The following is a 72,089-nucleotide window of genomic DNA, read 5'->3' as shown; positions in this document are numbered from 1 at the left end:
ACTGCTTCATAACCCTGTATATATATATAATATATATATATGTGTGTGTGTGTGTGTGCGTGTTTAGGTGTGTATGTCTTTGTGTGTGTCCCTGCAAGCTGTTTTCATTCAGGCTTGTTTGGTGGGTGTTTGACTGGAGGGAATACCGGCGGCGGGGGAGCTTATCTCAATTACAGTGGATGCCGTTTTCTGCTTTGATAAGCTATCTGACAAGCATGTTTATCTGCAGGAACATTATATCCTCCACAGGAAATACCTTAAATGTTGCTTGAAATACCTACAGCTACAAAATACACACACTGACGCGGTGAAATGTTATTTTTATTGGACCTGTTCAGGGAGTCAGGGCTTGGAAAAAGAAGGAATAACGATGGACTCACACTTACAATTCAGTCCAAATCAAGATGGAAAAGTTTTTGCTTTTTGCCGATTTGCTCTGAAAAGCCTCACAGAGAACATTCATGAGCTAAACTGGAACTGTGTCAAGAAGTCACATGTCAAAGGTAATTCCTGTTCATGTAATTTAAGATGAACATAGACTCTTTTAAGCTTATTGGACTGCATGAAGTTTTGGGGACACTTGGAGACAGCTCTAAAGCTGTAAATGCAAAACTGACATTAATGTGTTAGCAAAGAGTTCAATCCAACAATGCAAGCCCAGTATTCACTGCTTTTAGCTCATTTTAGCTGCTAAATGCTCCATTTTAACCAGCTAGCCGCCCTTCTTTGTCTGTCTGCCATTTTGTGCACAATGAGTCTGTCAGTCTGTCATAAAACCTAAAACAACAAGCTGAAAGACGCTAAAACGCTCTGTAGAGCTGAGGGAAGCTGCAGAGTTGGGTTCAGCAGTACAAGCGACTCCTACACATTTTAACAGAAAAATATTGATTAGGGCTGCTTTAATGATTTATTAGATTCAGCACGGGATTTAAAATGTGAACTTTTATTTTCCTTCAGTATGAATGCTGGACAGTCTGGGGAAACAGTGTGTGTGTGTGTGTGTACAGTATGAAAAAAACGATTTAAATATGCGACAAAGTCACAGGAAGAGCGTGGCTGCATCTCTCATAAGCCTCAGTTGCCGCCTCAATCAGCCTCTGCACCTGCTTCATTCAGCCTCCTGCACCTGACTCTGATTAAACAGTCCCAGCAGTTCATTAAACCAGCCTTCTGACGAATACACAAATCTGTTTTCCACACTGTCTGCCTCCACAGAGTGTTTCCTAACCTCGGGGTCATGACCTCCCAAGAGGGGGGTCACAATATGATTAAAGAGATAAGAAAATAAAAACATATATTTCTCTATTTATTCCTATTTTTTTTTTTTAGCCTTTTAATTGTGAAATATGTGATTCTTTCACCTCAGACTTTGCGACTCGTGTCCTCAAGGCATGCTGCACCTGTGATGAGAGGTCACAGGGAGATATTGCTTTAATATAAGGAGTCACAAGCCAAAAAGACCAGAAAATAGTGACAGAAGTGCCTCAGAAGTTTCGAGAGCTCAAGGTGACGTCCTCACATTTCTTGTTTTTCTTTTCCAATCAACGGCTCAAAAGTTATTCAATCTGTAATCAGAGTAAAGCAGCTAATCGATGGAACCATGAATGCTCATATGCATTTTTCTTGATACAGACTCGTAATGATATTAAAGAACTAGTTCCAACATTTTAGCACTAAGAATTAGACCATGAACTGGTCGAGCACATAACCTCTCCTAAAACCACCAATGATTCTTTTTACACTATGGTTTTTGTACGAATTAAACATGAGAGTTCATTTCAAAATATCAATATTCCTGCCACAGTCGGTCGTCCTGCGGTCTCCTGTGCTGTAAATGCAATTACAATGCTGCCAGATATGTGGATTAAAATCTCCACCAAATGTTGTATTCTTATGTTAACGTACATGTGTGTAATTATGCCCAGACCTTTGTCTTTCAGCTGGTTTACACAATTCTCTCTGGGCTCCGCTGCCACAGCTTAAATATCGAGCCGGCACTGCTTTGACGTTGAGCGATTGTCCCGTCTTCATATCTGTCAGAGAGGCCGGCCGTGAATTCATCACAAGTTTTCGGGGCTTTGTTCCGCTGGAGCTTGGCATGCTCTCTGATTTTGGATCGGAGAGTCTGTGTTTGTTCCAGATAGAGAATTAGGGATCAGAGAGAGGCATTTCTGCACCTGTATCCCTTTCACATCTCATCTCATCTCTCACTATCGCTCGCCCTCTCCCTCTCTCTCTCTCTGTCTCTCAGACACACTCATGATGTTTTATCTGCATGCACTGCAATTACAGCTGCTCCAGGGAAGATCTGTTAGTCAATGTGTATGAAAAATACACCTGTCTCATCAGACTAAATCACAAACAGAGCACCATGCTGCTTTATATGCTATGCTATTTATATGCTAAGACAGGTGGGATTCAGCCCTTTCCAATGAGAACAGATCAAGCAAAAGGCCCTGAGACGGATCAATCATGGGGTTAGGGGGACCAGATTCTTGAATATTGAAGAGCTGCATGGCTTAAGGACATTTTGTAAAATGACTGACATGATTTGAAATTATCTGAAGAGACGTTATACACTTAAACACACACACGTAAAAACCAAATGTCGTGATCTTTTGTCACCGCAAGAGGGAAGAAATGATTTCAGGCAAACCCACGACATCTGTTTCAGCACACTGAGCTGCATTAAAGAAAACTTTATTGATACTTTGTGTAACTCAGTGGCCATTCCTTCCATAATTACACTAACAAAAGTAAAAACTAGTGAAATCCTGACGGACTTTTCAGAGACATGGACACCAGCTTCATTTGTCTTGGACTCAAACATGTCATGAATATGCGTAAATACATGGAAAATTAAGATATAAAAGCCTAAAAGTTTGTTTGTGAGCAGTTGCTTGTCAGTCACACAAACTAGAAGTCTTATTTGCTGTATGCATTACTTGTATCATGCATAATGAAATTCAAATTGACGATCTCGCAGTGAGAGATTATTGCTAACACAAGATGTTGAATTACTGGTGTATTCCAGCTGTGACCCACAGCTGCTCCGTGTAAATAAACATCCAGATCTGTCTTTTTGAAGCACGAGCTGCTGGTGGGGTTCTGGATTAGTTTTAGTCCTCATCACGTCCTGAAGTTATATTTAGCAGGTGTGTGCATATTGGTCTCAATGAAGCCTGTTTGTTCTCGTCAGCAACTTCGTTTTGCTGATACAGTTCATACAAATAATGATGAAGCAAAGGAAGCCTTCCTCCTCTACCTCCAGTTCCTCCTTCTCTTCTGCCGTCTCCGGCTCAGCTGTACTTTAGTTCTCGTGTGTTTCCAATGATGGTTTGAGTCCACAACAGAAAATGCTTGAGGGCTCTCTCGCGGAGCCTTTTATGCACTCTGTGCTCTGGTGCAGATTTTGCTTGAGGGCTCTAATATTAAAGATGACAGAAGTCCAAATTTATGAAGGGGTGGATGGTGGGCATACACAGCTCAGGATTTTGACTCCAGAACCCGGGCTTTGCATCCTGAGTCCAGTCTGTGGTGAATGTGAAGCAGAGCGTCAGTGACACACAAGCGTGCCGACTCAGCAGATCCCTCCCGAAAGAGAAACGTGGCAAAGGGGACAAAAAAATCTTTGTTTGTTAAGTCTAAACATCGTCAATGATGTCACAGAACAGATGTGTGTGTGTGTGTGTGTGTGTGTGTGTGTGTGTTTCATTCATTTTTCATTGTCACACACATCTTTCCTCTCTTTTTTGATTCAGCAGAAATGTAAAACATTAAACCAAACACACCATTCTGCAGGATAGATGCACACACACACACACACACATCTGGAATTCTTCCAATCTTCCACAACTCAGACTTTTCAGTATTTGCATTTCTTCAAAGCTGCCACCTGAAGCTCCACAGCTGTCCTCCTGTGTATGTAGAGCACAGTAATCGGTGGGATCCCTCTTGGTTGTATTAACATCACTGACTTTAAGAGATTCTTCAAAAGCTACGACAAAAAGCTGAACTTCGTTATGTTACAGGAGTAAATGTAATGAGACAAGTGTGGGCCTTAAATTAAACATATTTTGTTTGTTTGTCTTATAAAATACACTGAAAATATCCCTTATTTGTGTTTAATTATGTCCTGCAATTGTTGTGTGTATATACACAGAACACAGAACAGATTACATATTATCCTGCTCATATTGGCGATAAAGTAATTAGGAACCGTCTTTTTAACACTGCAGCTGCAGACGTCCTGCATATTCAGTGTATTACTGCGGGAACTTCCACACAACAGAGTCACTCTGGGCCTGCTCCACCGGCAATGGATAAGGAGCTTACATTTTGAACGCATAAAGTTTTTACACACAGATGGGATTAATTTCATCATAGTGTGCAGAAGCATTGTAGCTTAGAAAATCTGAGCTCTTTCATATCCTCAGAAAATCACCCGGGGAAACTGTGTCAGTGTTTTTCTTTCGGCTGGTTGTGCTCGGCGATGCCCGGTGAGACACGCTGGTGTTGGATTCTCTGTTTTGGGATTTTTTACAAAAACCTCCAGAACTTCTTCTGCTTAAATGTGAAACACCGAATGTTTAAATTTGAGAGTTTGAGCACTGAAAATATAAGATCACGGTCCTGTTGGGAAAAGGAGTCGACATTGGCCTTTGCTTGTCTGTTCTTCGGCCCTTTTTTTCATGAGTGTAAACTTAAAAACTTTGTGCTCGTGAGAAGAATCCCTCAAGCCTCGACTTTCTGAAGCACATAGAATAAACTGACACCACTGAAGTGAAACCACTGGTGCCGTGGATGCAACGCTAAGAAAAGTTTCTACTGGAAAATATTCAAATACCTTCCTATACATCCTGCATCCACTCGTTGTAACAGGAGGTAGAAAAAAAACATGCAAGTGGAAGAAAATCTTCATTTTTTGGCTCCTTGAAGGGGCATTTGAGGGGAGTCTGAAGTATGGTAATATTAGTCCTGTGCAAACAGAGTTTGAGACTAAACAATCTAATTTTGAGTTTGCCTGGATTTACATTTTCTCTGCTGCACCATCTGCAGCTGGAAGTAGTTTGTCTTAATCCTAAAGCTCTGTACAGCATAAAGCTTAAGCCTTTGTTTAGACTCTTGGAATGATTGAGACAATTTAGTGGGAAAATGTCTGACAAGTGTAGAGTGTGAAACAAGTAAGGAAATAAACTGATGATACAGACTCACAGCTGTCAAATCAAAAAGGTTTTAAACTCGGCCCTTCAGGTACGTATACACTCACGGGCTCGACCAAATTCAAGTCTAAACAGAGAGCCAGTATTTCAAACACGTCTTTGGACCTGGCCCGTGCGACTCCACCCTTCTCCTCCAATCATTTTAGCGCCGGAGCTTCACTGAGCACCCCTGCTGTTTTGTTCGGCTCTGTGATGCAAAGGTGTAATTTCCATTACAGCTGCGGAGGAGACATCCACTGGGTGCAGCTCAAGCTGCTGCAACGACAGTCTTCACTAATGAGAACAGTGTGTTCTTAATGGATGCTATTCCTGTGTGTAATATAAGGCATATGCTGTACATGTTCCTTTGCCGCTTAACATGACGTCCTTCCCTGAGCAGCGTATTACAGAAGAGGCTGATATTGAATGTGTGACGGAAACACTGACGAAGTGAACCAGGAACCGTCTCACTGTGATGCAACCGCGATAACCAGTGAGGATATGGCGGTTGGGGTTCATTGCCTGACCGTAAACGTACCTTAACCACAGTTTAGTGTTAAGTCAGTTTATTTTACATCTTAAGAGAGAACAGACCTCCAAACACTATCGCTGTGTGACGTCAGTGGTGTTATTTTATTAATGTAGCAGGAAATTTGATATCTGAAATATCACATCGCTTCAGAGAGACGAGCATCACGAGGCATTCGTTTTCACAGTCGCGCTGCAATTGTTCCAGGTGAAATAAGGACGTCAGGAGACATGCACACTAGAAAAAGACAGGATGTAAATAATAAACAACTCAGCAGGTGTGTAATTGTGATAAGAAGGTTACAGTTGAGTGCTTGTGAACATAATGAGTTGACATGAGCTTGGTAACAGTAAGGAGAAAGTACGGGGAAAGAAATGTCATTACTTTCAGATTCAGCCATTAACTGATAATCTTATCTGATGCCACTTGTGCATGTAAGTGTGTGTGTGTGTGTGTGTGTGTGTGTGTAGGTGTGTGTGAGTGTGTGTGACAGTCTCGCTGTCTCACCAGCTCACTGTGTAAGACGGAAGCCATTTGCGTTTTTTGTCTCATAACAGCTAATCTCTTAATCATTTCCCGACGCGCTTACTCACTCAAACACATTCAAACACTCACGCTGGCCTTTAAACCCCCCCCCCCACCCCCCCTTAAATAAAAAGCCAAATAGAAAAGGAGACAGGGAGACTTATGAAGCCATAAAACTGGGACTGGGCTGAAAGACACAGGCACTTTACATTAATACATAATTCATCATTTCTAAACAATAACAATTAACAATTTCCAAAATGTTTTATAACCAATAATAAAAAACAGTGACTGTAAAGAATAAATAAAAGAATAAAGAACAGTAGGAGTTTTGTTTTGTTTTCAGTGGTGTGTGTGTGTGTGTGTGTGTGTGTGTGTGTGTGTGTGTGTGTACAGGCTCCAAACACAGGCCACATTTAGGGATGGCTGCTCAGTGGGTTTTGTGGAATTAATACTTTACGATAATTCATAATTGATACCCTCTTTGGCTCAGCATGAGAGTTGTGGAAGTGAACTACTTTATGTTTTGAGCTTTTGGAGAACCGCCATCGTCTGTACAAAGTGCTGTGCGGCTGCTGCAGCGCATCAGACGCATGCATCGGTGAAGAGCTGGAACTGACTGAATAAAAGAGTCTGTGAGCTAATTAAGAGATCTAAATTCAAAGGGTCTTTAGCTCAGATGTATGTGGAGGAACTGTTGGCCAGTTGGATGTGATTCTGCTCTCCCTTCGGTGCTGCTGACCAAAGGACCCGACAGATTTCTAGACGGGACGTTATCAAACACTACACAAGCTGGCACACAGTATGGAAGTACTGCCGTGCCATAATAATGTCTGCAGCGTTACCACGATGGCGTGACAATGAGACAGATGAATCCTAGCAGGAGTCTCACTCGGAAGTTCTTCTCACGCTTCAACAGAAAGGTCTCTCTCTGCAGGGACACTTGGAATAACTATTTGAGCCTGTCAGCGGCAAAAAAAAGCACTTTCACGGCCACAGTTGCCCTCAAGGATTACATCGCAGCTACTGCAGCCCGTTCACTACTGCAGCCCGTTCACTACTGCCGGCTGAGGGGATCTACTGGACCAATTCCAATACTTTTGGTAACTATTACTCATTCAGACCCCAAAATATGTCAAAAACTAACTAAATTATGTAAATAGTATGATATAACATTTCTTATATAAAATGAATTGCCCGTGAAAAACATGAATAAATTACATTAAACGAAAATAAGTCACATTTTAGTGACATTTTAGTCACATTTTAGCTTTATTACTACGTCATTATTTCTATTTTTATGTATCTACAGTGTTGGCTTGATACCTGGAGGCCTTGAGTCCAGTTTCATGGACTGTCGCACGCCCACAGCCCGCGTAGACTTTATGACGGTGAATGTGTCAGACGTGTCACAGTGTCGTATGTGTGAACAAAGCATCTGGATTCAGCCCAAAATTCAGCGACAGTAGAAACGTTGCTGCAGTTACAGATGGAGGAGAGATGCTCTGAGGGACTGCCATTGATTTTGAGTTGCTTCTGTCTGGACTCGTAGATTTGTTTCTAAACTGTCTGGACCCCAGAAAGGGTAGAATAGATTAGGATGCAGGATGGTGGATTAAGGGCGTTTGTTTTGAGCATGTGAGCATCCAAAATGAGGATGAATGATGGCAGGAAAATGATTGGACATTACTGGTGTTTTGTTTTCATTTGCTGTAATGGATTGAAAGGGCCCAGTTTGCACACAAACACACACACACACACACACACACTTGGTTACCAATGAAAATGTCACATTTATTTTGCCTCCAGTCGTTATAAAACAGACATTCTAGAGAAGTGATACAGCATTTTGGGGGACTGTGGATGGATGAATGATGCTCCTAACAAGTGAGAAGTCAGAAAATGTTATATTTGGCAACTTGATGAATATGCTGATTCAGCTTCCTGTGTAGTTGCCCAAAAAGTTCACAAAGCATCAAAACAAACACACATTCAGAAAGAAGAGAGGAACGCTTTGTCTAGTCTGACGTGTGTTATTTCTTCTTTCAAAAGAAGATTTCAGTATCTCGTTGAGCCCCTTTGGCTCATTCTCATGTATGTTGTACAAATTTCTTTATTTATGTGATTATTATCAGTCACTCTGATGGGCGGTCTGTTTTTAAAACATTTTTAACATATCAGTCTGTGGGATGTAAACTCCACCTCAGATTATTAAACACCCCACATAACCACAGTTATTACAGAGAACAAGGCGTCATTGTCCTCAGCGGTGGCTGTGGCCCCTTTGAAAGGAGACGTGCTGAGGTGGAAAATGGAAACTGAAGAGGCTGCCAGCCCTCAGCAGCAGGTGTCTTTCTCTGCTTACTGCCCACATAACTGCACTGAGACAACTGATTACAATGAACGTAAGCGTCATTTCTCTCATTCTCTTTTTCTTTCACGTCCCTGTCGGGAAGTCGTCTACACAACTTGGTCAAAACATCAATAACACTATAAGATATTCACCATCCCTGGTGGTAATGCATGTTGTAGCCGTCTCAAGGCTTTTCTTTTCAGCACTAGGCAACATGCTCATCCTTATTTAAAAAGAATGTGTGCTAGTTTCCTGCTGTTAAAATGCATTTCAGTTCTTGAGTTCTTAGACAGGTTCCTGGATGTCTAGAATAAAATGCTTTTGGTGGCAAAACAGCCATACTTGTGAGGCCATAGTTTGCTTTATTTGCCTGAAATAAAGTGGTTCAATTAATGTATCTGGTTTGATTTCCAGTGCGAGCTCTTTTGTTTGGAGTTTACCAGTTTTCCTCAGTTCAAAGACACGTAGCGCTGCGTGTTAGACGGACCGGTGGTCTGTTACTCTGCAGCCTGGGACGACCGTCTGTTACCATAAATTAAAAACACATGACTACAATAAATAAATCATAAAAAAAGGAGATTGTATGCTCTGGAAAATGGTCGGTAGTGATGCATAAGACTTATAGGGAATGGGCCAAGACATGTAAAAGCACCTGTAGTGGTTTTAGTGACGACACACTGAAGGAAAAGCAGGGAGGAGCAGATGTGGTTGTAGAGCATATTAACCTGACTCAGGCCAACACCACACGTTAGTAGAATTATTATTTTCAGCTCTCATATTCAGAATAAAAGCCTCGATGTGGCAGTTGCAGATTCCAGGCAGTGCTCGGATCAGATGTGTCATGTTTATTAAGTCATGGCGAGATAAGCATGCTGGGGGAAAAAAACGAAGATGTTACTCCCAAAAGTGAATTGGCTCTTTGAAAGGGAGCTAAAAAAAAAAAAAAAAATCTTTGGCATCATGCTGAGCCAAAAGATAATTTTCCAATAAAGGAGGCAATTCGCACATCTCTTCTTGTCAATCGCACACACTCACCTCGGTGTCACACGCACTCTGAGGGAACATGAGAAGATAGAGGCGTCCCGTGGTGAAGACAATACAATCCTCCATGCAGAGGACGCCGTCGACGCGTGACTGAATCATACTTTCTAACGCGTTATTACACGTCAGCAGGAGGTTTGATTCAGATACACATGTTCACAAAGAGCATTCAAGCACACACACACACGCTAACATGAAGGAGTGACGTGCACAAAGACACGTAAGCACATGGGATGGATCCTTTAGCATGAACTAACTGATTCGACACACGTGAAATTGCAGGAAAATATAGGAAATTCACTTATCAGCCGAGGTGTTTTTACATTCCTACACTGTAAGAGTAAAAAATGATCTTTGGAGAGTTTTAAGTCTCTGGAAGGTCTGCTAATATGCTAATCATGTTTCTTCAGAAAATGAATTTAATGAGTTTAGTGAACACTCAGCAGTTCATTCAGTTGCCTCATTATTTCTTTCTTTCTTATTAGCTCACGTTTGTAAGTTCTGAACTTGAAATTACTAAAACTAATATATCAGCATCAGTTAATGACAAAAGACATTTCTGTAAAAAATGTGAGATAATGCTTCCTAAAGTCAAGATACATTGAATGCATGACTTCAACCATTTGCCACAAGTACTTCTGTACTGTAAAGAGAAAAGCAACCTTTCAAGATTCAGATTCAGCATCCATAAACACGTTATCCACCTGGTCTCTTGTCCCACCTCAGCACTTCAGCAACCAGATAAACTGATGAAAGAGAGATATGTTTCACTAAATATGTATTTTTATTATGTTTCAAGTAAAAAGTGCCAGAACAAAATGGATAAAGTCTGAGAATCGTTATGTGTGAAAAGGTTAAAGTAGATTTTCTATGAGGTCTGAGGAAATAAGAAAAGACAAGACTTCTTAAATTGTCTTTTTTTTTTACCTGACTCTGACAGATGGTACACATGTAAAATGTAATTTTAGTCTCACTATGATGGAAAAAACATCTGTAACAGACCCTGAAACTGTCGCTTATTTTAAGCCCCGCAGCTCTGGGTGTGTGCTCTTAGGCCTTTCAATACAGAATGCAGTTACAAAAACCACTAAATGAATAATAAAATGTGAAAAGAAATCAAATTTAATGCAGGTTTTACAGGGAGAGAGGTTCAGTATCTCCAGGTTCAGTTCACATCTCTCCAGCCTGTCAAACAATCACTGCTGAGACATCCCAAGAGAATAGAAAAGATCTGTGTGTGTGTGTGTGTGTGTGTGTGTGTGTGTGTGTGTGTGTCATGCATTTTTTGTGTATATCTGCACAATGCCCAAAGAAAGAAAAGCGGGTATAAAGAATGGATGAGTCAGTCGATGTCCAGCTCAAAGAGGAGGCTCAATAGAGAGAAAATCACTGAGCTGAGATGCAATTTGACTGAAAAACAATATTTCTGGGTCTTTTCAGTCTGTGAGGAGTGTGATCACACCATTGTCAGTTTCTTCCAAGATCCTTCATTTAGCTTCAGCGGAACATCTGGCTAATCACACATCAACATCTTCCTCCTTTTACCAATTTTGGGATTATGTCCTGTAAGTAGATATAATTACTCTCATTCTTATTCTCACACTATGAGGATCACGTGTTCAGGCGTGCTACATGAGCTTGAATAACCAGTGAGCGTAATAAGTGACCAAGACTTGAATGACCAGATATGATGTGAGAAAAACTGATAAAGGGAGTACACCTTTTTTTTTTGTTTTTTTTACACACACTTTCCGAGGATATAATTACGTCCGACGTCCAACGTGAATAACGTTCCCGCTTAGATATCATAGAATAAAGAATCCTTCTAACTGCAGAACTTGCCTGAGAATCATCACATTTTTAAGTTTTCTTCGGTATCAAAGTAATCCAGTGAGAGTTGTCTGTACATCTATGGGGACACTGGAAACAGGAACTGCTAATAGCTAATTTGGCATATTTTGCATTTCTTTTCTTTCTTTTTTAATCTCATCATTACTTCACGCTTTGACAATATTGACTCACATTCATGCCAATGAAGCATATTGAATTGAATTGAAATTGTGTGGAATTTCACGCAAAAAAAGTTCAACTTCAACTGTAAATGTAAAAGTAAAAGTTCAGAAAGGTTGGACTTGGACCGTGAAACTGGGCTTCTACACTGCTTCAGGGTTAAAACATAAGCATGACAGAATAAATGCATTTAAGCTGAAGCAAGACAATCGTGAAAGAACAGCTAGGAGCTAGCTTAAAGCTGAGCGATCAGTCACGCCAGTAAAGACAGACAGATTGGATCAGGAAGCTTTGCAGGTTGCATGTTAACTGTGTTTGCCTTTTTAACTAGTTTATCAGACGTGACTGGAAAAATCAGACCTGCACTGTGACGAAATGTACTGCCATAAATAACATAAACACATACTTCAATACAAATGAAATAATAACCTTAAGATATGCAAATATTACTGTTGCTATTAACCCCCCCACACTCTCTAATCATGTATGACCCACTGGGGTTCGAGATAATTGATACACGTAGCAAGGTATTTGTCAGCTCCCTGCATTGCTAATTAGCACTAATGTAATTAGTCTGAGGTGTCACGCGCACACGCAGCCACACACTCGCGGTGCTAATAACTCCTGAGAATCTACCGCAAACTGGAAAGGTGACACGAACACACAAACGCGTGCAGTCCGTGAGCCGCGGGGGCCATAATTGAGATTGATTTTCGGTGACTCAGACGTTCTCACATGTTGAGTCACACAGACTCAGGTGGAGTATACCCGCCCTGACAGCATCCATTAACACACCATGTCCGTCTCATTTTCTGTCCTCCTGGACCTGTCGTCTCCTGCTTCTCTCTCTCTCTCTCTCTCTCTCAGACGTTCTGGTGATTTATTTATAATAAACAGCTACAGAGGTGAATGATCCTCATGGAGCAACAAAACAAACTGAATATCAAAAAGGTTGCAATGCACCAAACTTTTTATTCTTAATATAATAACTATTGTATACACTTACACGCTAACCCTTCGTTCATGGGGAGAGCACCATCAAATTCTCAATCACTGTCCCTTTGTTTACCTTAGAGATCACCATCGCCCTGCACCAAAGCAATGTCCTGACAATTAAAGTTTTGTTGGCAGTCAGAAATGTAATAAAGCACCATCAGTCGGTCGCATTTATATCTATATTGTCTCGAGCTCAGAGGCTGTATGCTGGAAAAATGCACAATATAGTGGAGCGTGTATGAGGGAAGAGTATGGATGCTGCACCATCCAAAGAATACACAGGACAACTGGAGGGTTACGATGTGCAGCGAACGCCACACGGCCGAACAAAGAGAAGAGCTCCATCTACAGAGAACTGCAAGAAACATGACGTCACAAGCACCGCCCTCCATTTGATTGACAGTAACGGGAAATGCAGCACCAAATATGTTGCCAACGCAACACAAACACTACTAATAATACGTGTGCTAATAATGCAGACAGTTTTAATTTTCTCTTCTGTGTTTCTATTTCCTCCTCTTATCTCCTTCCCTTGTCTCTTCCACTTCCTCTTTGCCTCCCCCCTCCAACCTTTTTTATCTCTCTCTCTCCTCCACTATCTTCCTCCTCCTCCTCCTCCTCCTCATCCTTCTGTCTTCATCTATAATCCTCCGTAGATGAGTGTGGTAAATGGAGGATAAAACAGGTTTCAATTAGACGCATCAGAATTCAAGTCACATTTTCCCTGAGCGGCTACTGAATGAGATAGAGGATCACACATCGAGGCAGCACACACACACACACACACACACACACACACACACACACAGATCTTGAGGCTATTTGCTGTGAGCATTGCATTGTGTTCAGCCAGATTTCTATTGAAATGCATGTCATGTCTGCGGATGATTACGATCTGTGTCACTATGTAAGGAAAATTGACCGTCCGGTGGAATCTGTGTGTGAGTTCATGTTAGGGAAGAATAGACTCACGCAATAGAAATGGCTTGCTTATCTATTTGTGTGTGTGTGTGGGTGTGTGTGTGTGTGTGTGTGTGTGTGTGTGTGTGTTATTTAAGAGGGCCACATAGCACTGGCTCTTGGAGGGCTTTGCAGTGTGACGGCATCTTCTAATCGCTTTTGTCTGTTTGTCTCTGCATTTGCTGTGAAGCCTGTAAGACCCCTGTGTGTGGGTGCATTATGATTTTGCTTCATTTAAGGAGAGTTTTGAAGGTGCAATAAATTATGGCTGCGACTAACAATTAATCAGTCTATAAAAATGTCGGCGACAAATTTGTTTGTGTTTCAGCTCATAGAAGCTGAAACCAGTAAATACTTTTATTATCACTATTGTTGAATAATCAACCATCAACACCACAGAATATTGAATCCAATTACCTCCTGATGAAATACATAAGAATACATAAAGGGAGTTTACTTATGCTACATACTTCTAGGTTTAGATGATAAAAGATAAAACCTTGGGCTAAACAAATTCAAAGCCCTTTGGATAAATTAAAATGTTATCAAGCTAAGTATTATTCTTACTTAGTCACAAAAAGGTGGTGCTAAGCTTGCAACATAGAGGCAAAAGGCTGGGCTAGTTAGCAAACTACTGCAGCTGGAAGTTACTAACACGCTAGCAGGCCGGGAACATGCTAGAGCTACTCAGTCAAAATAGCTCTCCAAGCTAGCTGGCTTGCTAACTGTCAGCTAACTGTTAAATAGAAAGCTAGATAGCTTGGTCGCTAACTGGCCAATAAATTAAGAGGTATTGGTACCACTGACTTCTGTCCCATAGCTGTACTCAGTCAATATAGCTCTCCAAGCTAGCTGGCTTGCTAACTGTTAGCTAATTGTTAACTAGAAAGCTAGATAGCTTGGTCGCTAACTGGCTAATAAGTTAAGAGATGTATTGGTACCACTGACTTCTGTCCCATAGCTGTACTCAGTCAATATAGCCCTCCAAGCTAGCTGGCTTGCTAACTGTCAGCTAACTGTTAAGCAGAATGCTAGATAGCTTGGTCGCTAACTGGCTAATAAGTTAAGAGATGTATTGGTACCACTGACTTCTGTCCCATAGCTGTACTCAGTCAATATAGCCCTCCAAGCTAGCTGGCTTGCTAACTGTCAGCTAACTGTTAAGCAGAATGCTAGATAGCTTGGTCGCTAACTGGCCAATAAATTAAGAGATGTATTGGTACCACTGACTTCTGTCCCGTAGCTGTTTAGCTAGTTTGTTACTGAAAGATTAGCACAGATTTACTCTTTTACTTTTCTTTTTTTCACTTAATGTGTATTGTACAGTTTTGTTTGTAATTTTCCAGTCGTCTTCACCAGATGTTATTTGCATAAGATGGGTTGTAATCTCAGTATCTACTTAAAGTTAAAACTGACATTTCAAAAAGTAAAATGTTATTTAGTTTTAAATGGTGGATTCCCAGTAGAGGAATGTGTGACCTTTTGGGGGAGGCAAAATAGGTTTTGACATACTGAGTCATATTTTATTTTATTTTTTGCTACCTGAAATTCACCTGTTTCAAAGTTGCACATTATTCCAGCTTTCAAAAACAGAATAATAACAAAAAGGTGACTCTTAACTATAATAGCGTCCCAGAATGTGCTTCACTTTCATGACAACAATCACTGCTGTGTAGGTGTCGCCAATTTCAAAATGGTGGACGTCTCACTTTGGAGTGAAACTTGTGTGGCTAAAAATAAAGCAGCTTATCTCCTATCCGGCCATCTTAAGAGAGGTGTGTAGTGCAGAGAGGGAGCCTTGGGGGACCAATTGAGACACAGGAGGAGCGAGACAATGGGGCTATTTATGTTGCATCTTTAAAACCGGTGAGTCATCCCTGCTCTTATCCCCCAAAAGAAAATGGACAGAGCAAAGAAGAGGGCTGAGGAGATATCTGGAGTTAAAAAGCTCCAGGGAACAAAGAACATAGAGGTTTTGTTTTGAGACTTGAAAGCTGCATGATATGAGGAGATTATATTATGGTATTAAATATCAGCTTTTGTACAGATGGAAGCAGATAAAATTTAACATTTGCTTATAAATATGTACAAATGCTCACTCGTCAGCCCTGTTGTTTTTCATGCAGCGTATCTACAGTCATTCCAACTTTGCTGCCAAGTCATTTTACCCAATAAAGCCAGACTGAGTCTCATTTATCAGATCAGATTTTGCTGCAAGATATTTATCTGGAAAACACTGACTGAAAAGTGATTGACTCCGGTGGTCAGATCCTGAACCAATTATGGGAGTCGTTTAAATGATAATGACAACTGGCACAGCTCATGCATTTTAAATCCAAAGTCAAGTTCAACACCAAAACCTCCTGAATAATTTCTTAAAGTAACTTAGTGTAGCATTTTTACGTGATTATGAAGCATTAATGGGGTCCCAAATCCATAGGACAATGATACAATACATGTTTCACCACCAACAATTTATTAAACATTTTTCCAGCTATGAGCAGCTCCTCCATTTCTTTTGTGCATTGCATTGTGGGAGAATCAACAGCATACTCAAAAATCAAGCGTATTTACATTCGGTCTGCTTTGAGTACACTCCTTGTCTCTATCTTGTGTGAATGCACTACATACTAAGAATGCTTAGAATCAGTATGTAGTGTGGATTTGGGACACATTGCAGATCTGTTCTTCACCACCGTGTTTTACCAGTTTGAATCGATTAAATCTGGAGCTAAGACAATGGACACGTCCATCGTTCATGGTTACAAGCTGATCCACTCGCCAGCCAAAGTCTGACCACACTGAACTACTTCCTACAGAGGAAACATTTCTTATGAAAACCTTTTTCAAGGTTCATAAAAACCAGGAAACTTTCTGGAAAGCTACCAGCTGTTTGTGCCATGTTTGCACCACAGCTACTTAGTGAATAACATTAAAGCTCTGCACAAAATGGATCAAACCACTGAGCTAAGACACAATGTACAATGTTTGCCCTTGCAAAAAGATTCTTAGTGAGTTTGTATCCGAGTCTGTGCCAGCTCCAGGCAGGGAGTTGTAGGTGACTGTACTGGTCTCTTTTAGAAACCCCCCTCCCCCCAGCATAAGCTTCAGATTACTTCCCTCATTATACCAGATGTGAAACTGGTCGTGACTCCTCTTCCTCCGCTGGTTGAATGACCTTCCATCATGCGGTCTGAACAGCAGGGTCTCTCTCTGTTTCTACTGCAGGCTGAAAACTCATCTATTTGAGACAAACCTCACATTATCCTCTCCCCTATGAGTCATATCCCCTCTCACATAACTCGTCCTCGTCGACTTGCTCTAATAAGCTCTTATCATGAAAAAGAAAATCCTTTCTATTTCTCTTCTTAGCTCTTATTTCTCTTATTTCTTGTCCTGGTACTGGACTTTGTCACCATTACTCAAGGGGTCAAAGCAATATTGCCAGGTCAACACGTCTCTCCTACCTCTTCACCTCTGGCTATTGGTTGCTTGTAGTGGTGGAGGAATTGAATTTAATTCTACTGTTGCCTTCATTGTGAGTAATCTCTGCTAAATATTTGAAATGCTCCACTAGCGGGCCTCCTGACAGTTTGCTGCAGTCCTTAAATTTTTCAAGAAGAGAAGAAAAGAAAAACTCTCTGGTTTAATAAAGAAGGATTCAAGGACTTTAGTTCTGTGCATCAAAGTTTAATGGCTCATGTTTTCTGTCATCAATAATTAAAACACTGACCATGCATATTTTTGTTAAATTTTTATTAAATTTTTCATCATTCAACATGTATTTTTTCAACAATCTGGGTTACCAATACAACCAATAATGCACCTTTAAGAATGCTTGCCTGATGGGTGTTGCCTGATTATAATAATAATAATAATAATAATACATTTATAGAGTGCTTTTCAGGGTACTCAAAGACATTTTACATAAGTTAAAATGGTCATAGAAAGCATATAAAACAAAACAATTAATAATGTGTTTAGGGAGGGGGCAGCCATGGAGGAGGCTCTGTCGCCCCAGGTCCGGTGGTGGAGGAGAGGGGAGGCTGGTGGTGGAGCAGGTCGCTGAGGTAGGAGGGCAGGGAGCCAGTAGAGGGTGGAGGCTGGAGGACAGGGGTGATGTGGTTGCAGGAGCAATAATATTTACCAAGATTATACGGAGAGGCGTGTAAGATAATAGTTAAATGGGAAGGAAATACTTTTCTAACCTAAACTTTAAAACACAGCTCTTTAAAGACGTAAGGACATTATCAAGAGTCTGGTCTACAGATTAGGAACTGCTGCTGTGTGTCTGCAGGCTGGAGGAAGAATATTCACAACGGACCCGACTCTCTCTGCACGGTGCAAACAGCAGAGCGTGAGTCATCCAAGTGGAGCTCATGGCGGCGAGTGGGCTGCTCACAGTTCCCCAAAACACTTCTTTGGGGTGAAAACACTCACATGCAGACGTCTCCCACGCTGTTCCTTTCTATTATTCCTTCACGTCTCTTGGCGGGCCAAGGCAACACTTTTCAAAGCCACCACGTCCCCTGTCCATGATCCTCTTTGATTGTTGCAGATCCAGGGTCTTAACCCGAACGCCGATCCATTTCATTCCTGTCACCTCTGCTCCGCTCTTCTCTAATTTACCATTCCGGTCCAGGTTTCATCAAACTAATCAGGTCAGCGGTTCCGATCCCTCACTTCCTAGTCGCCTGTCCCCGAGGCTGTCCCAGCTGGTCAAACGGAGCGGAAGTGGAAGACAGGCCGAGTCAAGGGGAAGGTTGAGGGTAATTTATTCATCGGTAAATGAAATGCAACAGAGCAGGAGGCGCACAACCACAAACAAAACACAGATAAAAACATACTTAGCCTGCGTGCACATGCACACTTGCAGACAGCATGGTGGTTTCCAAACCGCCTGAGCCGTGACGAAGCGTTTTCAAGGTGAAGCATTTGTTTAAATTATTTTCATTTCATCAGGGAAGTGGGTTGTTGTTCTCTTTCTCCTTCATTGACTTTTGGGACAAGAGAGACAGAGACAGAGAGAGACTGACAAAGAGAGGAGACGCCCTTGCACAGTCTCAGAGTTAACTGTAAACCAATTAGTTCTGCAAGAGTTGTTGAGTTTATGCCACACTTGTAAATCAATTATTCAATCAGGTCACATTTTGTCATTGGCGCTGAGCGTCCCTCTGGCAGGATCACGGGCAGATTGAGACAAAGATGCAGGCATGAATGGAGAACACACACACACACAGACACACACAGACAAATGTGTAGAATATTTACACTGTGGCAGTGGATCGGCATATTTGTTCCCTCAGTCTGGTACATTGTGAACGTCAGAGTAGAAATGCTTCTGTCTCACAAATGTTATATTTTGAGTCCATCTGCGTCTGATCCTTCTTCAACATTTGTATTTTGTATTAGTAATAAGTAGTGCTGCCTATTATAAAGTGGTTGTTGTACCAATGAAGTACCAAAAAGAAATAAAGGCTTAGAGATGAAGAGCAGCGAATTATACTGGTGGACCCTGACGTTGACCATCTCTTCTGTTTTTTGTTTGTTTTTGTTTTGACTTTGTTATATTTTTGTCTTTTTTTTGTAGTTATGGAAAATGAAAAATTCCTTTTTAACCCTTTTAAACCACAGATCACATCATTGAGCCCCTACATGCCAAAAAATGTACCAAAAATCTATTTCTCTGTATTCATATATCATAATATAATCATGTTTTCTTCCTGTAAAACTAAATATGACGTGTGCTCACATTCTCTTGAACCAACAAATAATATCATGACATCCACCCATCAATCAAGCTAACATTCATTCAATTAAAGTGTATTTAAATTGCAATTTCGTGTTAATATTGCAGGAATTGAGGCGCTATATGTTCATTTCAAGATTAACACGAGGACCATGCATTATAATACCACACCAACAATAATTTTGCATTCATAAAGGCTGTCAACATGTGATCTCCTGTCCATGACGGCCATTTGAATTTGAGTTTTACATTTCATGGTAAAAGGATCTCCCAGTATAAACACGATTTTCTTATTTTTGTTCAGTGGGTTTTTCTGCAGTGCACTGCTCCCTGTTCCGATCCTTACGGGATTCACTTGATTCTCCAATAATCTGATAAGCTTTATCACTCACCGGGTTTTTCCACACTCTAACGCAGACAAAAGGAGAGACTCAGTGTGTGTGTGTGTGTGTCCTGTGAATCCTGAAGGGGAATGGTATCGAATGAATCGGCGAAGCAAAAGCCGCTGGGCTGTGTTTTCAATCAAATAATCAATTTCTGAAGGAACTAAATGTGTTCAGGGACGGTCCTGGACCTTCGAGAGCCGGCTGTTCGCTCTGAGGTAGGAACAACTCACAGCATCCCCCCCAAAGGCATCTGTTACAACTTTGAATAGTGTCAGGAAATAGCTTGTACTGACATAATCAGCCGGAGCGAGCCGGAGAACATCTTCTGCATCATCTCATTTCAGTTTATTTGCTGAATTACCCCTCAAGCTCCTTATCTTGAAGAACATGACAGCTAAAAAAAATCAATATTTATGTGACCGCAAACCTGGAGAAATGACACTTTAATAGAACAAAACAGGACTTATCTGCTGAACTTATTCCTGCTGAACAAGCACACTGACAACATGACATGACAGGCACGATAACTGTCGACTGATGGAGTCTGAAGGTTTCTTACTGTGTGCAACCTTTCTGACGCATGACTTTATTAATCAAACTGGTTGATTTTGGTTCATATACGTCCTTGTCATACAAACATAACTGTGAACAAACAAGTTGTGCTTTTAGCCAAGTTCGACAGGAAAAGCATGCAGAAGGAGAGTTTTGGTGCCGCAAGTGTTTTCAATTATTTTGCCTGATTAGACCTCAAATTACACCTTTCTCATTCTTATTGGTGCACTGACTTTGGTGAAATGGGCCAATCAGAGTCACTCAAAACACCTGTGAGCTACTGCTGGTCTACTATAATTTCCTGTGGTAAACGACAACAACAAAAACAGCCCAGTTTCTGTAATAATTTGGCAGCTGAAACCCTTTCAAAGCTGAAAAGGCTTTTATTTTCTGAATTCCTGAAAAGCAAACATTTTGGAGATGCAAGGCTTTCCCCAAAAAAGTGTCTGTGATTGTGTGTGTGCATCTCTATTGGGTGCTTCTTCCAGGAAACCCCTTCTGAAGACCCCATTGTGATGGTGAAAACCTTTGAATTAAATGAACTAATTTGACGCGTGTTCTTTGATTACAGCCTCAGGTCCCCCACTGAGGGTATTTATTACCCACAGAGGCAGACATACAAATGCACACAAAGGCTCAGAGAAATATTTGCACACTCTCTCTCACACACACACACACACACTCTCCCAGTGTTCATGCCACTCACTTTACCCACCTGGCATTGCTGTGTAACAGATGGGTGACATCTATGAATGCCAGAATAAAATATGACAGCCAATATCCCGCTGTGTGCACACGCTAACAAATCCATTCACTTTGCTCTGCGCTCGTTCACTGTGACATCCACTCACTCACCATGTGTGTGATTTTGCCAGCTGTCAATTTACTATTTCATGCTAAGTCTTTTTATGTGTGTGTGTGTGTGTGTGTGTGTGTGTGTGTGTGTGTGTGTGTGTGCGCGCATCCACAAAAACCAAACAAACTGCAAAAGTCCCAATTCTGTTTCCAGGAGGAGCGAGTTATTGAAAGTCATGGAAAACACAACAAGTGTTGAGAGAGTTACTTATCCTCAGGGGAAACAGATCATACGTCTTCATTCACGTGTGGCCATTTTGGCGGTTCCTTCATTTCAAAAAGGAAAATTAGCATAAATGAGCAAATACAAGTTCAGCGTCTTCAAGCATTTTCTACATTTTCGCGCTCCATTTCTGTATATACACACAATAAAACACAGTTCAATAAAAGAAACGAGTGCTGGCCGTCAGAAGTCACCGTCCATCTCAAACAACATATTACTACAAATGTAAATTTACCCAAAATGAACTATATTGTCCATATTTATGTCAGAAATGCTTGTGTGACTTAAAGCGATTATCAAACAGTTCTGTTCTGCTCCGGTCAAATGAAATCAAATGTAAGTTGTGCTGAAACAATTAGTCTATCAAGTACTCTTTGTAGTACTTCCTTTTATTTATCTCATTGTAATTTTTAAAAGCCTTACATACTCTTTTGTTCCTTGCATACATTTGTTTGATTGGCATCTTGTTAAGGCCGAACAATTAAAACTTTAGCATTTCTCCAGGCCTTTTTCTTGGCAGACATTAACGATGGCTCTGTTATAGTACATGTGTCCCAGGAGGCCATGACAGTGAGCCAGCATGCGTAACACCAGGACCCTGAAGCTGAGGCAGCTAAATCACATTCAGCCATCATTCACACCTGTGCTTTTCTACCGTGACATATCAAAAAGTCTTCCGTGAAAAAGGGCTTATTAATGCATGGAGTTTGGTGGCCTCACAGCGTAGCTCTGCCTCACGTCGTCCTGAGCAGAAGCCTCATCAGCCAGACGAAGTGAAAACACCCGTGTGAGACCTTTTAACTTCTTTTTAAAAAGCTGCATTAAGACATACAATTATACAGATTACATTTTTATTGTCTTCACTGCAGTGGACGTGTCGTGTTAGAGGGTTTTTAACTGTCTTTTGTTGAAAAACCTTTGTGAATTAAAAAAAAAAAGACATACATTTATATTTCCGTGGTTATTGTAAAGTAGGAAAGAATGTAAATCAGCTGCAGTGACAACAGCTTCGTCCCACTACTTTGTAATTATGTGGCAGGTGTGTTAACTCTGGAACAACAGGTGAAATGTTCTGTTGAGTCAGCCCATTTTTCAATTCCCGACAGTAAAATAAACATGACCGTTTGATTCATTATTGCTGTGAAAGGAAAAAAACAACCTTAATTTGTTTCCTGACAGCGTGGCATCTGCAAAACCTCCACAATTACGTCCCAGAAGTGCACAATTCACAACTCTAATTCCCCCCAGCAGCCTGCAGAGGTTATTATAATTCTTCCACTGTTTCCCCCAGACACACTGTTTCCTTCTGCTTTCTCTATTGATTTCAACTGTTTGATCCAAACTTTAGCCGAGCCAAGTGTTCTCACTTATTCTACCTGGTTAGACCTCTGCTCAGGATGAAGCGTTTTTTGAGAGAAAGATCATCAGTATTATCAAAATTAAGGCTGCTAACCACAATTTATCATTTCAATTGTTCATTTTCTGATACACAATATCTTGAAAATGCTGCTCACACAAGTACATCTTCAAATAGCCTGTTTTATCCAACAAATCACCCAAAGATCCTCACATTTGAGAAGTTGGAGCAGGTGATTATTTAGCATCATTGCTTGACTAATGAATGTTTTTGATACACCACATGGCAGTTCACTGGCAGTATCTGCATATGTTAGATGCATGAGCTCAAGCTGTCGTTGGCACATTTGATCCACGTCGGTAAAGCCAGAGCATCCAGGTGTTAATAACAAGCACAACCAAACACAACAAGCTCTTTTCACAGCAGACATTTTGACTTGTTACTAATAACATTAAAGATGGCACCGCTGAACTGAATTAACTGAACTCACTGTCCCGTTAGCGATCGAGCTAAGCTAACAAGTTTTCTGACCGTAACTGACCGCTAACAAGCTCGTTAGCTCAGAGACTACTGAGTGCATACAGTCACACACTCAGTGTGGCTGAAGACAGCTGTGGGTTATTAAGAGATAAACAGATCAAGGGTCAAAAACCACTGCTGGCTTTGACACACACACACACACACACACACGTGGCTTGCAAACAGTGCTGTACTCTCTCAGGTCGGCCAAGGGGGTCAGGAGAGGACCCACCTGTGTGAACTGGGGTGTTTGTGTGTGTTTTTGAATAAATTTTGCATAATGTCGCAGGAAGAGTACAATCTTCATTTTGCATTTTATTGTGCTGCACAGGTGTGTGTGTGTGTGTGTGTGTGTGTGTGTGTGTGTGTGTGTGTGTGTGTGCTGTTTGCATAATGTTGCATAATGAGGTACTAAGAGTGTGTGTATGACTCTGTGAGTGAAATTTCATTCCTCCTGGTGTTTTGTGTATTTTTCTGGCATGCAGGTGGTGTGTGTGTGTGTGTGTGTGTGTGTGTGTGCGTGCGTGTGTGTTATTTAAAGAATGGATTAGGACCACCAGAGACTCAACACCTGATTATTGCAGAGAGATGGATTGAAAAGTGGATTTGAGCCAATGGATTTCAACACACACAAACACACACATCAATCAGCTCATGACAACACACACAGAAAATTGCTATTAAATACAAACACAAAAATAACACCCTTACGCAACACACACGCTCAGAAACACACACGCAGAGACGAAGTTCGCGGCTCTGTGCCGACATCTGACAGACAAAAAGAGAGAGGCTGAGTGACAAGGAGCCAAAAAACATCAAGGCAGAGAATAAAACACACAATAAAATACAACAGCGAGACGCAGACCGATGCATGTAATGTCAGCTCTCGTCAAATCAGAACGAATGTCAGATAAACGCGGCTGCGTGACGACCTGAAGAGACGACAGCTGAGGAGGAATTACGAAGGAACGACTGCACTGTCGAAAGGCCAGAGTCCGAGCCGGACCAGAGGAAGATGCTACGTGCTAAATACACGTTAGCAGGCAGGAACTGTTGATTTATCTGTATTTTATCGTGAGATCAGGACATGAAATCCATCCAATTTGGTCACAGATGTTGGTGATTTCTTTCTTAAATAACGACTGATGCAGAATAGACTGAAAATAGATTTTGAGATGTATTTTGCCTTCAGCTGTCCACTGCGACAACCTATCAGTGAATTCAGCTGCGCAACGAAGGAACTTAAGTGTTCATGTGAATCAGTTCAGTCTCTGCAGGTCCTGCAGGGTCTGAAATCTTAGTTTGATGTACTGATTCAATAAATGATCCGTCCAACACCCCCTGCTAAAGCACAGATATTATTACTTATTATTACTTCCCTTCTTATACTACATCACTTATTTGGCTTCTGAAGTGCATAAAACTCATTTCATCTTTACCATGCTCACGCCAGTGATGCTGTTTTCATCACACATCCCACAAAAGAGCACGCTAAAAAACTCTTTGGGCTTCAAGTTTTAGTTGAAGTATTCCCTTCAATTCCCCCCAAAAAATGAACTGGATAATGTGTGAACAGTACATTCACATTTCTCACAGGCCTCACAGACAGCAGGAGGGGGGGGGGGGTGAAGAGAGGGGGGTGATCAGGCCAAAGAGAGAGAGAGATGATCATGTATCACTGACTCCTCTGCGTGGGTAAGTAGCAGCAACAAGAAGGCAGAACAGTCTTAATTAAGATTTGTATTGAACATTTTTAATTAGCATTGAAAAGAATAGAACGTGTGTGTGTGTGTGTGTGTGTGTGTGTGTGTGTGTGTGTGTGTGTGTGTGTGTGTGGAGGGGGCTGCCATCCAAATGACTCCCCGCTGCTGAATCCAAATTTGAACACACCAACTCGCTGACAGGAATGAAATTATCTTCTTCCGTGTGTGTGTTAGTGTGTGTGTGTGTGTGTTAGTGTGTGTGTGTGTGTGTTAGTGTGTGTGTGTGTGTGTGTGTGATTCAGAGTTAAGACAGAGTGAGAGGAATTTGAAAATCTGTCCACAGAAGTAAAAACCAATATTTGATCTTTGCCGTTGCGTGCTCTGATTTTTTAAGTTTAAAACTAAGCACTTTGGCCTCCTTGTAACAGGCAAGTGACGCAAGTGCACACACACACACACACACACACACACACACACACACGTTTACTTGTACGGGTCTTGGAGGCATGCTGCGTGCCCACCACATGAGTCATCCCTGCTTGAGAACACACACAGAAACAAATAAACAGATAAACTAGGAAACAAACAAAACTGTGCAGCCCTCTGGTCACACACACACACACACACACACACACACACACACCATTTATTTGTCATATCCTCTCATACACACACATTTCATCAACACATGCACACTAATTGACTCACACCTTCACACACTTATACCTCACACTCACTTCCATTATTCCACTGTTTATATAAACGTCTTCCTCGGCAGAGGTTTCCTGTTTCTGCTCCTAATCAGCATGAAATAGCTTGTTAGCTGCTAATCTGATTGCATTTTGCATCAAAAGGCCAAAACAAATTAATCCAGAAATATCTTCCATCAGCTTTTCAACTCTGTTTGCTTTCTATTCTTGGCGTTTCCAAAACCCGAGCTAATGTAAAGAAGAGGGAAGCATGACAGCTGCAACATGCCACTCCTGTTAGCAGACACGCAAAGACTGCATTGATTATCTGTTCCACATGCTCACAGCTCCCGAACTAAATGTCCCTTAAACGGACATTGATTACAATATTTTGCAGCATTCATTTTCTTCTGACTGTTATTGGTTTTGACAAAGCAAACTGTGAAATGTATAGCTGAGCTAGCTTAGCATAGAGCATCCTCCTGATGTCATCCTTGACATCAAAGTCTCCAAGTGAAACTGTCCTGGAGGGATGAACAGCATTCATCTTGAAGATCTTCCCTCATTTGGTGCTTTGATGATGGCGGTCCCACAGGTGTTCAACCGGATTCAGATCTGGTGGCTGTGTGGGCCGTAACATGTGATTTACATCATTAGGAAGTGTGTGCGTCCCTCCTGTTTCTCCGCTCATATATTTGGGTTTTCCCTCTTAATGTCTGTAACATGAGGTTTTGGCAAAAGCTCAATAATGTTTTGCATTTGTTCCTCTGAGTGATTTTCTACTATTTCTTCCAGCTTCTTCTTCTTTATCAGTTTCGTTTTCCCACATTCCCAATTCTGACATCACCAGAGCCAACCAATCATATTTCATAGTTCTCTTCTGTCCTTTGGGGCTGTTGTTTAAATATCGCTACAATCCTGTCTGTCAGACATTTTGTAACCTCATCACCGCCACTGTGTCCAGGGAGACCACCTGCTGGCTGTGACCCTCCACCACCACCACCAGCGTCTGGCCTCCAGGGGGATCCTGTCTTCACATACACCTAAAAAAGATGCTTCACATTGGTGGGGTCTAGATGCCAAAGTCTTTCTCTGTTGCTAACCTCAATAATATCATCAATTGCCAATTAATCTCTCCTTAGTTAGTGATGTGCCACCACTATGGTCAAGGTGTGGTTGGATTTAGGCACAAAAACAAGTTGGCAAAGGTTGAAAGAAGCTTGTTAGGAAACAGGAAACGTCTCATGTGCCATAGTCCCACGCTTTGGACAACAAAGTCAAGCTACGTCAGCCCTCAGAAGCGAGGCAACCGTCATTATTGAGACGACCACAAGAGGTCCTGGTAAGGTAAATGTGAACGTAGGTATTTCAACTAAATATTTCCTGGTGAGGACAGATTCAGTTTACCGGCACTGGATGCAGAGCGGAGAACTATTCCAGTTGTTGTAAGTTATTAGTTATTCACCACAGATAAAGATAATCGGATAATTTTGAAGTGCACCTGCGTCAAAATGTAAATGCATTCAGGCTTTCTCTCCTTCCCTCTGACTCACAAACCCACACACACACACACACACACACACACAAACACACACACACACACACACACACGAACGCTCTTTCTCCCTCATTCACTCAGAGTCAACACTGCACTCTGAATACAAGTGTTAGCCTGGGGATTATCAGTAGGGCTGCTGTTTGCACGGGTGAAGGCGTCGTCAATATATTGACCAGACAAATGTACAAGCTGAGATAAATGAGCAAACAGCTGCAGCTGTGCATTCTCCATTACAATAACTCGGGCAGAAAATGCACTGCAAGCGAGAGCAGATATTTAGGTGTGATGTGTCACAAGATCTTGGCAGAGAAAGTTTGAAAAGAGATCTTTTTTTTTTTTTAAATCTATCATTTGAGGGGGGAAGAACTGCAGTGTTGCATAATTTCAACACTCCTTCCAGTGACTTTCATTAAAAAGTCAAGTTTCAAGCGATATTGTTTAGAATAAAGTAGACCAGAGAAGAGTCAGTGCCACACAATTCATGTAAGTGCTGAGAGAATCGGCAACTTGAGCAGAAGGTTGCAGGTTCAAGGACGCCAAGGGGACAACAAAGAAACCACCCCAAGACCCTCAGTTGTTTTATTGAGGCTTTCTCTGGGTTCTGGTCTCATTTAGTCCCACTGAGAGGATCAAAATCAGGATATATATATATATATACTACACCTGGGTAGCTGTCAATCTGGATACTGTTTGAATATTGGGGATTTTGTGGGATTTGAGTCCCCCAGAATTAGAATTGGTTTTGTCCCACTAATTTGCCAACCTTGTCATTTTCCAGTTGGTCCAGCAGTGTGATAAAAGAGGGGGCGGCCGTCTCCCCCATTCTGAAGATGGCTCTGACCTTCCTGTCCAGGGGTTAGGGTTAGATTAATCAGGCCGGGATCGAGGTTGCACAGTCAGCTGAAATCAAGAGGCACTTAATTTACATCTTTGTGAAACGTGAGACTTTGTTCAATGTCACTCTTGACATTCGTAACAACTTTTTTCCCCCCCAAGTGTCTCATGTTGCGTTGCGCTTGTGCTCTTTCAGTCTTAATTACGTGATGTAATTTGCTACACCTGCTTGCCCCTGAGCCCTTTTGCGCGACCTGGTCAGTGTTGCACCCACTGAACCCCCAGAACCTTTAAAGACATACTGAAGTTTTGTAATAGCTCAAATCAAGTTGTCACTGCAATAATCATCTGTGATTTCCTCTTTTACAGAACAGCAAAGGGAGCATTTGCATGTGAAATTGAGTCAATCAGGATGATGCCGTTGTGAGTGAAAATAGAGGGAGAGAAATATGGAAATTGGCGGTGGATGTGATTCATCAGCACCGGAGGCTGATGTCTGCCGAAGCTGCAGACTATTCAAGAACTAGGAAACGTATGTGTTAAAAACTTGGCTGCATGCTTCCGTGATGACGGCAGTGTGGTGGATGCTTCGCCAAAAGGTTTTAGGGAATTGTGTAACTCAATTGGAATTACAGTAAACAATTACGACGCCTGGGTTGAGGTCTCTGTTTCTGCGAGAAGCCGATTAAACATTAAAAATCTGCAGGGAAGCAACTCTAGACTCTAGATGTGACATTGCTACTCTTTCAAGAACTGAAACCAGTTGTCTCGTTAAATATTGATTATAATTCTTGAGTCAAACTTGGCCATTAAACCCGGGATGACTCGTCTCGTCTCATCAGCAGAGGACACGTGCGTCACCGGTCGACATCCAGCTGCATTTATTATGACGCTCAGAGCCTTCGAGAGGATGTGACTGACCTTTGTTTCTGTCGCTTTAAGTACGACGATGCTAAAACGACGATTGAAATATGAGAATGAAGGAGAATGAATTACACGCCGCGGTCCACTTCACTTCGCCTCACACATACAGAGGAGGCCTGCCCTGTTCATTGCTCACCTCCAATCAATATTCTCCCTCTGTCCCTGCTCATCTGATTGAGAGGGATGAGATGGTTTCATGTGATTGCATCAGTTCATCAGTATCATTACAACCAGACGGCTGCATATCAACCTCTCCTCACCCATCGCAGCCTCCACCTGTCAATCTGTTCTCACCTCAAATTTACATCTCTACTTTCCCTCTTCCCTTTGTCTTTGCCGTGTCTGTATTTGTCCATCTGAGACTTTTATTCTTCCTTTCTTCAGTGACACCGACACTCGACGAAGTCTGCTACGTCAGTAAGCTACGTCAAGACACTCATCATATCAGAACCAAACCTTTCTAATGTCATCTTCAGTCTTTAAACTTGACTTACAAAAGGTCGCAATGTGATTTATGACCCTAAACTGAAGATTTACCTAAACATCACTAAACTTGGTAACTGTACACGTCATGGCTCTATAAACCACGCCAGTCAAATGTTTAAGGCTATTTTAATAAAAAGAAAATTGGTGCCTCAGATTCTACTTTTGCAAGAGTGCAGTCGTTGCTCCAGTAACCAGTGCTTTTGGATGAAGATTGGTGGTAATGGTTTAAATTGTCTTCACCTGTGTGAACTGCGTCCAAGAGTTCCCAGAATGCCCCCATTTTGCAACACCCTGGTGCTCGTTTCGTAAGATTTCATAAGTGGATTTGTGGTGATTTGACGATCGACCTCAGTCACGTAAGAGCGAGCAGATGAAACACATTACCTGCTGCTTTTAGACGGCCTGGATAAGAGATTCTGGTAAGAATTAGACATTTATCTTTACTCTGCCTTGTTGGTGTTTTTGCCATAATCAGAAAAGAAACTAATTTGCTGCACATTTGGATGTAAACGGTCTCACTTATATAGCGCTTTTCAACCTTCACGGCTCCCAAAGTTAAGATCCGGTTCACCCACACATTTACACACCGATGGCGACCGAGCTGCCACGCAAGGTGATGGTCTCCATCGGGAGCGACTTAGGGTTCAGAGTCTCACTCAAGGACGTGGATCACCGCTCATGTGTCTTCTAGATGGAGAGTGTATAATAATTGGATAATTATATCAGCATGCTTGTTGAATAACTATTTGATAATCACACAAAAACAAGAGATTATGTCATCTTTGGCCTTCCATGTATTTATATGGAATAATGTAAAACGCTTTTATAAGGAAAGACAATTAAAGTCACCTTTAATTGATCATTTAGTGTCACATTTGTGTAACTACGGTATGTAACTGTGAACTTTCTCTGTGTGAGAATTAAAAGTCTCCATAGCCTCGAAAACACAAGGTGCACCGCTCTTTACTTTGAGAAGTTTGCACAGGCAGCAGAGCAAGAAACTGCTGTTTGGCAGAATGGGTGACTGTCAATCATGTAGCAAGCACAGGTAATGAAAACAGCTAGGGCCATAAGTTACCTCAAGAAAAAAAACTTGGACAGCAGAGGAATAAGCTGCGTTGACAGGGTGTTTTTCTGCTCCTCAGAATTGAACAAACTCAGATTATATGGTTTGTTTCTCACACAAAGAAGCAGCATACAACCAGCATACAAAATACTGTTCTGAAAACAATAAGTGTAAATGTTCCCTGTGTGATTCTGGCCTCACATTTCTTCCCTCCGCCTTAAAATGAGCTTCATTTACAGCTCGTGTCCCAGAAAGTAATGTATCATTCGCTCCGACAGTCAGAGCACCGAAAGTGAATGTTCAGATATTTGTTTTGTACCAAATTGTGCACATAAAATATGTCATTTCTATGTGGGTTTTCACAACGGATGCATAGAGGCGACTCCGTGATTTGATTGAGCATTATGAGTTCACAACAATACCTAAACTGATAAGACATGAGGGACTGTAATCTCAGAGAAAACAGCCATTCGGACCAATGTTACCAATTCTGAAATAAGCCAATGTGATGTTTTTTATTTAAAACTCACAACATTTAGAGTAAATCCAAGGCCAGTACATCACACGTCATAACAGCTTTATGGCACATTTTCAAGTGCCTGAGTCGGTCCTTTCATTAAAGACTGCGTAACTTCCGAAAGAAGAAATAGCACCAACTCCTTATATCAGCTGGATAAAACCAGACTTTCCCGGTCGTAATGAGGACTTTGAAATTGTCGCGAACAAGTCGGAAGCTCATAATCCACAGCAGCTCTTGGTGGCTGATGTTAGCAAAGTTTAGATTGACGTGTCTTGTGTAACTTGCACTGACAACACAAGTCGGGATGGTCCCTGTTAAGCCTGTTCTTTTGTACAAAGGTGCAGATAAATGCAGGCATCAAGACACACATGTTCGACTTGACGGCCTCACCCAGAGCTTCCTATAGTATGAGCTGTGTCATGTGAAGGGAAAAACTAATGGTGACGGTTTACTGGAAGGTTTGACACTGTGGGTGGAGCTGAGAACAAGGTATTTAAACTTGAGCTAAAAGTGGAGGAGGCAATGTTAAAATGTCTCTCTACCAGTTTCTGTGTGGTTTAACCGTGATGATCGTTCTCTCATCCAGAGGTAAGAAAGACGGTTTGATTCTTCTTCACAATATTACACATTTTTTTTGTCATAAATTGGCTTACATAAAGAATGGAAGGAGTACAAGACAGTCACCGCTCAGGTAAAAACACAAAGGCAGCTCGTGACAATTCTTTTCCCGTCTGGTTGCTGTGAAAGGGCCCGTGTGGCATCCTGCCTGCAACCATTTCATTATGAATACATTACACCAACCACTCACTCTGCAGTTCAGCGATGTTCTTCAAAGTGATGAACGTCTTTTCTATCAAAAAGCTTTTTTCACAGTTGGCTGCATGAATGGAAAATCCTCCTGACTGGGTCAAAATAACAGTAAATGTTGGCTGAAAAAAAAAAAGAGAAGCAAAATGACTGATTTCATAATGTAATCAGAAAAAAAAGCTCAAGTGCATCTAAAAGCTAATCAATTAAAGTCACTAAAGTGTCAGTGGAGTGCTTGTGATCAGTTGCTTTCCACACTGCTTCATTTTGATGACCCTTTTTTGTACTAAATTCAACCTATAATTTGGATTCCTATCATTTCTATTTCTCTGTTTTAAACAATTGTGAATAAAAGAGATTAATTAATGAGACAGCAATAATACTAGCAAATTTATTTAAGTCATTCTTTGGAAATATTTTACCCACAAGTGGAACAGAAATATTTCTAAATCAGAAATCAGATTTTGTTACACAATGAGACTTAAACTTAACCGGTAGGACAATTTAAAAAAAGCTTTAAGCTTTCTCTTTTTGGTATGTACTCATCATCTTCATCATCATATTTCTTTCTGTGTTCGAACTCTCAGGGTCTCAGTCACAGCTGCCAGGTAAGCATCCAACTTTACAAGTTCTTCCAGTTTCGTGTCGTCCCGTCAGCCATGTAGAAAATGGATGCATTTCCAGCAACAAGGAAGTGCTCCGACTGCATAGTTTTTTACTTTTAACTTCCTGTCTGACTTCCTGGTGGCTGGAGATGTACTGGAGATATAAAAAACATCACTCCCATCTCCACCCAACAGTTCACTTTTAACCATGAAGATGTTTCCCTAAACTTAATCTCCATGACCTTTCTCTGATCTTAGTCTTAGACTTGTCTTAACCACATGGGTGAGGCTTTGTTGCAGATACTCCATGTTTAAGGCTCTTCTCTCCTGTCAGTATGCGGCCTGGCTTCAAAGAACACCAGAATTGTGGGAGGTCAACATGCGTCTCCAGGAAGTTGGCCTTGGCAGGCCAGTATAAACACTGGTAGCCGTCAGATCTGCGCAGGGTCCCTGATTACCGACCAGTGGGTGCTGACAGCTGCTCACTGCATCGAGTGAGGGACCACAGTTTCCTTTTATAAACTGTTTTCGGTTTGTTAGCTTGCAGCCGGACATGACAGCGTAGTAGAGACCAGCAATACACAATCAGAAACACGTTCAGACGTTATTTCACTTATCAGGAACAAAAGGCTTTAATTAACATCCATGTTGCAACTTTCACTTCTTCTCTGAAGGAATTGAAAGCATTTTCTGAGGGTTTGTTGTCAAAATGGGTCCCACGCATTGCTTCTTGACACCTGTCAACATTGATGGAGCTAAGAATTATGGGTCCTGTGCACCGGAGGCGACTCCACCGTCCACATTCCACCTGTGACATATAATTTACCTGCATGTCTAATTATCCACAACTCAAACACGCCACCAACATTCAAAGTCTTAACAAGACTAAGATGGGAAGCTCAACATGGTTAAACAATATAATCTTTTTTAAAACAGTTTCAAACCTGTCTTAACCAACATAATTTGGATTTATTTGATAAGAGAGGGATACACTAACTTGAAATTTACAAAACAGTTTTTTTAAGTGCCACTTTAGAGGCCCTCCAGGGGATCAGTGGTACACAACATGTGATTTCATTTAAATATGATTTCTCCATCATAAGTACCTACCGATCAACGTGTGACCAGTTGACACACAAAGACCCCATTTACACCTGAAATTAACATGCAATCTGTATCTGGATATGGAAAACACACACGTTAATGTAAATCCACGCAAAATGCATTGGGATCAGAATGCGATCAGATCGGCCAGACCACATCGGGAGGTGGTCTAGCTCACCTAACTCCGCTTCTTCCTGTTAACTCAAGCAAGCCTGGAAAAAAAGCTACAAGTCGTAGAAGCAGCTAACAGTGTCCCCCCTGCAAAAAGTGTTTTATAAAGAAGTGATGCCCGTCCATGGCTTCGCCTTCCTTGACCTGGTCTACACGCCATATTTATTGACAGCCAAACCTAACTAACTAACATATTGAGATCCAATCACAATTCGGACAAGATAACGATAAAGAAAATGAACTATTTTGCTTCTTTGTCTTCCAGAGAGTACCTCAAGATAGTCGTTTACCTGGGACGCCACAGCCAGTCAGGCTCAGACCTCAATGAAGTGTCACGGGGACTCGATCAGATCACATGCCACCCTTCATTCAACTTCCTGACCAACGATAACGACATATGTCTTCTGAAGCTGTCGGCCCCTGTGAATTTTACAGACTACATATATCCGATCTGCTTAGCCTCAGGAGACAGCACTTTCCACACCGGGGTTAACAGCTGGGTCACTGGTTGGGGTGTTACTCAGACTAATGGTAAACCCACAGACTGTATAATAACAATAAATAATAAGTGCCTAGATGTGCCATGATGCATACAGATGTGTTCTGTAAAAGTTGTTTGAATCTTACCTGTGAAATATCTCCAACTAGGTGTCCCTTCCGACATCCTTCGGGAGGTCAACGTACCAATAGTGGGAAACAATGAGTGCAAATGCACCTATGATGGACTCACAGAGAACATGATCTGTGCCGGGCTGAGAGCTGGAGGGAAGGACGCATGTCAGGTGACTGTGTGTCTATTTGCTGTGTAATGCCATGTCGAATGCCGGGGGATAAATGGACTTTAGGGAGAAAAATAAGCAGCAGAACAGCGTACTGGGAGTATGAACTTGGTCGTAAGGTTTCAGTTACATGGCAGGTTTTACATCCAGTGGATTGGTTGTCAAAGACACCTAAAATAAGCATCTTTATTGAGATCATTACATAAATGAGCTGCAGGTCATGCACATGTTTACTAGCGTGTCTTCTTCTACCTGAAGCTACTGTAAAGTGCTTCTGATTTTAAGTTAGTTTGAGTCTCAGCCTTTTGACAGAAATGTGTATTAGTTTTAGTCTCACTTGAGTCTTTGGATTATTGCCAGTTTTACTCAAGATTTATCCAGTTATGTTAGCATTAGCTTACCTTAGTTTTCATGTTAGCAGTTGCAAAAACTGTTAACATTTGCTAAGAGGTTGTGCTTATCGGTGCAACAGGTCAACCAGCTAATTCAGCATCTGAAGATATAGATATTTTGGGGCAGTGGAGGATACTGTTTTACAAATCGGGAGCATAACGTGTATTTCCACAGATGCATGTTCATGTCAGGGCTGGGTTCATATTAGATCAATTAATCTGCTGACTACTTTCTTGATTAATCGATTAATTGTTTGGTCTATGAAACAGAAAAAAAAAGTTACAAATGCCCATCATACTTTCCTAAAGCCCGAGGTGACGTGTCCAAATTGCTGGTTTTGTCCGACAAACTGACCAAAACTACCAAAAATATTGTTTATTGTAACATAAAACAGAGAAAAGAAGCAAATCCACACAATTGAGAAGCTGGAAGTAGGGAATATTTGGAATTTTTAATAATTAATCAATTATTAAAATAGGATGCCTATTCTAGCCCAGCAACTATTATCGATTTCTTTCCACAGGGAGACTCAGGGGGTCCACTGGTGTCCAAAAATGGTTCTCTCTGGGTCCAGAGTGGAATTGTGAGTTTTGGTGAAGGCTGCGCCGAGCCTATGAGACCTGGAGGTTACACCCGTGTGTCCGAGTACCAGGAATGGATCAGCAACGTCACTGGCAGCAGCAAACCAGGCTTCGTTACCTTCACTTCCTCAGGAGCTGACAGCGACTCAAACTTTACCTGTCCGACAGTACCCCCCACCACTACCACAACCCCCACCACCACCACCAACACCACTTACACTACTAGAACACGCATCACTTGCAAGAATGGCAACAGTGTGTTTGACAGTGGTGAAAGCGTGATCCACTTCTCCCACTTCACTCACTTCATCTCACTCTGTGTTCTAGTTCTTTCGCTTTATGTTCTGGTTGGTGACGTTTTCTAAACACAAATGTGTCATCCTCTGTTTGTTTGACGAGTCCTCTTCTTTTAATGTACAAAACTAAAACATTGTGATTGTCGACAACAAAACAAACCCTTTTTATGAATTGTGTTACGATACATAACTGTTGCACCTGTGACCACACCCAACGGTGATGTCACGATGTCCTGGAGTACACCTGTACATCACTGAGTTCATATTTACTCTTTAAGTTTTCAGTTTAACTGCTTCAAATCTGTATTTTATTGAAAAGTCATTTAATAAACCTGCAGATGGTGGAGGTGATTTAAAGTTTGACGCACAACAACTCTAAAAAAGAAATGTTGTATTGTGCTGTGGAGAAATGTTGGTTTCCAAACATGCTTTCTAATGAAAAAACATTGAATAAACATCAACTTTTAGCATTTATTTAAAGTGTTTCCGTAGAGAATTCACTCTCCTATCAGCTCTGTTTTGGTCTTCACCAACTCAGTAGGGGAAATATTCAGCTGTTTGGCTGTTAGGGAGTGTACAGTCGATGTATCAGAGCTGCTAAAAACAGCTGTATCTGGAAACGAGGTTGACGAGAGCTGTGAGAGTGAACCAAAACGGTAAAGTTTCAGACGGTGCTAAAACTCACTGTAGAGCTGAGAGGAACTGCAGGGCTGTTTTTTCTAGTATGAAAATATTGATTAGTGAAGCTTTAAACTAATTTTTTTTTTTAGAAGGAACACACTTAGACACAGAAAATGTCCTCTGTGTACAAGGTGAAAATTCCCTCATAATCGGGCTGTCTAAACCTGAAATACTGGGAGCTGTGGTTGGTTTTCCCGCTCTGTCATTTCCCATAAAGCTCCTGAGAGGAATGCACACACGCACTCACACACACACACACACACTCACATATTTGCCTGTTAACCTGGCAGGGAAGTGCGACTCATTTCCTCCGGCCTGTAGGATCAATCGTGTGAAAAATTACGTTCACTGATTCCAGGTGTGTTTGAGCACTCATTAGGTGTTTATGTGCCACCCCCACTGCGGTTATGTTCGTAGTCATGTGGCTTCGCCCCTTAAATGCCCTTCAAGGTTCACAAACGTCCTCCGAAATGAAACCTAATTGGGCCAAATGCACCTTATTTTTCCTTTCCTTTCCCTTTTTTAAATTTTAATTTTCAAATATTCACACATGAACGCGACTACTGTCCCCAACAGGCCACTGTAGATCATTTGTGACAAAGCCGCGCTCCAATATGTTCTGGGTGGCTGATCGGAAAACTAACTAGCAGGCAGCCTGAAGCAACAGAGACGGTCTCATTGTTATTCTGTGGCTGTGATGGTGTATTATTATTGTAGTCTCAGTGGTGTAAAATTGTGTGTTTGTGGGCTTTTCTCACAGAGAACAACACAAAGATGACAAAAACAAATCTGACTCAGAGGCGAGAAACACCCCCCTGAAAATAAAGTTGATTTCTTTCCCTGATGTAGAAGCACTTTGTTTCTTACGTGTCTCACAGCATCTTTTGTATCAGTCCTGAGGCTCAGAAGAGAAATATTAAGATTACTGAAAAGGTGTCCCTCTTTAATGCTTTCTTACATAATGTCTCATTTGTGTCTCTTGTCAAAAATCAAAGAGAAAGATGAAGCTCAAAGAAGGGAAAATGGGAAGAAGGAATATGTACCGGCAATATATCTTTGACAATGTGAAAGCCTGTCGGAGGTTTTCATCACATTAGTGTAAAGATCAGATCCATGAGAAGAAAAGGAACTCTTAGGTGGCATTTAACAGAACAAAACACATTGAAATGTTGTACAAAAACAGCAGATGTAATTTGATCGCACAAGAGGTGGATTGATATTAGAGACTGACAGATACTGCATGTGAGAGTTGTGTACCTTGTCTGTACTAATTTGTGTGAAAAATTAGCATAAATGTCTGCACATAATGACATACTGGCCATTCCACATTCACCGCAGTAGAAAATACCCACTCAATTAACACGTGCAGCATATATATTGTTCTGTTTATGTCCTTCTGGAACAGCAACGTGTGAAAAATGTACCTTTACTGGAAGAAGTTCATAATACATGAGACATGTTAGGAAGCCTGAGTAGTGGTGTTTAATTCTGCACACACATGAAAAACACACAAAAGCTAAGACACCACCAAATACTGGGCCAAACCAGGGCTAAAACACCAGTGAATATTAAACCAAACCACAGCTAAAACGTCAGTAAATATTGGACTAAACTGGGCTTAAATACGAGTGAATTATGGTCTAAAATTGGACTAAAACACAGATGAATATTCCACCAGTAAACATTGTAATTCTTTCATTCATTCTAATAACTGTCCAGTGATCAGCGCAAAAACAGGACAGACATACCGATGACACGTCACTTTTTAAAGAGCGCATTATAAACTGCTGCAGCTCCGTCTCAGCACTGACTCACTGTTTTTCAGCCTCACCACTGTTGCACAACCTAATGAGAACCGAGGCACCATCGGTCTGAAAGTGGTAGTTGCAGGTATTAGTGACAGCAGCAGCAGCAGCAGCAGTACAACGTGCACTTGCAGGACTATCAGCCACAGTATCTGTTGAATCATGCAGTCGTGGTTCACTTCCTGTTCCCTCAACTCTTCCTCCACAAACCTCTCGTGAACTCTGAGACTCTTGACTGTAGGCAGTTTCCTACGTTTCCTCTGGGCAGAAACATCTGACTAAGCACTGAGTCACTGTTGTGGCCTAGTGTGTGTGTGTGTGTGTGTGTGTGTATGTGTGTATGTGTGTGTGTGTGTGTGTGTGTGTGTGTGTGTGTGTGTGTGTGTGTGTGAGAGATGTGGAGATGACCTGGGTGTCTTCCTTCTTTTCACCCTCCCACTTACATCTTCTACCTCCATCTTTGTTTCCCTTCTTTAATGTCTCTGTTGATTTCTAAGAGTGTGTGTGTTTGTGCGACAGACACACACACACACACACACACACACACACACACACACACACTCGATGCACATTTTACTCACTAAGGTTGTTGTTGGTTATAAATCATATTGATGCATATTGTGCATCTGTGCAGCACTTTGAACTTCACTAACCTGTATAAAAGGTGCGACACAAATAAAGTTTGATTGAATGCAATCTGGCAGAAATGTGGCTAAATTCTGAAACTCTGTGTCTGTCTGGTCTCATTAGGTGGTTCATCCTCACCTGTTCAGGTAAATCAGTCAGTACAGAGATAATATAAAGTGGCTGAGATCTACATATTGTGCTGCAAAATAATAAGACCAAAACAAACAAAAAAAACAGTGGCAATGTAAGACACTACTAATACAATTAATAATAAAAAGAAAAGACGAGGCCACACTGTCAGAAACCTGGATACTGTTAGATTCATACAGGAAGAAGAAGTTTTCTTACTTCTTACAACAGAATCTGGAAGTTCCGGTTTCACTGCAGCTCTCCACGCTGCTCTTTCCTGAGGTGTGATTGATAGGTTCATTAAACCGGCTGTGCATATTTGTATGCATCGGGCATTTCAGCCAGCGGAAGTATTACCCTTCCATCCTGGTTGCCCTTCACTTCTATCTGACTGATTAATGTCTGTCGGTGTCTTTGTGCTTGATTGATTGAAGGGGATATAGTCATCTGGTTCCCTAAAAAGTCTGTAAAAGTACATCTTGTTCAGCATTTTTTGGGACGTTTGAAGTAACTTTAGGAATGACATTTTGATCTGCATCCGTGGCCGCTAGGAGAATCCCAAATATCCCAAGTATAGCCTTTAAAGAAGAAATAACGCTCCTAAATATAAATAAATATCTCCACATTTTCTGGATTGGTTAGCACAAAATCTGATACAGACTTTTGAGGTTTCCAGACGACTAACTCCGGTGACCCCTTGACTTTTCTTCTAGCGCCGCCAGCAGGTTGAAGTTTGTGGTTTTGACTGACACATGCAATCACGTCCGCCTCACGATGAATTGCACTAACTTGTGATCCCCTAACTTTTCATCTAGCGCCATCATCCCGTTAAAATGTGTCCTATACTTAGCCTAACAATTTAGCAAGCTAGCGAGTGCGTAACACAGGAAATGCAAAGGCATAATGAAAAGATGAGGCCGTTGGGAATATCAACATTTTCCTCAGACATATTATAAAGTTATGCAGAAAAACTACCAGAAAATGTCCATACGAGGTCGTCATATGGCCTCTTCTCGTAAACACGACCCCATTTGAAGGCACCCTTAACATCAGCATGTATGAGAGCATGTTAGCATGCTGACGTTAGCATTTAGCCTCACAGAGACATTAGCTTCTAGCTTTAGACTCTGTCTCGTGTTGTCTTTACTAAAAGAAGAACCTAATTGTAGACATGGTGATGGTTAGAAAGATAAGAAGACACTGGGAAAGTGTCAAATTAAATTAAAACCAGGAGGCAGCAGCGGCCAGGGAGAAGAAAGGGGAGGAGGTATGTTGAGCAGAAGTGATGGTTTGAGGCTGAGATTCTTCATTAGATGTGGAGAGGGAGAAAGGTGCAGAGGGTGGAGGATATTGTGCCCTTGGAGGAGAGTTAATGTGAAAACATAACAAGAATAAATCCTCTGTTCCTCTCCCTCTAATCTGTGCCTGGATTTTTGGTTTGGTTATTGTTAATAATTCCTATTTTTGGGGGATATTTCTAGCTTTCGTCATTCTCCTTTCTATCCTTTTCCTGCCATTCTCATTTTATTTCCTTTCCTCCCCTTTTTACACTCTTCCTCCTGCTTTTATCTTCCTCCCTCCTTTTATATTACAATTTTATTACCCAATTTCCCTCACCACTTTTCCACTTTATCCTCCTATCAATTTCCCCTCCTCCCACAAACTTTCATCCTCCTCTTCCTCATTTTTATTTTGGCTCACATATCCCAGTCCTCGGTTTATTACTTCTCACCCTGTGCAGTTAAAACAATTTGACACTACGCGGGTCATTCGACCAGAAATTGGATTATTTTCATTGTAAACCGGAGCTGCATCAGCAGGAGAAGGAAACCTCCCCCGAGGGTCGCTTTCAATTTAGCATGAAGAGAGATGAGATGGATATCATTCATTCCAGATTTCTGTGGAATTTCTCTCATTTTCCTACGTTGCATTTCATATGAGATAAGACCGCTAGAGGGCCGGTTTAAGGGATTCAAAAGAAAGTGGCTTATGTGGAAATTTCATTCAAATCTGATCTGTAAAATAGTCTCCAATGTAGATAAGTGGCTGTGATAGTGGATGCTCTGTGACCCCATGTGGTTCTCATTAAGTAGACTGATTCTAAAAGGGGAGGAAGAGGCTGCTGTCATGTAGACGTATTGACATTGAGGAATCTGTCCTCATATTGTGTCAGAAACGGTTACATGTGGAGGTTTTGACCCTTTCACGTCACTTTGTCTTCATTTATCTCTCGTGTTGTCATCTCACCTTCATACACTCAAGTTAAGCAACTAATATGTTCCTTATTCTCCTCAGTTTCCTTCATATTCGCTTTATAATCTGCGTCAAATTTAACATCTATTACATAAGATTATGTTCTTGGCGTTTTGTAATATATTTTGTTTTCCTTTTAATATCATTGTCTGCAAAAAACATTGTTAAAATGTACTCTATTCTCTTAATATCCTTCGAGAAGCACAACATGTGAATTTATTTGAAATGTTAGACGTTCTACAAAATAGCAGAAACGTTTTGTGACACTGCAACAAGTTTGTGCGCTTGTCAAATATGTACAAAACTGTTATGTTGTTTTGGAGGGATGAGTTCAGAGCTGTTTTTGTTATTTAAGTTTTAGCAAAGATTATGAATCCGCGAGTCGATTTAAACTGTAAAAAGGTTCTTGTTCTTTCTTGTTTTTCGCTCCGTAGAACTAAAACACAAACTGCTCGTGACACTTTAAATCAAACCTTCAACTTTCCTCTTCTGAACCGGTTCAGTTACCGGACGACTTAAATTCCTTCTTAACAGCAGATTTTTCATCACAAGCCACTCGCGTCATCCCGCGTTACAAAGGCTCGACATTTCCGCTTCATTTCACGGTAAACGGCTGGTATCTGCGTGAATGTATCTATATATAGGTGTCGGTTTAAGTGGGAAATTAAACTCTGGATTAGGGATTTAGTCCTTTCTTCTCCTTCATTCATCCCTCGTCTTCATCCTGTAATCGTCTTCTCCTGCTGAAATCATCCTCTTCCTCTGCAGCAAAGGTTGTTCTTCCCGACAGATTTAGCTCTTCGTCGAAACTGTCAATCTGGTCTCTTCCTTCGCGTCTCTCTCTCTTCAGTGTCTTTCTCTGCTTTCAGCGTCTATGCCTGAAAGTGGAGGCTTCCTATCATCGAGTCTTAAAGAACACTACAATTACACAGGCTTTACTTGATGATCCCTCAATTATTCCCTAAAATATCTACAACATTATTAACATATCCTCAACGCGCTGGCCACGACGAGTCCAGTTTGGGAAGCTCGCAGTACAAAATATCGTCCAGATGGTTGCACATGAATAGCAAAGCAGCCGAAGATATTTAAAAAGTTCTGATGCGCTGCAGCATCTGTTTTATTGTTCCCAAAACAAACATCTGCAAGTGAAAATAAGATGTGTTAATATAAGCAGAGAGCTGCCATGTTATTCTCTGAGGTGCAAAGGACTCTTGGGTCATTTCACCCACCCTGAGGGGAAATACAGAGATCCATTGCTGTGTTGTGAATATAGATGTTGATTATAATTATTGTGTGTTGGTAATATACTGATATATATATCATTATTAATTACGAAATGACAGATGAGAGAGTTCACGTTGTTAACACTGAACTGCCACTAATAGGATGCAAATTATTATTGTCAGTATGAGCCAAGCTGTAAAGTTTAGAAGGTGAAAGTTTTCAGATTAAATATATCAGCCAAGTCACGCAGAGTTTAATGATGTGTTAATACACAAACTGAAAAGAGTGAGTAGCATGAGCGGGTTTAGTTCATCTCATCTTAATCATACAAAGATGACTTGTTTTGGAGACATTTTCTAATTCATTTATTTATCAAATCATTTATTTGCATGCACCCTCTGTTCTAAATCATCTTGTCTTGCCTCTGAACATCTACATATTAATGCCGTCTAACTTCCAAAAAGGCTGACCTACACATCGTACACTGTGTATCCTGTATTCCCCAGTTTAGCTGTCTGCGGTTACCCTCAAACACTCTCAGCGTCGGTTCTGCAGTTGGTTTCCTTGCAGCTCTTCACACATCTAATGACGCCGAGTTTCTGCGTTCGTCCCCCATGTTTGGAAAAAACTGCAGCAAGGGCCCCTGGATGGTGTCCTAGCTTCTTGGGTGCCCTACCAGTGGAGAAAGTGATAGGACTGCAGGATTATATGAGTGTTAATGTGTGTTTGTATCTGCTGTAGCTTTACACAACCCTTCACACAGAGATCAGTGTATCAGCAGCTATCAATCAACGTCAAACTCTCGTGTTGATTTTAATTTGATATCCAGTTTTACAACATTTTTATGCAGAAACATAACAAAAGTAAAACAATGGCTGAAAATCCTGCTGTCTGAAACAGACCATGTATGACTTATTTATAACTGTTTGGTGTCGATACGGCGCCGAAGTTTTGAGAGCAGCTCGGGTAGAAAAAGTCAGAAGAGGATGAAATAAGTCGCGCAGACGTGGCCAGAGAAAGAAAACACAAACAGAACCGCAGGGAATCTCATTTTCAAAGGTTCACGGTGAGAAAGAGGGAAGAAAGGGAGGTTATATGTGGAGGTGAAGCCACACTGAGGGCAGAAAACGCTGCTGTGTTTTCAGTTCACAAATCTGAACTGACGGGAAAAGTGTGATGATGCTGCGTCGTGTTTACAGCAGGCGGCTGCATATTAAAGACGAGATACGAACCTGTTAGATCACAAACGCGTACGCAGGATTGTCTTCATTTGTCGTTTTATAAATATGTATTTGTTAATGGTGGTTCTTGTTATTTATTTTTGTGTCTAACCCAAACGTCAAAGACAATTCAGAGAACTGGGACATTGACATGTTGCCAAAACGTTGGAAGAACAAAAGGGTCTCAAATATTTTGGTTAAACCCGAAAAAAAAAAAATCACCCGAAACAAATGCAGCATCTTTGACAGCCTTAACAGGAACTGCAGTTTATCGGTAGAAGAAAAAAAAAAACGTAATCTTATCCACTTTACTGAATGTTACCCAGGTCACGATCACTTTTTCTCCCTCCCGTTGTCTTGGGAATCCCAGCCTCTCCCGGGCACGCTGGGAGTCGTCTCTTGGATTTTTGCCCCGCACGTCTCCCTCCACCCTCCACCCTCCAATCACCATTACCAGACGGCCCGAACCACCTCCACCGGCTCCTCTCCGTGTGAAGGAGCAGCAGAGGTCGCCTTGAATCGGTGAGCTCTTCGCCCCGGCACGAAGAGCGAAGCCAGCCGCTCAGAGAAAACCTCATTTCAGCAACATTCTTGTATCTGCTAACTCATTCTTTCAGTGGCTGACCATCAGCAGGAGTCAGAGTGGAGACTAAATTGAGAGATCTGCTCTGTGGCTCAGCTCTCACTTAAGGGACGTTTAATGGATATGGAAGCTATTTGGCACATGGCCCCGCTGCCTAATAATGCATGGAAATAGAGACTTTTACTAACTGGTTCTTCTTCTTCTTCTTCTTCTTCTTGAAAAGACTCCACACACACACACACACTTGCATAAACCGCTCATTTGCAGCCACGAGTTGAGTCTCTTCGATGGTGATCCAAAATGTGGGATTCTTCCTTTGTTCAGCGGCTTGTTTGAGGGCATCCCGCATGAAATGAAACATCTGTTTCTGCAACTCAAAGGCTTTTTCACTCTGAAACACACAAACACACGGGGGGGGGGGGGGGGGGTCATGAGCTCATTACAAAACCAAAGCCTTCTAATATTTATAAGAGGACACAACACAAGAGTCTGTTGTCTTTGTGAGCCCATCTTGTCGTCTAATGGTGTCATTTTCTTATCAGGCCAAATGTAGACATCAGAGCTTCGGTATCAGTTTCACTTTCATTCAGCGACATTCAACACTCTCTCACAGGGTTAAAATTCATCACAGCGGAGGCAGAGACACCGATTTCTCCACCCACAGCGGCGGGAAATAGACCAGAATGCAATTCAGCCACGAGACACAAGGACACAGCTGCAATCACACCAACAGCCAAATGATCATGAACTGGGAGGCGGCGGCTTTATCACTCGGCCGAAATGTATTGAAGTATTTTAGGCCGTTTCTAATGTGAAGACAGTACATAAACTGCACATAGTTGTATATTAGTGTTAATGTACAAGCTTAGAGGAAAGTTAGCCCAGTCTGAACGTAGAACAGTCGCAGGGGTCAGTGGTTTTATGCAACAGGAAAACAAAGTTTGGGTGAAAATCCATTTTATAGAACCATTTTTCTCAGTGTGAATCTGTAAAGCGATCATACATAACAGTGTGAGACGATCTAAGAGAAGATTTTTAACCGGTTGGCCTGTTTGAAGTAGATGATACCGCCAAAATAAAAGCCTAAACTGACTTTTCACCTCCTTAGGAGAAAACTCTCTATCTTCTTTTTGCATTTCTTCAACATGACATTTGCGAAATGTGTTTCGGGTCAGATTTGAGCTTCTAGTGCTGAGAGTAAAATCCACTTCGTTGGAGAGAAAATTCACTTCTTTGTTATTTCAGACGTCAGTGACACTGACCTCTGGGCGTCGCATCGTTCCACAAAGATGTGCCCACTGAGGTTCACCGTGTGCTTATTTGCTCCACTTTTTCTTCCCAGAGGCTGTTCTCTCTCTTTATTCTTTCTCTGTTATTCTTTAACACCCACACACACTAGTATTAAAACACAAATGCTCACACACACACACACACAGGAGATTATGGAAATGTCTAACAAAGAAGTCAGGCAACAACAATTTAATATAAAGTTCCTACAAAAGCAGGGACATAGTTTACGACTTGTAGTTTGGGTCGTCACACATTCAGCCGCAGTCGTTCTGCTTCAGAGAATGAAGATCCAAAACACACCTTTCACCCACATGAATGCCACAAAAAAAACCTGATCAGGGTTTAGGATCGTGGCACATAAACATCTCATCCATATCACCACGACTTCAGCGGCACAGGAGCATTGTTGGTCCTGACAGATGATGAAGGCGGCGGTGTAATGGAAGAGAAGAACTCTCTGAGATACTGTCGAATCTCAAAATTGTAATTCAACCCAGTCGGCAACACGGTCATCGATCATACAGGCGATGACTAGAGTCTGGGACGAGCTCAACATGAAGCATAAGGGACGGTTTACTATAAGCTTACAGCTGTAGAGACTTGTAAAGTGCAATGTGTCATGCACAAATTAAACCAAGAAGGCCACAAACACAAAAGGTCTACCGGAGTCAGTACTGCCCTATATGCAAAGTTCAGCTTGTTCAATAGATGTTGGAAGCAGCTGCAGCTCACTCTGCAGTGTTACCTCTACAACTCGGCTAAAAGTTCCCGACCCCAAGAGACCAGTTCAAACTGGTTCTGTCGGTGCAATACAGGTCGTTATAGGAACTTTTGATGTAAGAGTTTTCCTTATCCAAGTTGTAGCTCCAGGGAGAGAAGGTGTCGCATACTGTAGAGATACTGTACAAAGCCGTAGAGGCAAATGTGTTATCTGTGATCTTTGGGATATATAAAAAATATATATATATAGAAATAAAACTGAGCTGACTTCAGTTGGAATTTGCTGGTAAAGTAATAATGGAAAGACATGAAAGAAAAAGGCTGTCATCCCCCTTATTTTCTTTCTTAAATTGAAAACTTTCGTAAAGACGTCGTAAAAGACGTAATGCTGCTGCAGGGAGTGCAATGTTTAGTGCACAATCTGCAGAATCTGAAGGGTTCAGGTTCATTGAAAGGCAGCCGGTGGGAAGCGTTTTAGGAGCTACTCGAGTAAAGTAAGGCATCGGGCGATGTCGATGAGGAGGTCAACTGTGTGAATGACTTGCACTTCACTCAGTGGGATCAGAATCTGTTGCCAAGAGAGGCAGACAGAACTGGGCAAATGGCTTATAAATGACTAAATCTCATCCTACAAAAAAAGTACAGAGAACAAAAAGCAGCGTCGAGTTTGGAGAACAAACTTTATAGAAAATGTGCGATCAGAGGGAATGAGGCTATGTTGTATTCTGTATTGAAGAGTGAAGATGAGGCTGCAATATCTGACGAAGAAAACTAAGAAATGACAGTGAAGGAATTTGTTCTGCTGCACAGCTGAAATAACCTTTCAGAAGTAGTTACAGTGCTGTGAAAAAGTATTTGCCCCCTTCCTGATTTCTTATTTTTTTGCATATTTGTCACGCTTCAATGTTTCAGATCATCAAACAAATTTTAATATAAGACAAAGATAACCCGAGTAAATACAAAATGCAGTTTTTAAATGATGATTTCATTTTATTAAGGGAAAAAAGCTATCTAAATCTACCTGGTCCTATGTGAAAAAGTAATTGCCCCCTAGACCTAATAACTGGTTGTGCCACCCTCGGCGGCAACGACTGCAATCAAGCGTTTACCATAACTGGCAATGAGTCTTCTTCATCGCTGTGGAGGAATTTTGGCCCGCTCTTCTTTGCAGAATTGTTTTAATTCAGCCACATTGGAGGGTTTTCGAGCATGAACGGCCTGTTTAAGGTCGTGCCACAGCATCTCAATTAGATTTAAGTCTGGACTTTGACTAGGCCACTCCAAAACCTTCATTTTGTTTTTTTTAAGCCATTCAGAGGTGGACTTGCTGGTGTGTTTCGGGTCATTGTCCTGCTGCATAACCCAAGTGGATGCCATTTTTCCCCAGTGTCTTTCTTATTGTTGAATCCTGAACCCTGACCTTAACTGAGGCCAGTGAGGCCTGCAGTTCTTTAGATGTTGTTCTTGGTTCTTTTGTGACCTCCTGGATGAGTCGTCGATGCACTCGTGGAGTAATTTTGGTAGGCTGGCCCCCCCTGGGAAGGTTCACCACTGTTCCAAGTTTTCTCCATTTGTGGATAATGGCTCTCACCGTGGTTCACTGGAGTCCCAAAGCCTTAGAATGGCTTTGTAACCCTTTTCCAGACTGATAGATGTCAGTGACTTTGTTTCTCATCTGTTTCTGAATTTCTTTAGACCTCGGCATGATGTTTTGCTTTTTGAGATCTTTCAGCCTGCTTCATTTTGTCAGACAGGCTCTATTTAAGTGATTTCTTGATTCAACAGGTCTGGCAGTAATCAGGTCTGGGTGTGGCTAGTGAAATTGAACTCAGCTTTCCAAAAAATGTGGTTAATCACAGTTAATTCATGACTTTTTCACATAGGGCCAGGTAGGTTTGGATAGTTTTTTCCCCTTAATAAATGAAATCATCATTTAAAAACTGCATTTTGTATTTACTCGGGTTATCTTTGTCTTATATTAAAATTTGTTTGATGATCTGAAACATTTAAGTGTGACAAATATGCAAAAATATAAGAAATCAGGAAGAGGGCAAATACTTTTTCACAGCACTGTACAATGGAGGGGAGAAATGAGAGGAAGTAACCCTGGTTTGGTAAAGAGGAGTGACAGTAACAGATGACTTGATTAATGTCCAATTTACTTCGCAGCCACGACCAGAATCACCTCTTTCTCTCTCTCTCTCTCTCTCTCTCTCTCTCTCCAGGGAAGGACCTGAAGCGTTGTGTCTCACTGGAAACTCCTTGAGAGATGAACATGTATTCAATAAAATGACCAGAGATCCAGAATCAGAGGGAAGGCAACTGATAGCTAACAGGCTAACACTAGCTCGCAGCGTTGTTCCAGCTGGACTTGATTTGGTGGTTTCCAAAGTGTACATGGCGTTGTCATTTCAGAAGAAGAAGAAGAAGAAGTCCACCAGAGATCAAGAGCTCTTTGCTGCCATGGCAACTAGCTTTCCGTCACTTAATTAACCTCTGAAATATTTTAAATCTGTTCCATACTTTCCAGCATTCAACAAAGTTGTTATGTCTTAATTAGTCAAAAAGTGTAATGTGGAAAGACTTTTCACTAAACAATGACATTTAAGGTAAAACAGATGCTATTTTAGTTTAATAAAATTGAATACTACTGTATCAACTGGCTAGGGATTAAACGCTAATGTTATACTGGTATACTGTAGCTACAAATAGCTAAATTGGCTAAAGGAAAATTAAATGCGATCACCTCAGCTTATGAATTACATTTAAGACAATTTAAACATTTAAAATGTTTTAAAATGATTATTCTTGAGAGCTTTTATATATATATATATATATATATATATATATAAAAATAACTTCAAGTTCTAGCTGAAGTTGAAGCACTGAAAAATATTACAGTGGCATTCGAAAGGAGTTGAAATGTCAACAAGGGATGAAAGAAATGAGTCAGTTCAAGCGTCAGTTGTGTAAACACAGAAAGAAGTTAATGTCAGTTTAAGAGCCGTTTGAAAGTCAACGGTCAGTTTAGATATAAGTGCTGAAAGCAGTTCAAGTGTTTTACAAGCAGTGGAAGTTCAAGTAAGCACCTAAAAAGCTGTGAGTGTCAGTCCATGTAGAAAGACTCAAATGGGTTGATAAGTCAGTTGAAGTGTAAACAATCAAAAAGAGTTACAGTGGGAGCTGAAGTGTGTTTAATGAAAGGAGTTAAATGGCAGTTGAAGTGTACTGGCAGGAGTTGAAGTGTAGGAAGTGAATGGAGCTTTAAGTGCCATTGTGTAAGCACAGATAGGAGATGAAGTGTCAGCTGAGGTGAAAGGAGTTGTCGTAGCCTTTTTTAGTGCCTTTTAAAGAGTCTATTCTAAATGAGTTTGTTTTTGATGCATCATGGACCTTTTAAACATGAACACAAACAGATGCACCTGTAAAAAAACAATCAAAAATGTCTGCTGTTAATCAATAAAAGTCATTTTAGACTGTATTTGACATGTCCAACATTAAAATAATAGTGGCTATGCCTTCAGACAACACTATAATGTACAAGAAAGCAGGAAATACATGTTTACCGGCTCCACAAAAACATAAAGAAATGCAGGTTTTAAAGTTTGTGTACGTCACTTTTTTTGTGCCTTTTTCATTAAAAGGCTAAAGATTACACAGAGAATGAGATGTTTTCACTGTTATCATCCCCGTCTTTTAAACACACTCCCACAGCGCCGTCTCTGATGATGTATTCACTGGCTCTGCAGCCCCGGCCACTGCATCCATATTCATGCTGCTTGTTTTGCTTCTCAAACGTTTGGCGTGCACACACACACACACACACACACACACACAGTCACTGGGAGCAGCGACAGCCAAATCCAAGAAGCTCCATTGTTTTGGCTCATCTGTTTTCTCGCCTCCCGCTCTGTCTTTTTCCGCTGTCAGTCCCTCTTTACTCGGACAGGGTGAAGTTGCCCTTTCGTCTCCGTCCAGCTGGGGAATGCTAATGGCGACGCGGCGAGGCCAAGACAATTAGCCAGACACACACCACGCAAGCAAGACAAGCGCTAGCAGACCCAAAACACAGTGTGTATCAGTGAGCTACAGGAAACACACACATATACACACATACACAATGAGAGACAATTGCTAGCGTCTAGCCTTTGTTTTGTAAACCTGCAGTTCGGTCCAAGAAACAAAGCGAGAGAGGGAGTTGGACTGAGTCACTGGTTGAATATATTGATTTAAGAAATGTACAAAAGAGTGTCTGCTCAGGACGAGACGAGCATCTACAACAGTGATACTCAACTTGCGGCCCGTGGGACAAATATGGCCCGCGATAGGGTGCAGGGTGGCCCGATGACAGAAAGACGGGACATTCACCCAGGAGACCGCTGTTAGTGTCCCGTGTGAAGGCAAAAGTCAACATCGACTTATTATTTTAACCCAAACCAGGATATGTTCCTAAATCTAACCAAACTGCGACCGTTTCACAGCATTAACCACGTGTTAGAGAGGCTTTCTGGCAGAAAGGCCTATTAATGTTTGTGTATTAACTTGACCCCTGGCCTCCTGTCATCTTGCAAAAGTGGCAAAGCAAGTTGAGTATCCCTGATCTCATGATGGACACCTTTTTTTTAAGAAAGGATTTATCAAATCCTGGTGCCTACATTACCCACAATGCAACTCAACAACAGACAGTTCTGTTGGAGATTCTAGCAGCCCCGCCCGACACTGACTCAAGTGACATCACTCGAGGCAACGTCACACAGCTCCCTCCGGAGCCACAAAAGGCTTCATACGACCTTTTTCACATGTGCAGTAGCACTCCCCAACACCTGTAAACTGATTCTGTGCCTTTTATGCAAATTGCGAAAGCCTCCCTAACTTTTTAACAGTTTTAAATATTTGACGACTGGTTTCAGCCAATTCTGCTTCGTGGCAGTTGAAGTGCAATCTGGGACAAAACTCCAGCCCAGCAACTCCATCTCGATCCACTTGCAGCCAAAATCTCCCCCGAAGTATCCCTCTAATTGGCCGAGCTCGGCCAATTCGAGATTTATAACAAGTGTGTCTCAAAGGTCTTTACAGATAAAGAGTCTCAAACTAATCAGCCGGCGAGCAAAATGAAGCAGGTCTTCGACTCCACACAGAGGCGGCTAAGCATGTAGATAAAACAAAGCAATTATCAGAATTTGAGCCATTGGGTTCAATAGAATTTGAAGAATCCTGAAGAGCTGCATCAGTAGATTATTTTCACACCATTTATGTGCAGGGACCCATTAATATATTCTTCTTCTTCATATTCTTTTATGCCAAATGAAATGTGCCAGTTTCTTTTATCACGCTTGTCACTATTTGTGGCCATCGTTCTGGCCGGTTGCTAGTTTCTTCCATGAGTGGGCAAAACATCAGAACTATTTGACTCTGAACAAAGTGGAGAAGCGGCTTGTGATTGTGAAACCAGGCTGTGATGCTCTGAGCTGAAGGGGAATTTATCCAGAGCCAGACGCACTCATGACTGTGCGTGCAGTCTGAATGATAATGGTTGCTTATCTCAGCTCAATACACGGATATCTGGTGGGCTCGAGTAACAGTCGCGAGCTTCAAAACTGCATTGCGGAGACTTAAGAAAAGACACTCAAGACTTTATGTGACTGTGGATAACGGAGGAAAAATAGAAAATCCCCCGAAAACCAAACTATCCTTTTATTCTGCAGCTCAGAAGTCTTGAGCAGCAGCTGCACCTCAGAAGTGAGAACTAAAGACCGCAAAGCTCTCAGCTCTCATTCTGATTGTGCAAAGCTAACAGCGTGAACGCCCGTTTCCCAGCCTTTCCACTGATCAATAGCTCATATGCGGCTTGGCAGCGCCAGTTTAGATGCGTATCTGCCCGACCGAATGGGCACTATCTCCACCAGCACACTTTAATCAGACTGAGTTATTGGGATGTGTGGCTCTGGGTGAACGAATGTGCACACACACACACAAACACACATATACACACAAAGACAAAGCAGCCAATCAATCACTTTGATTGAGTGAATAACAGGAAGAATGAGCTCAGAAGTCTCCAGGCACAGTGGAGCGTCTGTGCCAGATGATGGCCAGTGAATTGGATTGGCAGGGATCCATGTAGTGTGTGTGTGTGTGTGTGTGTGTGTGTGTGTGTGTGTGTGTGTGCTAACAGTGAGTTTATGACTCAGGCAGACATATTCTCAGTCAGGGTCACTACCTTTCCTTTAGACACCTTTAATTATCCTTTTTTGTTTTCTCCATCATTAACTTTTAAAAAAAGGAAAATACACTTAAAGGTTCGGTCTGTGGTCCAGATGGTTCCTGGTTTGATCTGTGCAGTGGACTAAACCATCTTTCCTCCGCTACTGCCATCAAGCTGTCCTTGATCGAGGTACTTCAAGACAAGAAAAAATACCTAAAAGTACTTCAATACTGCTAGAAAACAGCCAGCGGGGCCACTTCTTCTTACCTTTAATATCTCGTATTTCAAGAACTACTCGAGTTGAAACAAACATTTAAATAATCAGAATTTAAGAGCCAGAGGTACGTCCAAACTTACTTGCACATTAAATTCAACAGGTATAAGGAAATCCATCATTCAGAGGCAGACTATCTGTCAGTTTCTGAAGTGGCAGCAGCCCCAAAGGACCATGATGCAATGCGACGACAGGATGTTGCTGAGCGATGATCAAGACCGACTGTTTGTCGACTGGAAAAAAAACTCGCTTAGACATAAAATCCATAGCTGAATGCGATACCATTCAAGTGCCAAGTTCACTGTTGAGAGTCGCTTTTTGGGGAAAAGTAGAAAATCACTAATTGGAGTAGAAGAGAAGACAGATGTGGGGGTTGAATTGAGGAGACACCCAGGTGGCTAAAAGAAGCCAACATGGTGTTTCACACGTCTGCTCTCTGGATAAGTCTTCAAACAAGAGAAAGTTTTCAAAGGTTTGCTTCGTCATGGTCAAAAAGTGAAACTTTGAGCTCAGACCCAGTCTGTCCCAGTTCCATGTGAGGACACAAAATCAATTTCCACACCTTCACCCCCCCTGCTGCAGGCTGTCACTTAGCCACAGCAGGTTTCTGTAGAACGAGGCACAAAAAAACGAGGGGAATCGTAGGCGTCATCTGGTCAGCTTATTGATCTGTACAAACCTCTAGAGACCAGGAGCTAGCCAACCGCAACACCGGTGATCAGTTTGATGATAGAAACTGCTGCTTCGGCTTCAAGCCCAAGACTTAAATTTAGCAGCAGTTGAAACAAAACAAAAAGCATCCAAGCTGTAATGAATATTTTACTTTTAGCATGTAAGCAGCTTCTGATACAGGTTGTGTACCTCGTCTTCTCGCTCTCGTTCGTTCTGTTCTGCCTCAAATATGAACTACCGAGGAGGGAAACAATGGGCAACGTCACAAAAACCAAAGAGGAATGCCACTTTAAATCCTTCAGATGTACCACTGATTGCCTGTAAGCTCACTGGCCCAGATTCAACCAAGAGATGGCGTTCAGCCATCACATTTATCCCACTGTTATATATGGACGTCACTAAATGTTGTTGCAACCACAGGAAGACTCCACCTCTCTCCGAGACCAACAGTGCAGACCTTCAGGGAACAAAAGGTGTTGAGTATTTACCACAAGATAGCAGAGCAAGGAAAGTGAATTTGTAAAGCACAACTTTGCTGCAGTAAACGTACCATTGGCCAGTTCATGACTGGACGACCTTTAGGGAACTACAGCTTCAGCAGCCGAATATGCTGCCGAACACGGGTGACCTGAATGCTTCACTCAAGGCCCATTTAGATTATAACACTAAAGAATTTGATGTCCAACTACTAATTCAAAAGGTCAAGAATTAACATTCAAGCTGAACTTGACATGGTTATATTAGATTATAGACTTCAGTTGGACAAATAGGACTTCTTCAGTAATTCTCCTGTCTAATGAGGTTCAAGAGAAACTGATCTGATGTCAGATATTTCAATCAGGGCTCAGAGAAGCATGTGAACCCTCAGCCGACACAGGGAGGAACGTGGTGCTTTACTGACCCCTAGTGGCCGTACATCATGATCACACATCCTGTGCAAGTCAAGTTTAAAAAGATGCCTTTACCAAAAGCCACTCCAGGTAAGGGCCTATAACCCAAATGATGAACACCCACTTTATGAAACATATTTAAAAACAAAACAAAAACATCTTTATTTTAAGGGTACGCATGACAGCCATTTAAAAATAGCACAGCATCATCCGGTCGTTTTTTATACAAATAATTAGCATAGTGATATTAACATGATAAACACTGTACAACGTATGTAAATACACATTCATACCTGCCAACTTCAGCAATATATGAAAACCTATAAAACATGTGGGCCAGTGCATAATTCATCCGTAAAAGTAAGCACTCAACATTAACTTACGTACGTACACACAGACGGGGCTTACAAATTACTAATGAATTAAGATTATTTTCTTTTATCTTAAAAAAAAAAGAAGTATAAAATGGATGCCACAAAAGGGTGTACTCAACTGTAACACTAAAACTCATTATTAACAACCTTAAACACAATAAACTGGCAGACTTCTTAATAACAAATGCCCACATTAAAACTCTTTTCCATCACAAACTGGCATTAAAGATTTATTTCCAATATTATATAAAACGACAGACTACACTACGTGTATAAATATTAAACATATTAACAAATTATATACAGACTGGCAAGATTAGATGTTTGGGGAGGCGACGTCTCACGGAGATAAAGCTTTCTCCAAAATGTCAACGTTGACCAACGGCAGGGACGCAACCTCGAAAAACACCCTGAAAGATATTAAAGAAGCCATTAATTCATCTACGTTGACCACTCCATTATAAAATAGCTCCGTCTTTAGATACACGACTTACTTGTGCGAGTATTTGTTTCTGATGGCTCTCAGTTTATCGTCAGGAGGAGCTGAAAGCATCACGTAGAGCTTCCTGACAACGGGCGCCAAATCTGACGTCTGGTAGCCGGAGTGGAACTGCAGGATGGGACTCTGCAGAGGAAAGAAGAGGGACATTTGCACTGCTGCTCATACAAACATGTAGCCACGCTGGATCCTTAAAGCTACAAAAATATAATACAAATTCACTGCTTGGGCGTCATTACTCAATACGTGACAAACATTATCCTTCCTAAATTGTAAAACCCGCACAGCAGCCGATTCCGGAGTCGGCCCAGGAACAAAATAAAATTACCCACCATCCCTTGTATTACTGCTGCAATGATAACTCCCAAGTTACATGGAAAAACAATTTACATTTAAATTGAAAGGAGGATGGTTCACTAGAGAGAGCGGCAGCCTGGCTCTTCATGCAGAACTCAAAATTCAGTCTAGTCAAACAGTGGAGAGTTTAAGTCCGCCTTAACTGCTGGACAGCAGAAGCGCCACCAAATCACCTTTTATAAACAATCAAGTAAAAAGGTTCCTGAAAAAAACACTGCAAACGTAAGGAAAACAGAAAAGACAGCCATGATAATGTTCTTAGTTGACAAAAACATTCCTGTTGTGCATCTGTGTGGTGTTTGAGTCATTGGAGGGAAAGGCTTAAAGGCTAATTCCATTGTTTTTAAACCTGGGCCCTATTTTTAATTTTATGTTTAAACATACTTTGGGGTCAAGACTTCTCCTCGAGATCTCGCTTTCTGATTAAACAAAAAGGTCTCTCTCTGCAGGGATCCTTTCCATTATGTTGTCAGGCACTTTGAATAACTACCTGAGCCTGTCGGCGGCAAAAACAAACAGCTGCAGTGTGAAGAAGTGGTTGAGCACATACCCATCCTCCCAGGTCTTTGGTGACCAGCGCCATCAGCAGGCAGGCTGAGGCCAGCAGGGAGCCTCTCTCCGACACCAGCTCCATCTCCATCAGACTCATCTCGCAGTAGTACCGGGCCAGCGTCAGCGTGTCCATGCCCGCGCTCACACACTGCAGAGACAGCACAGCAAACACTCAGAAGAGGGAAGACCTCAAGAGACTGTGGAGAGCGCACACACACACACACACACAACATACACACACACCTTGGCATAGCGTCTGAGGAAGCGATAGGGGATGGGGATGTTGATGTCGAAGGACAGCGCCTGCAGGATGGTGGCCTCCGTGGAGATGAGCTCCTCCCTCTTGTACGCGTCATCGCAAATATAAAGAAAGTCGTCGACGCAAGGCGGACTGCGCTCCTGCAGGGGCGTCACAATAAAACATGAAGCAGGGTCAGGAAATCTTCCTTTGTATTTGGGATTTTTTTTTAAAAAAGGTGACAGGATTCATAACTTAGTAAGCATGGTCGATGTGATCCCATTTCATGTTTCTTCAATGAGCTTGTGAGCCTCTTAACTGATGCTCACCTTCATTTTTCTTCAGAATAAATCCCACTGACTGAGTGAACTTTACAAAGCCAGAGATAAAAATAAAAACACACACCCAAACCCCCCCCCCCCAAGGAAAAAGGATTTGTTTTTGCGATTCTGTGTTAATCTACAAAGAAGAAATGGATTTTTTTTAACTCTTGCCAGAGTCATCTAAAGCACGGCACTTTATTATAGAAGATACGCTGAATCTTAAGAGTCTCCGCCCTACCTCAAATTTGGAGGCTATGAGCATGGCGGTGGAGCCGACGAGCTGCAGCATCTCCCTGTGGACCGGAGTCTGGGACAGGTAGTGGTCTGTCATCTTCACAGCCAGGTACAGGGTCTCGTGGTACAGCTCAAAGTTCTCCTAAACCAAACACATGAACAGAATCCAGTCAACGTGCCGCACAAACACAGAAGGAAGAAAGAAACCGGAGACGCAGGACGGCATTTAGCAACACACACAGCTCTGTTTTGCTGTGAGGGTTATTTCAACCTTGAAATCTCCTATTAACACAAACGGGCTACCAGGAAAACTCACCTGTACTTCAACCAGCCAGTCGATCAGGATTGCCCTCATCTCGGGGTTGAGGCTGGGCTGCTGGGGCATGTAGTTACAGAGGACGAACTTTTCCTGCAGACAATAAAACAGAAGAGGGATGAGACAAAAACAGAAACAGAGCTAGATCCTAGAAACATGGTCCAAACTCAGACCTTTTTGAATTTGCCAACAGTGTTTTGGTTCGTCTCACCTCTCTCTGTTTGAGGTAGTCAAAGATGTCCTTTGCGTACTCCGGACACATGTAACAGTCCTCAGAGTTCTCAGAGTCGATGTCAAACTCCTCTGGGATCTACAAGGATGGAGAGAGTGTGAGTAAAGGAGGAGGAAACTTTTCCAGAACATTTCTTTGGGGCGTGTAGTTTTCCTTACTTGTTGTTTCTGAAGGTGTGCTGGCACTTCACGGGCAGCAGGGGGCGTAGCGGCCACCAGCTCTTCCACTGGAGCTGCTACACCCTTCTGCGCCTCCTCTTCATCAGTCTTTTCTCTCTCAGCGGGAGTCTCGTCCGAGCTCACAGACCTGCAGAGGGAGAGAGGCCGCAGATTAAAAGACTGAGGAGACGACGCGAGAGGGAGAGTAAACCGTTAAAAAGAAAAACACCGTCGCATTACTTTTTCAGGTTGGCGTGATTCGTGGTCGACACCGAGGTGGAGCTCGTTTTCTTCGCCTGCTTCTTCGCCGTGTTCTTCTTCCTCCCTGGAAGGCTGATCTGAACCTTATGAGCCTGTGAACAAAGCCAAATGGAGATCAGGATTTTTAAATCATAGACTGTGTCCGAAATCACCCCCTCGCTCACTCAAGAACACACACATTTAGTCGTTTACAGTGAGTACGATTTTGGACATTTATAACCTGATGCCAGTTCATAAGAGATGGTAATGTACCATGAGTCTTTTGGGACAAAAGTATAAAACTGACTCGCGCCCATGAGCTGGAATGTCACAGTTTTGGTATCAACACGTCGGCTCTCTGCCACCTCGTTGGTTTCACAGCAGCAGCTCTGGCGCTTGTGAGGAGAGGAGACAAACATGGCGCCCGTTTCTCACCCAGGTGAGGTAGCAGAGTGCACACATTCACACCACAGTGGAGGACAACAGCCAGCCCGGGCACACCATCACACCGAAACCCAGGGACGCAGTGTTAAACACACACACACACACACACATATACGTGTCATTAGGTGTCAAACATTTTCCAAATAAATTTAAAAAAAAAAACTTTCAGAAAATGTTTTGACTGACCAAAAATGATTAAAATGTATAAATTAGTTCTCGTGTATGTGAATTGTTAATGTGTGACAACCTAGGCTTCCCATTGTTTTCCCCGTGACAATATGAATTCAGACAATTCAGACACTGTGCTTCTCTCACCGCCACTAAAGTGGTAGATACCAACAGCGTCCCACTTACTGTCTTGAGGCTGCCGGCACTGTTGGGCCGACAATCTGACGGACACCGACCGCTAGCCTGCCGTCAAGAAGGGGCGAGCGGTTAACACAAAATATCACAGGGTGGGAGATCAACACTCATCCTGCATCCAGACAGCAGCTCGTGAAACACAGCCGACATTCTCGCTGTCAGATTTTAATAACTGGAGGGTTAACTAGAGGGTTTATGAGGTCCAAATTTAAAATCCTGTAAAAAGGTCTACATGTTTATAAAGGAGTGACACACACACACACACACACGACAGCAACATATCGTCCTTCCTGCTACATTGTCAAAAAAACAATATTTGCTGTTGAAATTTTGTGCTTTTAAAAAACAAAAAAAATATGTTGACAATTTTTCTAGAATTCAAGATTTTGCTTTGAGGCGCCTTGATAAATAAAAATCATCATCAAGGCACATGTGCAGTATATAAAGAGGTTATTAACATCTCACAAATGTTGACCAAATGACCCTTTCCCTCATGCACCACGGCACGTACATGTTCCAGCACTTTCTGTGCATCGTCGTGGTCTTTAGTATAAACAAACGCCCCCAAATATTCCCACTGAGGCAGGTGTTTTACACAACGCTCCAGTCAGAGGAGACTCACAGTCAGTGACAACAGGAAGCTCAGACATCCACTTCAGAGCCGGCAGAAATCAAACAGGGTTTTGCATTCCCACCTTGCATGTAAACTAAACCAGACTTGTATTAACTAGTGATCAGTGATTATTTAGACCAAAGCAAACTTGTTTTGTTGATCTCAAACATTCCCACTCAGGAGAAATTCTCATGAAGCCATTATACTCATTAAACTCACATCTGGAAACTCCAGCAACTCGGAAAGGTTGGTTTAAACCGACTAAAGGAGACTTTGTGTCTCAGACTTACATTAGTGATGTCGATAAAAGCGGTCCTCTTCTTGGGGGCCCCATGAGGAGGGGAGGAGGACCTCTTCACCTGGGGGCCTTCCTCCTGCAACACAAAAACACACCATCACCCACAAACCACGTGAATGCACCAAACACAAGATGTGTTGCACTTTAGTCTCACGGACTTAATCCTTTCAGGATTCATGAACTTCGAGGCTGCTGCAGCGTCTGCTTTGTTTACAGCCTTCACTGCCAGCAAGCTGCTTATCCAGCTAAACCCACATGAGAGCGTGTTGTCTTTTACCTGGTTCTCGGTCTTTGTTGCATTTAGCTTGGGTATCTTGCTCCCGGCGGTGACTGCGGGCTTCTTTCCCCTCGGTACGGGCATGGCTGCCTCCTTTAACTGTATCCTCCTCCGCGAACAAACTCTGCAACACGCAAAACAAAAAAAAATGGCGGGTCGGGTTTAAAAATAAAGGTGGGGCGGCGTGTTGTCGTGGTGTTCAGTTTTAAACAGTTTTAGCTAGCTGCAGATAACAAGCTGTAGAACCGAGAAACTAAACAAACAGCTTAGCGGTGTGCATCAGTGTTTGCTGGGTGGGGTTTCCACACGTGAACCGGTTCTGCATTGAAGGAAAAAAAAAAAAAGGGGTTAAGGCTTACCGTGTTTTATAATTCCTGCTCGTGTACTTCAGTCGCTCGGTTCAGTGACGAGAAACGCCGCAAACAGCTTGTTCAAATGTTGTAAATAGTCCAGATTTGCCGTGTCGCTTCATGGACGGAGAGCTCAGACAAAAGTGCTTCAGCTGCGGATCCAAATCTGCTGCGCCTCGCTCTGATTGGCTGGAATTTGAGCCGGGCGGACCAATCAGGAAGTCGCTTTGAATGCCGTTGCTAGGGAGCGTTGGTTTCACGGCAACGGCTCCGCCCGCTGCGTCGACGTGAAGAATGTTGACTACCAGAAGCGTTAAAAAACAACTGATTATATGTGGGAAAAAAAACGTTTATTATGTTATATTACTATGTTGTTATGTTATGTCAACGAGTAAGTGTGTTATTTAGTTGAGCAAAATCCATTCAAATGTTATGGTGAGTTTATAAATGACCCCTCCGCCCGCCTCGTTTCCTTGGAGTTAAATGAAACGAACCCTGGAGGAGGAGCATGTGGGATTTTCAAACATCCTTAGAAACCAGCTGCAGTTTAAACGTTGGAGGTTTTATTGATGTTTTTGCTCATGAAGTCTTAACTGATGGTGATTGTTTCAGGACAGACACGAGGTGAATATACATGTGACACAGATTATTTACATCAGTGCACATGTTCAAACACAAAGTACCTGTCAAACAAGTCTCCCATGAGTTCATTCACAATTACATCTATTCTATTTATATGCTTGTTTACATATTTTTCCACTTTCATTTTACTATTAATGTATATTTTAATAATATACTAATATTTATATTTACTTTTATTTAATATTTATTTTACTATGCATGAACTCCCCTGATAAGAAACCTTCCTTCAGGAAAAATAGAAATCTATGATCTGCACACATGTATACTCATCTATACACATGTACGCATACATGCACTGTTTGGGTAATGCAGCATTTCATATCACATCAGAAGAAGCAGGATATGACGTCTCACTACTACAACTTTAAAGTATTTGACCTATAGGATAGTATAGGACCTAGTAAGTGGAATATATATACTTTTTGTGAGTGGAGGTAATGGATGATTGCAGTTGTCCAAGTCAGCATTTGATAAATAAGACATAAGGTGAAAGTGCCATAAGAACCTCACAAAAATGCAGAATACAGCAAGTCATAAGGTATATTTGTCTTTTTGATTCGCTTGTGTAATGCAGGTCTGGCGTGTCATGATTTCCCTTTAGGCAGTGGTGAAAAGTAGTAGCACTTGTACTTTACTTAAGTATATCCAATTAACTCTGCTTTATACTTCTACCCCACTACAGAGGGAAATGTTGTACTTTTTACCTCACTACATTTTTTGATTTTACATACAAAACTCATGATCAACATGTTAAATATGAAGGCCCCTCATCCCCTCGCGGGTGTTTCCAGTTATGTTGCTGATTAGACCTCCTCAGGTTGGAGTCGTGCAAAGCTGTGCTGGGATTTACATAACGTCATCATGAACTTATAAGGATGATGAAGTAAATGTAAATTGCCTCACAACAAAACTAACTAACTGGTTTTATCTTGTTGCACACAATAAAATCTTCTTAATAACATAAGAAGATAATTTAACACTCTTTGCATAGTAATACTTATGTACTTTTCCTCAAGTAGACTAAGAAGAAGTAGTATTTTTACTCTCTGCTATTACTTTTACTGAAGTAAAGGGATTTGAGAACTTTTTTCACCACCGCCTTTAGGCAGTCGTACCAGACTGAAATGACCCGTAAAATCTATCTAAGTGATCATGTTGAGCGGTGAGCTCACCGACACACAGATAAGTGTTTCCTGAACTGGAGCAGAAAGAGCCCAGCGGGCCTACTGGGACCCACAACACGGAGTTGCTGCAGTTACAGTTTGGATAATAGAGTCGTAAAATCACATTTTTGCGCTCAGACGGCAGGTTCAGGACGGACACCAGGGGATGCTGGCAGCCAACATCCATCCAGCTGCCAAGAGTTTGGGAGGGTCATCTTTGATTCTTGTCCTAATAACAGGAATTGAGACCATTAAGTTTATCTCAGTCTTGTTAAGAGAACGAAATAACTCTTGGATGAATTCATTTTGATCCTCCTCTGACATGAAGAGCGCTATTATTGCCAGAGTTATGTCATCTCTCTTAAACACACCATTAAGTCTCTCTCAGTGTCATGAAACTCCAAGCATCCCTTGGTTTTGTTTCACGCGAGGGCCCAGCGCGTTTAAACATTCAGCCCACGTTCGCCTTGTCTGAACAGGATGGTCTGACGCGGCTTCGAGGCCTGCAGTTCACCTAGTGCAATCTGGAGTCTAATGAAGTCCACAGAGAGATATTATCTCACAACACTCCTTTTATTTCATCTCCCCTCCCTGTTGTCCTCATCCAAGACAAAAAAAAACCCTTCTTATGAGAGCAGTTTCTATCCAAATTGTTTGTGTCTCTGTCAGAGCTGGCAGGAATAGTTTTATAATTCTTAGGATTCGGCTGAAGCTGCCAAGAAATCGGCCCGGGTGGGGTTTGGGCAGTGAATTCAGACTCATGGAAGTATGCATCATGAGAAAATCACACAAAACCAACCAGTTTGTGGGACTTCCTAAACTGTCCAGAATGTAAGTAAGTACATTTATTGAAGTACACATTTGAGGTACTTGTATTCTCCGTGAGTATTTTCTCTTCATGTTACTTTATAAATTAAGGAATGATGTTTTGTTATAAATGAAACTACCCAACAGTAAATACAAGTACAGCTGAAACGATTAGTCGATTAATAAATCATTTTTTTTATTGCGAAAACATTTCATGGATCCAATTTCACAAATGTGAATATTTGTTGTGTTTCTGTTCAATTACTTCAATTATTCCTATTTCTTTTTAATCATTTTGAGCAGTTCTCACCGTTTTCTGAATTTTTACTGACCAATCAATCGATTAATCGAGAAAATAATGAGGAGTACAAAAACTACAACAGTAAAATGCTGTTTTTACATTAATGCATGAGTAATAATAATCTAATAATATAATAGTATAAATGTCACAGGGAACATTTTCTGCATTGAGTACTTTTACTTTTAGTTTAGTTTTAGTTTACTTAAAGTACATTTTTCTGATTATACTCACATACTTTTAATTAAATAACATTTTCAGTGCAGGACTTTTACTGTACTGTATTTGTACAGTATTATCTAGTAGTAGTTATCTCTCACACACACACACACACACACACACACACACACACACACACACAGGAAGTGAGTGAAACTCAATTGTCAAACCATTTCCGTGTAAACTCATTCGCAGCGGAGACACATAGAGCGAACCATCGACCTCGTTACTTCACTGGTAGGCTGGTCTGCAACCTCTGATGTTTACTGTATCTTTGTTTTCATATTTCGTAGTACATTTATGTAACTTCTGGCTTTAATCTTTTCCAATTGGCCCTCGAGATTCCTTCTGCATCTTGCCAGGTATTACAGTAAATCAGAAGTTGTCCTTTTGATCTGCTATACTTCATAAATCCTTTTTTGGTCAGGAAACTATTATAAATTTTCCTGTTTTATCTACTTTTGTAGCATTAAATCTCTGGTCTTATCTGTCCAGTTTTTTTTCTTGGGCTAACAAAGGGTAACTAATTTCTTGCAATATAGAAAACAAAAGATGATACGTTGTGAAAATAATTTTGGAAATAAATCAGCAAAAGTGGATTCTGAAACCCTTAATACTCCGTTGCAGGAGGTTATCTCTCTTTGGACTCATCACATTTCATTAAAAACACTGAAAATGGGTGTGGAAGAAAAACCCAGTTTGAATAAAAGGTCAATTGAGAATTTGCTTTTCCAACAATATTTTGCAACGTGATCAATTGCCTTTGTGCTGGTTACTGTGAGCACCATGTAGGAACGTTGTCTTGATGTTAGAAGAGACGGTCGGTCAGGTGCGTTACTTTGATCAAACAAATCAACAGGCTTTGTTTAGACAGGGTTGTGTAACACAAGAACACCCAGAATAAAGTGGTCGAGGCAGCATCATCATTTCAGAAACGTTAGTTTGCCCATCAGGATGTCCAAGTCAGATTGCCAAGAGAAAACATTCCTTGTTTTAGCTGTAATTTGTTCCACATGTGCGCTTCATTCTCTATCTCGTCCTCCACTCTGGGCTCTGTCCATTTTGAACTCGAGCAGTGGTCCACTGAGTGAGTAATGGCGGGTTAATCCTGTGACACATCTTATAAAGTTTGCCACTCGCACACTAAGAGACTACAATCTCGTGGTTATTCGGAGCTTAGAGAGGAAAGAGATAAACTGTGTGAGTGTTTGGTAAAGACACCGTCACCACATGGAGTGTGTTACATCTTAGAAAATGTATTTGATTTGATTTTAACCTGTTTTTGTTAAATTTATATCAGACTGAAATTAAGTCCTTTTGATTGCAAGATGGCCTTATAAACCCTTAAATCCATGGCCAGATTCAAGTCTAACAGTAGCAGTAATAATAGTAGTAGTAGTACAGTAGTTGTAGTAGAACCAAATAAGATAAGGAAGTTGTTATGGGTGTTCAGTTTCACATTACTTTCTCACAGTCAACTTCATCAGCTTTCTAAAATGCAATCTTCTTGGCACCTGTGATATAAGCAAGCTAACGTTAAAAAGAGGGGAAATACATATTTTCAGTAGTTTAGATAAGAGCTAAGCATATTTCTGCTAGCAAGACAAAGTTTGACAACTTGCACAACCTGTAACACAAAAACATCAACAATAGAAAAGTTGGTCATTTCAATTAGCTGAATTGCTGAATGTTCAACTTAAAATGTACAATGCAAGTAAATAAAACTGTTTACTTTGAAATGACAACCTAATTATCTCAAACGTGTAAATAAATGTGTTTTGAGATTTACATTATTGGTATGAGGATTGTTTTTCTTTTGGGCAGAGTCAGGCTAGCTGTTTCCCCCTGTTTCCATTCTTTGTGCTAAGCTAAGCTAACCGGTCGCTGCCAGGAGCGTCATATTAACCGTGCAGACGTGAGAGTGGCATCGATCTTCACATCTAACTCACAGCGAGAAAGTGAATTTACCAAAATGTTGAACTATTTCTTTTAACATTAGAGGAACATAACCCATTTGGAAAACACAGGTTACAAGAATCCTAGAGCAAAATAAAGTCACACAATCTGGACTTTATTGACTACGACAGCAGTTAAAACATATCAGCACTGCTCCGTGAATACATGCCCCGGAGAGCAATGATATCAGTTTCCACGTTATTTCATATTAATAACACTTGCAGGCTCAGTATTTTACTGGATGTGAAAACCTGTTTGCTGAATCAAGCCCAGTGAAACAAAGAACCTTTTCAAACATTCATGTGTCCGTCCAGAGCTGGGTTTTTTCTTTCTTTTCTCCATTGTATTGAAATGGATACAGATGTCTCATTCCATGTATGCATCAGAGATCAACACCATAATACTTTTCATGTAACATTTGCTTCTCTTCATTTGTGTTTTCTCAACTTGAAGTTACAATTATCAAACAAAGCTCTATTTCCATTAAGTACAGATGCGTACAAATCGAGTTTAGAGAAATGTCAGGTTGCTGCTGTGGACGCTAAGCACAGTTTTTTGGGTTTTTTGTGCTAATCTAATACTGAACTGAACTTCCTGCTTGTCACATCCTGGCTGGCTGACAGCTCATATGGTGACAGGCTGTGGTCGAGGCCTAAATCTTACTTTCCATCTGAGGGGACTTTCTGTTCTGTCAGTCCCCGTATATTCTTCCTCTATTTTTTGCATAAGTCATTTCTCTTTTTGCTGTTTCTTATACACACAGCATAGCATTCTTTCAATTTGTAGCTTATCTATTTCTTCTCCGATCTCAAACAGGCAAGGCATGTAGAAATATTTGTAGAGCAGAGACTAAAAAAGGAAATGCTGCACCATGTAGGGGGAAATATATTATGTCCTGCCTGTCTTTAACTGAACATGTTTGGCAAGAAATGTTGTAATGAAAATACAAAAATGAACTAATTATAGGAACGAGGCAGCGGCTCCAACCATCTTTGGACTCTTTTCTGTGCTTGTGCCTTGAACTTACCATGAAAATCAGTATTTCCTTCACTTTCACTAAGATTATTGCTTTTATCCTCACAGGATCCGATGCAGGCATTGAGTGCAGATCTAAGGGTGCCAGAGCCCACTCCAGAAAACCTTGGCCTTTCTGAAGGCCTCAAGAGAAGCAACCTAAACAATGGGGTTCTTGAGAAGTTTGCCCAAAATATGACCGAGAACATAATCCAGTCGTTAATAAGCCAAATGGAAATCGTGGGACCCGAGGTGGACTGCGGGATGACCAGATTTGATCAAAACCAGGAGATGTTAGCTGAAGAGTTAGCCTCAGCAGTGATTGAGGTTGCTCTGAGGGAGGTGTGCGGAGGTCAAACCGTGGAGGATCACCAAGAGGGTTTCCAGAGTTCAGCTGGGGTAAAGATGGATAGTGGACCGGCTTTCATGGATGAATCTGAGAGCGGAAGAGACTTTTTGGGCTTGCACACAGAGATGGATCCAGGAAAAGAAATCCAGACTTCCAAATACACCCAGCCCTGCCACCCACCCCTGTCCCAGTCAGGGTTCCCCGTCGAGGGGTCCCTCGACTACCCCGACGCCCCTCCAACCACGCCTCTCCTCCCTGAGCTTGAGCGGAGCAGACACAGTTTCGCCAGGAAGCTAAAAGGAGGCTTGGCGAAGGTTTTCCTGCCTTCACCTCCTCCGTCAACCCCCACTGACGATTTGACAAGTGACCATTTTGAAGCAGGACCTCCCCGTGGAGCCAAGATGGAGGCTTTTGCGGAGGCTCTTTCATGTGACATCATTGACTGGGTCTTACGTGCCAAAAACAGAGAGCAGATAGCCGACGATAGCAATCTTCATCTACTAGCCCACCAACTGGCTGAAACCATCATCACCTCCTCCCTTGATGAAGCTAAAATGCTTTTCTGATGTTTTAAAGTGATTAATGGGACCATATTTGTAATGACTAGCAGACACACTCACAAAAGAACAAAAATATTGATATCCACCCACACGATGCATCCAGGCTGACTGCCTCTGCCTGACATTTTAATTGTTGTTTACTGCAATAACATTGTTCTACAATCTGAAGTCGAGTTTTTGACTTATTGCAAAAACTGTCAAGAGATCCAACAAAAAAAGACGGTTGACTCGCAGTTAAAGCAAAGTGTGGTGCTTTTAATGACACGTACGTCCTGCAAGCTGTATATTTTGCTGGATGATGAACCTGTGGTAATGGTTTTAGTCCAAAATGAATAAAAAGTACACTGGAAGGAAAACTCTAATGGTTTTGAATGCAATTTTGACTGGGATCCAACTGCAGTAACCATACGTGTCCTTTAGATGGCAACACAGGAGCAATGTGCCCGAGTAAGGATAAACTGAGTGATTACCTGACAAAGACTGATCTTAAATCAGTTTTCCATATCAGAAAAAAATAAAATATATTGCTATGAATATCCATGTTTGAAGCTTTATTTGTCTATATGCATTGTCAATAACTTGTTTTGCTTGTCTTGATGTTTCTTTAGTGGCCAGGTCTTCTGCTGAATACAATTACAGAATAAAGACTTTATTTTTGGATATTAATTGCACTTTTCTTGGAGCTTTAACATACTGTTTTCACTATCACTGTCATTCGGCTATTTCCCCTTGTAATCTTCATAGATTCAGTGCGATTCATTCATCCCCTGGACTGAGCTGAATATTGGCATTTGGGATGAAGTTGTGTTCTGGCTCGAAGAAAGCTCATTTTCATACTCACTCACTTACTGAGGTCAGATCCGGAAGAAGAGGGAGCCATGGTGCTTAAGCAAACAGTGATGTGATCCTACAGAGGAATAAAAGAAAAAAGAAAAAACGTGTTTTTCTTTCCTTTCTTTTCTTTTTCTTTTTTTTTTTTACAGCCACTTAAATAACACAGTCAGAGAAAGCCAAATTCACTAAAAGGAGAGCCGAAAGGAACCTTGAAAGAACAGTTTTGAAAAAAGACATTTATTGTTCTTAGTCATCTGTTACAGTACAAATACACACACACTTCTGAGACTGAAGAGACTGGGTTCACACAAACAGACCTGCGAACAATACAAAGCACTTTTCTCTGCCTGTCCAACACAGATGGGGTGAGTGGGAGTCAATGGGTGCCACTAATAGGAGTGACAACTTAATCAACAAGGAGTTTCAGCATAAACTAACAACGTATATATATATATATATAAAGGCTCCACTCCTTTTAGAATTAGGGTGTAGATTTAACATTTAGATTGAATCATTAGCCGCACTGGTGACGTAGCTAGCAGTCGGTCCACCATTTGGTTCCACACTGAAATATCTCAAAACCTATTTGATGCATTGCCATGAAGTTTTATATAAATATTCAAAGCCCTAAGAGGATGGTGATCCCCTGACTCTTCTAGAAAACTAATGCTAATGAAAACTAATAAGCAAATGTTAGCATGCTAACAAGCTAAACTAAGAGGGTGTTCAGACTGGGAATCAGCCCTGGTGGGGGTGTGCTGCTTCAGGTGCTGGTGAGTTAGTTAGTCCAGGGAAGATGTGAGCTAAACAATAGAAATGTGTCCTTGCATGTGTTCAACATTTTGGGAGCCCTTTGCGTTGGCAACCCTGCTGCGCCTCGTTCGAATGAAAAAGAGCGCCGCATGTTTTCACACTGAGCTGAAGTCGGTCTGAAGGCGGGCGAACGTGGTAAGCATAACCTGCTTGACATCATGTTAGCATTTATGTTCAAAGCGCCTAAGTGCAGCTGTTAGCGTGGCTGTTGACTCTTGGTAACAGTTAGATTTAGCGTCTACATTACACTTAGGTTCAAATTAGTTCACTCTAAATCTAAAACATTCTGACTGCTGTTTTTAAAGATTTTTTGGAGCTAAATGCAGCAAAACGTAGCTGTTAATTTCAGCCACATAGGCATACAAACAGAGCACAACACACACACACTCAGCGAGCTGGCTGCAGCACACGAGGGTCCCTCGGCTCTGATATATAATATGTCATGGAATGCTTAGTCTGAACTTTTAACTCCCACTGCTGCTCACCATTATGTTTTCTCACCACGGGACGCTAACGGTCTGACACACTCACACACGTGCACACAGTCGCACACGTGCACATAGATAAGCTGCAGCGCTGGAGTGGACAGCTGTGGTGTCAGAGGGGACACACACACTCACACACACATCTGGAGAAGTGCTTGTTGTGTTGTCAGGTGGTCGGCTGCCAGAAAGAGACTGAGGGGGGTGGGGGGGGGGGGGGTGGAAAGGATGTATAGGAGGGTTTCTGCATACTATAATGAAAATAAATGGTAGATGTACTTAATCTCTTTGTCTGCTCTAGTGGAGGATATTTCATTTTATTCACCCTCTCTGTAAGTGAAACAGTGCTAACCCACCAGATGTAAAGAGTTTATCTAAATGAACACCATAAATCACCATAAGAAGTACTTTGGAGATGGTGGGGACTCAAGATATTACACCAGTTAAACGTCCTCTATTCTGAAAATGCATTCATCGTTGCCTTTTTACAGTGCGCACCAGTCACAAGTAACTTTTAAAGGAGTTTTCACTCAACTATGGCTCACTTTCACATTAATCTGGCGTATGAAGTCACCAGTTCAGTTGTTGAAGAGGTCTGGAGTGGAGCGACAGGATAGGATCCTGAAATCTGAAATATTATGTAAAGTTAAAGAGTGAATGGACAACAATTTTGACATCAACTTCACAGGTTAAGTGTCTAAAATATGTTCTACAGTATGTTACACGTTTTTATATTTAAAGCAGCATTCATTGTTTTGTGTTTTACTTTTGTTTTTGGCCACTTGGGGGCAGCAAACAAACTGTAATCACAACGTTGATATTTTCACCTCACGAAGTTGTTATTGTGAACTTGTCAGCAAACAGTTGGCTATTTACATATCGAGAAGACACGTAGCAACATTAGCATGAACTGAAAGTGCCGTTTCTGGCCACCTGATGACGGAAAGTTCTGGCTCTTTAGCTGCTAAATGCTTCACTATGTTCACCAGCGAGTCTCTTAACTTCTTTCTGTCACTACAAGCTACAAGCAACTCTTTTGATCAATTGTTCCTATAAAAAGTTGATTAGAGCAGCTTTTTATTGCACAATACTGGTACTAAAGATAGATTTAGATGGCAAGACATTCACTTTCACAATGTTCCATTAGAGGATTTAAGTATTTCTTGCATCACTGAAGTTTTGGCAATTTGTTTCCTCTCTTCACTCCCCCCAACACTCTACTTCATCTTGTTTGACTGCATCTCAGTGCTGCGCCAGGATCACACAGCTCAGACATGTGGATTTGTACTTTTTATATACGAACACAAAGCCTTATCAGTCCTGGGTTAAAACATTGGAAGTAATTTGCAGCATTCGTATCCGGATGATTGACACCGTCGGACAGTCAGATTAAAGAGTATCATGTTGGTCTGATCTGGCCTGGAACTACAGGACTGCTGGTTCCAGTGCTTTGACTGTCTGGGAAAGTGGTGTCATTCATTCAACGTGCATTGAAGTGCCCTTTAGCAAACCAACAGGTTTGAACGCGAAGGAAGCCATTTCCAGAAAAGAAGCACGTGTGCTCGGCTGAATTTTCTTATATAAGAAAATAGAAAAACAAAAATCTGGAAATACTATTCGACCCAGGTCTGATAGCCATCTATCTTCAGGATCAGTGTAGGTGGCAACAAGAACGGCATTCCAAGGCTGCTGAGTGCGCTTACCAGTCTGTTTTATGAGGGCACCATTAGCTACTGGTTTTAAGTTCATAAATCTGACTGTGGTGGGATCAGATTACCCACACGGTGCAGCACGCAGGCAAACAACAAAAGCTCTGTCTTTTTTTATTATTGCAGATGAATTTGTCTCCGTTTGTGCCTCTCGCTGGGCATCAGATTTTCCAAAACGTAGATACCTTTTTTATAAAAAGAAGCTAAAGGGTAGTTTAAAAAACGCTGTTCTGAAGGAAGACTCTTCTAAACATCTGGATGAAAGAATATTCTGTCTGCTGCACGGTTAAAGAAAAAAGAAAAGGTTTGAACCTGGCTGTATTTCAGCTGAGCGGTGCTTTGAGCTACATGCTAAAGGTTGATGGGAATGTCATTAGTTTTGCAGGTTTTTGGTCATAAACCAAAAGTACTGGACAAATTAAAGATTTCGATCTGATGATGGCGCTAGATGAGAAGTCAGGGGATCACCAGAGTTATTACAATTCATCCTGTCGGCAACATGAATGTCTGTACAAAATTTCAAGGCAATCCATCAAAACGTTGTTGAGATATTTCAGTCTGGACCAAAGTGGAGGACTGACAGACCGACTCTGCCACCCTTCCAGCCATGCCGCTTAGCGAGAGAAAGGACTGGGGAGGAAATATAGCTGCAAACTTGAGAAATGAGTTAAAAATATGCAACAAATTGATTGTTTTGTCATTCAGATGGTTAGAGGAGTCTTTAAGGATTCTGTAAATGCCTTCAGAACAGCGGTGAGGTTTCCACTTATTTGTTTTTCTGTAAATCTGATGCTCATCTCTGTGACTCGACTGTAACGGTAAAACATGACAAACTGATTGGCTCCAAGCAGATGTTGACATAATATATGCATCCGAGTCCACCTTTCTGCTGTTTCTCCCACCCAGTTTGTCTCACACAGTCGTATTTTCGTCGGCAGAAGTTTGAGAAATTTCTGTGGACATTTTATTCAGCTGTGAAAACGTGTCACTACTGGAATCCATTATAATCCGCTGTGAATCCAAC

General features: G+C 41.6%; 2 protein-coding genes across 2 annotated transcripts; one reads left to right on the top strand and one right to left on the bottom strand.

Annotated features, from left to right (window-relative positions):
- The first annotated feature begins 31,605 nt into the window (after window positions 1-31,605).
- Window positions 31,606-44,243, top strand: LOC139306230 (serine protease 27-like). The gene is made up of 8 exons (XM_070930180.1): window positions 31,606-31,627; window positions 32,434-32,454; window positions 32,786-32,945; window positions 33,992-34,239; window positions 34,375-34,508; window positions 35,422-35,749; window positions 39,012-39,034; window positions 44,088-44,243. Exons 1-8 carry the CDS (start codon window positions 31,606-31,608, stop codon window positions 44,241-44,243), a joined length of 1,092 nt encoding a protein of 363 aa, XP_070786281.1.
- Window positions 44,244-54,573: 10,330 nt separating this feature from the next.
- Window positions 54,574-60,335, bottom strand: ccnb3 (cyclin B3). Its single transcript, XM_070930032.1, has 13 exons — window positions 60,229-60,335; window positions 59,870-59,993; window positions 59,585-59,668; window positions 58,673-58,729; window positions 57,875-57,987; window positions 57,635-57,782; window positions 57,456-57,554; window positions 57,245-57,337; window positions 56,933-57,070; window positions 56,377-56,532; window positions 56,132-56,281; window positions 55,220-55,350; window positions 54,574-55,135 (listed from the first exon to the last, which is right to left on the bottom strand). Exons 2-13 carry the CDS (start codon window positions 59,951-59,953, stop codon window positions 55,066-55,068), a joined length of 1,323 nt encoding a protein of 440 aa, XP_070786133.1. The 5' UTR covers window positions 59,954-59,993; window positions 60,229-60,335; the 3' UTR covers window positions 54,574-55,065.
- Window positions 60,336-72,089: the final 11,754 nt, after the last annotated feature.

The sequence above is a fragment of the Enoplosus armatus genome, chromosome 23 (genome assembly GCF_043641665.1).
Source record: "Enoplosus armatus isolate fEnoArm2 chromosome 23, fEnoArm2.hap1, whole genome shotgun sequence".
Classification (NCBI taxonomy): Eukaryota; Metazoa; Chordata; class Actinopteri; order Centrarchiformes; family Enoplosidae; genus Enoplosus; species Enoplosus armatus.
Note: the sequence above shows the minus strand (reverse complement) of the source record. Positions and strands in the feature narration are given on the sequence as shown.

Bases quoted from the DNA above. Each gene is read 5' to 3' on its own strand.
- LOC139306230 (XM_070930180.1), top strand. From the start codon at position 31,606: ATGATCGTTCTCTCATCCAGAG. The intron at 34,240-34,374 runs GTGTTACTCAGA...ATCTCCAACTAG, and splicing joins CAGCTGGGTCACTGGTTGGG to GTGTCCCTTCCGACATCCTT. The intron at 39,035-44,087 runs GTAAATCAGTCA...TGGGAATCCCAG, and splicing joins GTTCATCCTCACCTGTTCAG to CCTCTCCCGGGCACGCTGGG.
- ccnb3 (XM_070930032.1), bottom strand. From the start codon at position 59,953: ATGCCCGTACCGAGGGGAAAGAAGCCCGCAGTCACCGCCGGGAGCAAG. The intron at 55,351-56,131 runs GTATGTGCTCAA...TTTCCTCTGCAG, and splicing joins CCAAAGACCTGGGAGGATGG to AGTCCCATCCTGCAGTTCCA. The intron at 55,136-55,219 runs GTAAGTCGTGTA...AATATCTTTCAG, and splicing joins AGAAACAAATACTCGCACAA to GGTGTTTTTCGAGGTTGCGT.